Raw genomic sequence first — 72,089 nt, 5'->3', positions numbered from 1 at the left:
TCAAGGTGTGGGGTTGTGAGGCTCTCGTTAGGTGTAAGACTCAAGATAAACTAGAACCTAGAGTTGAGAGATTTCTTTTCATTGGCTATCCATATAAGCCATTTAGATACTTCTTCTACAGATCTAGTGAGAATGTGGTCTTTGTATCTTGAAAGGGAGTCTTTCTTGAGAGAGAACTCATATCCAAACATATTAGTGGAATTATGATTGATCTTGAAGAAATTCAATAGTCATCCAATGAAGGAACCTTTGGTGACACTAGCTCTTAAACTAAAGGTGAACCTGTTAAGCCATTGATAGTCTGGTACCTCTTCGTCAATCACGTGGACTTAGCATGCCACCTTCGTTTTATGGTTTTCATATAATGAAACATGGGGATACATTTATGAGGGATTGTACACTGGTAAATTTGGATGGGCCAGCTAACTACAAGGAAGCGATGACACGCCCTAAAGCAGTAAAATGGAAAGAGGCAATGGATAGCAATATCCAATCCTAACTACAAGAAGCAATTCCTCCCTATAGAATTTCGTCCACTCCATTCTAAGGAGTCTACCAGCCCAGTTTCATAACTATCAACGATTTGCAAAACAACCCATGTTCTTTTAATCAGTTCATTTAATCCCAAAATTAATTCCAAATTAATCTCTGATTAAATAATAATTAAATAACATGATTGATAATTAATATACTGGTTTCATAATACATTAATAAATCAATTTATTATTCCAGATAATAAATTCAACCTCTCTCCAAACGTCATCCTATCAAGTTGCTAGGGTGAAGGCAACCCAAAAGGACCATGCTTCTATCAAATCAAGTACATAATAATTATAGTTGTGGGCTTAGACACCTAATCCAACAGTCACCCACTTGGATAAGTCTAATAGCTATAATTGCAAGTATGACTTCAAAATTTGACCAGCAATCGTAGCTTCTAAAAGCCACTGTCAAACTCTGACTCAGTCAGTTGTGTGTCCTTAAGATAAGAGATCATATAATCCTCCGTTCTGCAAAAGATCATGTGGACAAATACATGGAACATAATCCATTTTCATTGTCTAACAATTTGTTTCCCGATTTCTGATTTGTATGACAAGGAACTTAATTGAACACATCAATTCAGTCCTAACCAGGTATGGCACATATGTCAACACAAAACATCGAGGGGCCAAAGATATCGCTTTTACCCCTTTGGGATAAAAGGTACATATAAACTTTGACTTATATGCTTGTACTATTTGCTCATCAAATCATACACAATAATACGTTTTATAACATCTAGTTACTGATGTGTTTACGTATTATCATTGCATTACCAACTCGTAAACAAGAACTCATATATCTCGGTTTAAAGATTATACGATATTATCGTCTCATAATTACTTTTGATAAATTCCATGAAGTAATTCAAATGAGCGTGGGTTTAATCTAATACTCAAATCCCCATTTCTGGAGTACTCATGAATGTTGCAGCAAATCATTGCCATGTCTAAACACTTATACGATCTACAAGCCAATTCATGACAACCTTAATTCACTACTTACTTCTAAAGTATGATCGACTATGGATAATTTGAACAATCCAATTATCCGGGAAGTAAAACATGCAAAAGTGAAACACAATGATAAACAATTGACAAAAGATAATAAACAATACTTATATATAAATCTCAATTGTATAATCATCAAATGTCAATTACATTTATATTGTTACAAGTTTCTAAAATATCTATCTAATCACTAAAACTAATATCATACTTCAGACCAATGCTCCTCGCATGTTGAACGTGTTTAATTCTACCGAGACCCTTTGTGAGGGGATCTACAGGATTCTCTTCTAACGATACCCTATTTACGACAAGGAGTCCTTCTTGTACCTGATGTTTGATGAAGTGGTATTTTCTGTCAATATGTTTGCATCTTCCATGATCCCTTGGTTCCTTGGTCAAGGCAACCGCTCCTTCATTATCACATAAAATCTCCATGGGCTCCTTTATGGCTGTCATAACTCCAAGGTCTCCAATGAAGTTCTTCAACCATATAGCCTCCTTTTACGCTTCACCCGCGACTATATACTCTAACTTACATGTTGAATCAACCACGGTTTCCTGCTTGGAACTTTTCCAAGTTATTGCTCCTCCATTGAGTGTAAACACCCAATCAGATTGAGAACAAACGTTATCCCGGTCTGTCTGAAAACTGGCTTCACTATAACCAGTAACTCTCAAGTCATCACTTCCACCAAGTACAAGGACCCAGTCCTTAGTCCTTTGCAGATACTTAAGAATAATCTTGACTGCTATCCAGTGAGCTTTACCCAGGTTCCCTTGATATCATCTGACCATGCTCAAAGCAAAAGCCACATGTGGGCAAGTACATGTCATAGCATACATGATCGAGCCAACGACGGAAGCATATGGAACTTGACTCACTTCTGCCATCTCGACATCAACACTCGGACTCTTAGACTTACTCAGCTTGGTATTTCTCTGGATAAGTAACTCTCCCTTTGTAACGACCCAATTTTCAAAGTAAATTTTTCATTTTAGAATAAGCAAACATATTCTCATACATTAAGAAATCCAGTTATAATTTTTTTCAAAACATAAGTCAATACAACTTTTATTCCAAACATCAGTGTCCCATAAAGTGTATGCGAGAGAGTGCACGCCGCGCCATCACACCTTGCCCTTGGGATCTGAAGTACCTGATACCATAAATAAAAAAAAAATTAAAATTAAAAAAAAAACCTGTAAGAATAAAGCTTAGTGGGTCCCCTAGAGCATACCCCACACAATCCACATAACATGTCAGCTATAAAAACTACATCTACCACGTAACACATATAAATTAGCTATAAAGCTACCTCTACTACATAATGAATATCAATTAGCTATGCAAGCTACCTCTACCACATGATACATATCAGTTAGCTATAAAGAAATCTTTACCATTAGCACAAAGGCTATCTCTACCCTTAGCCATAAAGGCTATCTCTACCATTAGCCCTGTAGGCTATCTCTACCACTAGCTCTGAAGGCTATCTCTACCATTAGCCCTGAAGGCTATCTCTACAACCAACTGTAAAGCTATCTCTACCACATATCAATGCATAACAATGCCACACACCTCTACATGTTAAGTATACCAACTATCATAAAATGGGTCGGCCTTGGTGCCTTAGACCCTTTGGTATGGTGAGAAGACTCACCTCAAATGCAGAAGCTTCCTAAAGAAATCCTTAGCTGCTGCCCTGTCCACTTCCTGAACCATCAATACCGATCAATATACCTAATTAGCAATTGGGTCCCATACCATGATCCTTAATCCATGCATGGGTGTAAAATGACTATTCTACCCCTGGCCTAGTATGATCCAAAACTAATGCTCGAATCCCAAAACAAAAACCAACACTAAGTAGGCTTTCCTAGCCCACTAATGGTAAACTAATGGTCTAATTTGTTCAATTGGGCCCAATCTCTATAATGGGCCTTACTCTAAGCCCAAAAATATTCTTAGCCTAAAACATCTTACTCTTGATGGCCCACTAAGTCCTAAAGACCCAAAGTCCACTGCTTGGTCCAACCCGAGGCCCAAAACACTACAAGCCCAAAACTGATGAGTACGCGGGGCATACTTCTATGTATGCTAAGCGTACTGACTGAAGGTAGTTTACGCTGTGTGTACCTTCATGTACACCCAACATATGCCTATGTCAAGCTACTTTTCCATTAAGTTCTTAGTACTCGGGATTTCAACATCAAACTTCAGATCTAAGTCCATTAAGACGTCTTAAGGCATAAAATTGGCAACTTTATGCCTTTGCATGCTTCATATGCTCCCAACAACCCATTAAGACCTTTCCAAGGGTCTTGATCCATGCATGAGGCTAGAATACTCATCAAGATTGCATTTTTATGAAGTAGATGGACCAAAGGACCTCAGATCTACTCTTCTTAAGCTCTACAATTGCTCAACTCCCAAGAGATAGTCCATAAACTCATAAGAAACATCAAACAAGTCCTAACCTAGATCTCAAGCTATAAGATAACAAGGTAGAAACTTTATACCTTCTGATACTTGCAAATGAGCTGGAGAACCTGGATCCAAAAGCTCTTCCCTTATTAGTGAGACTCCAAGATGATCACTCCTTTTTCAAGAACACTAAGATGCACTCCAAGGTGGCCTTACAAGCTCACACTCTCACACTTAGGGTTAGGGTTTCGAAGAGAGGTCAAAGGATGAGAAGGAGGCTAACCCTAGAGGGTGTAATGTTCTTTACATAGTGTCACACCCTAAAAACTAGGGTTTAGTGACTCTGAGCGTATGTTGGGCGTACTCCTCGTACGTGGGTCGTACGTCTCCAATCACCTGCGACCATTTACTCCATCTACGCTGGACGTACCCCAGCTGACGTTGGGCGTACTCTTGTGTTGGCCACCTTGCATGAATGGGATCTTCTTGTGACTAATTTCCATTAGGGGCTAAAATTGACTATAATTTCAAAGTGTCATAACTCCTTCATTCTAAGTCCGTTTCTGACGAACTTTTTATCCATGAAAAGGTGGCGGGAAGTCCTACGCTCCCATCGACACCTCCAAGCCTAAAACCTTCCAGATAAAACTCGGGACCCATAAAAGACCGAATCACCCCTACCCTTTGGCTTTCAAGACCCTAACCGTGTACTTTCAAATAGGGTGTTACAACTCTCCCCCACCTAAACTAGACTTTCTCCTCGAAGTCATGCATCGCCATCCCCGACATACCAGACTACCTGAATACCACATCCATAAACCTGAGAATACCCCAGTCTTCCCAAGGCAATCAAAACCAACCCTCGCAGGGTTCCAGAATCCGAAGATAAACGATTTCCTTATAACCTGATCACATCCGCTCCATCTGAAACCTAAAGCATCGAGATGGTCTGTATTCGTGACAGACTGCTCACATCGAATCATTGTTGAACTGATTTCACAAGAGACCTGCCTATATAGAATTCTTCCCACTTGTAATACCTTGAGGCTTCTTAAATAACAAAAGTCACCGACCAACTGCGACTACCGAAAAACACGCAATTCCATACACTAACTCTAAACCACCAAAATTGCTCCTGCTCCTCTTGTTTCCACATGGATGCTTTCCTGAAGAACAGTCGAGACCTTCCTGGTCGCAACTCGCCTACCAACTATCAAAACACCGGACACCTTCCCGACTGCTGAGCCGGAGACACATGTTCATCAGCCCCACATGACCTCCGAAGGACACCTCCTCTTTTACCCTGGATATTGGATAACTAATTTAGATTCTTGATTATGGGTCGAGATCCGATTATTAATTGAATATTATTTGATGGTGTTAGCGTACGAGAAGTTTTTCGGATCAGGAAACTGAGATTTTATTAGAGAGATTCAGCAGCTTGAGGTAACTTTCCTCACCCTATTTAGCGGGTCAAAGGCACCAATGTCGGCCCATGGTTTATTATGATTAGGATGCTAGTTTTCTGTATGACTCTGCATGTATCATTTCTGATATGTTTACCGGGTGGGGCCTGATGCCGAGTAGGGTCAGATGATTATATTGTATGTTATTTATCTTTGTGATTTGTACGTGTGTTTATGTATTTGTATGTATACATGGAGGGGGTCGATGCCAGGCAAGGCCTGATGACTGAAAAATATGTTCCGAGCGGGGATCAATGTCGGGTGTGGCCTGATGACCGGTTGGGGCCATTATATGTTTGATATGTATGGTATGTGTGACAACCTGATATTTCGAGGCAATATGATGGAACGCAAGTCAAATTTAGGTCAAAATTTAACTTTCCTAAAATCTTATTTGGGTTAAATAAAGTAGTAGGAATCATATCAAGGTTTTCGTACATATAAAGAACCCTAAAATCCGAGTTATAACGAAGAACTTATGACCAACCGAAGATTCTCGGCAAAACCGGCAACACTAAAAGACGTAAAACGCGAAGTTTCAATACAATAATTTTTAGCCTTAGGTATCTAAATGAAAGTTTTAGATATAATTAAACCGTAAATGTACATAAAAAGCACGTCCAACTCTGACTTAATATGAGGAAGTTATGATTTTTCGAAGTTTCAGACATAGCAGTAGACAGCTAAAAACTCGAAATCGAGATCGAGCGGATTTTTGCCAACATGACCTAAACGAGAATCGAAGATCTCATCAATGGTATTACAACGGTAAAAAGTCTGGCAAAAACAGACATCGGATGAAGGAGTTATGGAATTTTAACGGACTTTTACTGTCCCGACCTATTAAAAATATAATATTAAAAATAAAGTCAAAATTAGCATACGGAGTCTAAACAAAAGTTGTAGATCGTAGTCTCACCTACGTGTGGATATAAAGAACGTTGAAAACGGAGTTCGTATGAGGAAGATATGAATTTTTGAAGTTTACTAAATAATTAAAATATAAATTTAATTAAACATCCGGTATTATCCGGAGGAGTCATCGGACCAATCCAGGTTATGCCCAACGTACTCGGATGCTAGGCTCCGGCTCATCCACATCACTCCGATGCTTCAACCGAGGATGCGGTCATGCATGACAAATGAGTACGCCCCGCGTACTCTCGTACGCCCAGCGTACGCGAGGCTTTCAGCCCCTATAAAAGGGATGCGATGGTGTCGGCCATTTTTGCTCATTTCCTCCCTTTCTCGCGCCGAAGCTCTACGTTTCAACCCTCGGAGCCATCCCGAAGTTCCGGTTTTCATATCCAAGTTGGGAAGGAAGTTTTACGCTCCCGAGATCCCCGAGAAATCCGCTTTCTCAAGTAGAAGTTCTGCTCGGTTTTCGTCTCGCTTTCTTCAATCAATCAAGTGAGTTCATACCCCTTAATTAACCATTTAAATGTTTTTAAATGTTCATAAATTCTTTATAGGGGGATACAAGTTGAATCGTGTTTAGTTATTATATCAATCACATGTCATTAATAACTAGCATGCAAATGGATTTACTATACGTTAACTGTTTTACCAAACAGATTTCTTCAAATGACTTTCTTAAATGTTTTTACATGTTTAAATCTCTTTATCAAACTGTCTTACACACTGTAAGTTCCTTTCAAACTCTGTTACAAAGGTGTTTTCAAATAAAGGTTTTCCTTATATTCAAACTGTCTTATCAAACAAAATACTTTCAATCGTTTTATAAACTGACATCAAGTCGACCTTTTCTTAGATATTAATCTTTTTCAAAGGTTTTACAAAACTTCTTTTATGCTTTTATATTATCAAATGCATGCCCATATATGTATAGTTATATAAGTCATGTTTAAAGGACTTAGGGAGGCTAACTCACTCTATTTCCTTTTACTCGTTGGGATGTGGCTATGGGATATCAGTTATCTGTCCGAATGTTGTCTGAATATTAGTTATATATCATGTGTACATATGTAGACATAAAAGTTTTCCTCAGTCAGTTCAGTACCTTTGGGTAGCAAAGGCATACTTCAGGTTATACACGTACATGTTAGTAACTGTTATAGGTATAGTTAGGAGATACCACTTACTATTCCAAGTATAGGCAAAACATACAAGAGTCAGTTCATTCATAAGTCTGTACTAGTACATTACATGATACATGAGTACGTTTACATAGATACGCTTACATGAGTACTTTTACATGAATGCCTTTACATAAATACTTTTACATAGATACTGTATGATAAGATACTATTACATATTATTAGTGTAGATATTATTAGATTAGATCTGTCGATCCTAGTACCAAAGGATACTATAAGGGGTTAACCACTCCTAATCCCTCAGTTAGCTACAGAGGTAAATGCACATCTACGAATGTCTACGGTTGATACCATTACAGGTATACTTTAAGGGACTAACTATTCATACACCCAACTGTTAGCTATAAAGGTAAATGTACATCTGCGGATGTCTTAAGTTAACACTGTTAGTTATCCTAGTACGAAAGGATAATACTTAGGTCATTATATTATTTCTTCCTTTACTTTGTGACACATTCACATGATTGACGAGGTAGGATATATTTGATATAGATAACTAATTTCCTTATTACCTTTATAATGTGACTCATACACATAAACGATGAGGTATACTATAGTTTTATACTAATAGTTAAAACAGGGAAAAACCATCACATTTACAGAGATGGTTACCTTCAAAACCGTAGGGTCTTGGTAGAAGATTTCTTTTATAGGGATCATAGGGATTTCTAGGGTTATTCAAACGCTTTCCATTTTTTACAAACATATACATACTTATACGAACTTTCTTTCAAAACAATGTCAAGACTTTCATTACATGTTTTACGAATCAAGACACATTAATACTTATGAATTCACCAGCTTTATTGTTGATACTCGCATTCAAAATAACTTGTATTCCCAGGTCACAAATAGATAGGTACGACGACCAGGCTTTGTGAAGACGGAGCAGTCCAGACTCATCTTATTTTCTGATTGTTCATTTTATTGTTGTATATTATGAAAGAACACACTTGTAATTACAATTGTACTATTAATGCAATGGATGATGTTGTTGCCTGTTTACTACTTTACATTGTTGTGATACATTACATGACGTCCTCCGCCCCAAAACGTTTCCGCCGTTCCCGGTTTTGGGGTGTGACAGTATGTGGTATTTTTTGAAACTCACTAAGCTTTGTGCTTATGATTCTCAGTTTATGTTTTAGGTACTTCTGGTTCGAAGGGGAAGAGCTCAGGATGACTGCATTCCAAACACCACATTGTTCTTAATTTTACATTACTCTGATGTACTTGGATGTTTATTAATACACTTTGATTCACTATGGTTTTTATGATGTTCTTTTAGATAATGGTTTTATCAATTTAAAAATCGAAATTTTTAGTCTTAATTTTTGGTACATTACAAGTTGGTATCAAAGCCTTAGTGTGAGGGATTTTGGCATACTCTCGGGTGTGTCTGAACTCAAACTGAGGTTTTGGTAGCTGTTTCAAACAGAAATGCTTTGTAAAAGGGTTTTCTAATAAAAGAAAAAGGTGTGATGCATACAATCAACCGAGCTCAAGTAAGTTTTCCCAGAATACCCATACATGTTTTATGATATCCATTGATTTGTGAACCTTTGAATCGTGTGCTAGTTAGGGCTAAGGATTTGCCTAGGATTTTCATGATAGAGTGCTAGGAGAGATGCCTTTGTATGCCTATTGTATAAGCTTGTAGACTTGCATACTAGTATTGATCTGTCAGTGATAGGATGACATGTTACGTGTGTTTGTTCAAGACGGTGCTATCAACTATGAATACGATGTTCCAACTAAGGAACATACATGTTGGAAGCTCACTAACCCCGACAAACATTTTTGGAACTGCAAAAACAGCTTGGTAAGCTTCGATCTAGCTTGATTTGTTGATGCGAGATTTTTTAGGGTTTCACTATAAAAAAACCCTTACATTACCAAAAAAAACCCTAAAAATAATTTTGATTATCTTGGTTTGCATTTGGTGATTTGCGATTACGTTTTGATGTTGTATTCATGTGGGTTTGATACAGAAAAGACTGAGGAAATGTGATTACTTTGAATGGAATGTGTGATTCCAAGAATAGCATACATATGTATAAGTTGTTGGTAGTTTCTCCAGTTGTTGGGTATGTTTGTTTTGTTTTTAAGTTAGCTAATTAGTGTTGTGGTGTGAAGCTTTTGGTGTAGCTATAGTGTAAGGTGTATGTATTGGGATGTGAAGGTTTTTTGTATCTTTTGTAAAGTCACCCTAAAGTGGTAATGTGTTGCATTTTGTATCTTTTGTAAAATCCCAAAGATAGTTGCTAATTATCATAAATGTAAAGTCCCAATGACATTTAACAAGAATGGAAATGTTTATGTGGATAGTGGAATGGAATTGTTTATGTTATTCAAAGGAAACATGCATGTATGCTTTCATTTCCTTATATTAATATAATTATATTGGTTGAAGTGGTCCATGTGAAAGTACCAATTGTATGGGGACTATTTGCATACATAGTGGATGTTTTATAATTGGGGAAATGGGACCTTTCAACCCGTTAAAGTAATATATATGGTACCATATACCACATTGACATTCATACACATAATTCCAAACTATTCCATACATAATTTATAAACATCCATCACCTTTTCTTATAACTAAACACATTAAAAGACAACATTCTTTGATTAACTTAAAATGGCAACATACTATTATAGTTGCCAAAAATTGCCATATTACACAAACACAAACACAAATTCAAAATTACAATAATCCTAATAGACTTACATTAAATCCATATTACATTAAATCCATATTACATAAACACAAAGTGAAATACACAAACCATAACACCCTACCCTAATGAATTATAAGAGCTTTTCCTTGGAATTTCCTGGATCATCAACACCACCAACTGTCTTTCCTAATTTGATCTTCAATATTCTCTCTGACTTTCTTCTCCTTATCCTCTTCAATATATCTGAAATTGGTCTAACCTACTGCAGTTGCACATTAGGAACCTCAACAGCTTCCTCAACCATAACATTTACTAGACCCTGACCATCTTCAAACACACCATTAGCTTGACCCTGACCATCTTCAACCACACCATTAGCTTGACCCTGACCACCTTCAACATTTTCAACCTCAACATTAGCTTGACCCTAGAAATCATTTTGATTAGTATCCACCTAAATTCGATTCAATTCAACCTCATCATGTTGTTGAGGTTCACTTGTACTAGCCTACATTAGAGGAAATAATTATGTAAGTGGATTAGCACATGTAAATAGCTTTAAATAGAAAATGGTTTTACCTGGCCTGCTTTTTCCTTGCACAAAGTTTTTGTTTCTTGTTTTTCCTCTCATTTACATATTGGGGTCTTCTTTGTGGACAAGTAGCCTTATTGTGACCTATCTCCTAGCATATATTGCATTTTATTTTCTTTCCTGCCTTAGAAACCTTGTGTTTTCCTTTATTCTATGTAGTGGAATTCTTCCTACTAGTATTTAGCCTACCAGGCATCCTTCTACTAATAGGAGCCAATGGTGGATCATAGTAGGTCTGTTGCCACATGTCACTCCCATTCATAGGGGCAATTCTGTAACTGTATGCCTTCCTAAAGGTTGCCATGTTATACATCTTGTCCACATAGGCTTCTACATCACTATTAAGATAGGATACGCTTGCTATAGAATGAGCACATCGATATCCATTCAATTTACACAACCTACAGGAACATGTTCTCCTTTCTAAGTCCACCTGATATGCATCTAATGCTACCCTACCCTCAAACTAGATTAATCCACTAGGCAGAACCTAATAATCAATACACATCATGTGCGACCCATCCTTCTTTTTCATGAACAGGATTGGTGCTCCCCATGGGGATCTACTCGGACGAATAAGTTTGTTGTATAGCAGCTACTGGAGCTGCATAGATAACTTATGCATCTCATGCAGAGTTAGACGATACGACACCTTGGCTATCAGAGCCGCACCAGGCATCAAATCAATATGGACTTCCACCTGCCTCTCGAGAGGCACCCCAGACAACTCCTCTGAAATATATCAAGAAAATCTCACACAATAGGTAACCTACTCATTTCTAGTGTAGCCTCCACCCTCGAATCTGAGACATAAGACAAAAACCCATATCAACCATACTGAAGGAGTCTCGAAGCCCGCACAGCCAAACAGAGGGTTGGCCCATGCGAGGCTTTCTCTCCATGGATAACCAATGCCCTCCACTTGGGGTTCGAACTCTCACCAGCTGGTGTTTGCAATCTATCATGGCCCCATTAGGTCCCAACTAGTCCATCCCAATGATTACTTTCAACCCTCTCAAAGGAATCAGAAACAAATCAATAGGAAACCTCTCGCACATATCCAGTGCATTCCTCTGAAATATCCTCGCAGCGCTCACGATACGATCATCCACAATCTCCAACTCGAGTAGGGAATCTAAAGCCCCTGGAGCATCTCAAAACTTCTTGCTAATTGCAAGAGATACAAATGATCGGGTAGCCCCTAAATCAAAAAGAACATGATCCGATAATCCATTGACCAAAAAGGTCCCCATACAAAATCACAATAATACAAGCATAAATAATAAAATAAATAATATAGGAATAGATCATGTAACGATCTGTTCTGAATCGACTCCTAGTCTAAGGCGGTGGCTCGAAGGTCGGTCATTATAAGGATTGTGGCTCTTGGTAAGGTAAGATCAAGGCCCTTCTGGGTGCGGGTGATGTATTAGAAGTGATCCGGATGTTCGGTTCGTGTTTTGAAGCCTAGGGGTATTTCGGTAAAGTGGCGGTTCGGACTTTTGTGGAAAATGAATTTTTGTTCGGAAGGTCTTAACAAAGTTTTGATTCGTTAAAAGTGTAGGTATTTTCTTCACCTTTCCGTGGATATAAGGATCGTCAGAATCGGGCTTATAACAAAGAAATTATGGCCTTCGGAAGTTTTGTGGTTTTCAGGCTTAACTAAGTACACGGGGCATACACAAAGTTTACGCGGGGCATACTAGCAAAGAAGGTATTACGTTTGGCATCCCATGGAGTATGTTGGGCATACGGACTAGGAGGATCGTGAATGTTCCCCGGAGTACGCTAGGTGTACCATACGTACGCTGGGCGAACTCTAGTCAGATCAGAACCCTATTTTAGGGTATTGGACCCTATTTAAACTCCTAATCTCATAACTTAACCCTAATATCTTCAGCCTCCTCCCCTCTAAACCCTAGAAATCATCTTATACTATTCATGGGGGCATTTTGAGCTTATGGGGTCCATTTTTGGAGTGTTTGGCCCATTTTCAAGAAGGTGGAGTTAGATGCAAAGATGGAGATCAAGAAGAAGCTTATGGATCTAGCTTTTGTGACTCATTTTCAGTTTAATGAAGGTATAAAGCTCTGAACTTGACCACTTAATGCTTAGATCTATTATGTAGAGTTTTTGGATCTTTTTGATCCCAAGAATGGAGCTTTATGGTTCCAAATCTGTTTTTAGGCTTAGGGTTGCTACCCTTGGTGCTAACTAAGTCCCTAATCTAGAAAGTTGCCATCTTGGAGGTATTAATGGATTCATGCAAGATTTATGGTCATTTTCATGGAATTAGAATGTTATACTTTGATTTTGGGTTCATGTGGGTCATATAAGTCACCAAGTCAGTGACTTTATGGAATAAGACGTTAAGTAGACCACAGATCTGTAATTTGGTCCATGGGTTTGAAGCATTAAGCACTTAATGGATTTTGTGCATCAGTCGTTTGTACATTGGGCGTACAATGAAGTACCATGCGTGTACAACCCTTTTTCCCAGTACTCAAAGCGTATAGAAGAGGTACACCTGGCGTACGCTCTTAGGAGGTCTTGGGCCTTTGTGGACTTCAGACCATAAGGCCCTAATGATTTTGGGCCTGGATTTGCTGATAGATGGGCCTGAATGTATCTTTGAGCCAATAATGGAATAGTTGGGCCCATTGGGCCTTGTGGACCAATATAGAAATGGACTTCACATTATGGGCCTCGTTGGGGCCAATTTGTGGACTAGGTTGTTGTGGGCCTTCGTGGGCCAAATGGGTCAAGGTTATTAACTGAGGAGACTATTGGGCTTTAGTATAAGGTCCATTAGAAAGGTTCAGGTCCAATTTGGAAAATTAGGCCATTGATGGTTTTATGGACATTATAATGTTGGGCTTTTGTTTTGGGTTTGGGCCTTAGTTTTGGATCATATAGGCCAGGGGTAAAATGGTCATTTTACCCCATGCATGGATTAAGGATTATGGGATGGGGCCTAGTTGCTAATTTGGGCATATTGAAGTGGCAGCTCGGGAAGCTGGCGAGGCAGCAGCTAAGGAATTCATGGGGGAAGCTTCTGCAGTGCGAGGTGAGTCTTCTCACCATACCAATGGGTCTAAGGCACCAAGGCCGTCCCATTTTATGTTATGTGGTACACTAGATGTAGTAGAGATATGTGGTATGATAGTTAGCTTATTCTAAGTGTTATGCTAGTGGTTATATGATATATGTTAGGCTAGTTGTCTTTATGATACTTGCATGGAAGACCTCGGGGGGAGCCTATGGCATTGGATGTAAGATCATGTGGGGTAGCCCATGGCATTCCTAGGTAAAGACCATGTGGGGTAGCCCATGAAATTGGATGTAAGACCATGTGGGGTAGCCCATGGTATTCCTAGCTGAAGACCATGTGGGGTATTGAGCATTCTAACACTCCTAAGACTGATCGCAGTGCACACACCCAAGATTTCCGTAATGAATGATTTTGGGATGACCTCTGATAAATGTTTTACTTAATGATGATTTGAAATGTTTGGAATGTTGGGTTTTGAGCATTCTAACACTCCTAAGTGTACATGCAACCCTAAATAACTTGGATCTATGTTTTCTCTATTATACATGCAAATATGAATATTCCAAGGTATTGCCCTATCTAGCATACAATCTTTTGATATTTGAGTAATATAACAAGTTAGAATACATACCTCTTGATGTGGTTTGACTCCATGAAGCTCAAGAGCCTATTGTTCCAAGTGTGACACCTCAAATGGTTCACACAACATCATCAACACTTGGAATAACCATGAGAAGAGATACATGAACTCTAGAAATCGGCTTCCCCTCTTGTGTATACACTAGTGCCAATTTCACTAACCAATGGGATCTTTATATAGTGTGGCTATTAGGGATACACCATGTAACTCATGACTTTACCCATTCCTTATGCTCCATGGGTTTTAACCTCCATGGAGTATCCATGGGTCACCACAGGGGTTAAACCCAACATAAGGAATCATGGATCATAAGCCCACATATATAAGAATGAATGATTTACACAATCAATCCCCATATATTTAATAAGTCTCTTTTGATCACTAAATTAAGTCCAAATTAATTCTTGATCAATACTAATTAAATAACATGATTTCATATAATATATTAGAACTTATAATATATTAATATGTCGCAAATGTCCTCTCCTCACAAACAGTCTATCCAAATGTTCCGATGCCATGCAACCCAAATGGACCATGCCGAGTCGGGTCAAGTACATACCAATTATAGTTACGGACTTAGACACTAATCCAACAGTCTCCCACTTGGATAAATCTAAAAATATTATTGCGTATGACTTCAAAAACCAACTGGCAATCGTAGCTCTTAAAACCCACTATCGAACTTTGACCTTGTCGATGAACTTTGACCTTTATCAATGACTTGTCCATTAGATAAGGGATGATATATTCCTCCATTTCAGATATCATATGAACTGAGACATGGATTAAAATCATTATATTTGCGCATTTGTTGCTTCCCGATTTCCGATTTATGACGACCTACTAAATGAACAAATCACATTAGTCCTGGATTGGCCAAGCACTTCGGGGTGTCATCACTAAATCATCGAGGGGCCCATAAATATCATTTTTATCCCGAAGGTAAAAGGAATGGATAAACTTCGACTCATATGGCTTGTTCTACTACTTGTTGAATCATACACAAAGACACGTTTTATAACATCGAGTTACCAATGCGTTTTTATGCAATCAATGTATAACCAACTCATAGTAACAACTCATATCTTTAGGTTTGAAGAATATAAGATATTATCATCTCATGATCACTCGTGATAAAATCCTTGAAGTGATTCCAATGAGTGTGGGTTGAATCCAATACTTAGAACTTATGAGCACTCATGAATGTTGTAGCACCACTTGCTATGTCCCATACCTTGGACTCGTGACAGTCTTGATTCATATCTACTTCCAACATATGACCGACTGTGGATAGTTTGAATAACTTAGTTATTCAGGAAGAATGACCTAGTTATTCTGTAATTCAAAAATGCAAAGTGAAACACAAGAATAATCGAATCCAATATGGCCTCAGAACTTATGAATATAAATAAAACACCTTTTATTCATCACCATATTGATTACCCATCATTCATTACATGTTTTTTTAAACTATCAACTTTATACTTGAATTAAAACAATATTTGTCCCATGCTCCAAGCATGTACACTAACCAAGTATGCATACTGAGTTTGTCTATGATCTTTACTTTGTGAAATAGATTGATTGAACATAATTTCGATGATTCTCATTTCACAGTCCCAAATCCTTACCGCAAGTTCAAGAATTCCAAATTCATGCCATTTACCTGAATCTATTAGATTCCAAACTTATATGCATCGGTCCTCTTGTAATGATTATGCACAAAGTCTGAAAGACTTGTCAACAGACATTATAGAGTATTCCAATGGAGACCAACTCCATGGAACCAAAGTCTTATCTTCAAAGCTCATTGACTTTGAACATTCTTCTTGCATTAAGTTTCCTAATCTTACACAGATTTAATGAATAACTTCCACCTATGGGAACCACTCCATATTCCCATTTTGACTATCACTCCTGAACAAGATTTGCCTCTTTTCAGAATATGTCAATATGGTTCTTCCAAAATTAACATTATACTTCCAATTGTCCCTGAGCAACCAATCATTGGTAAACCTTAGATTGTCCTCGACAATTGCTTAATTATTTTAGTCATATCCAATTCTATACCTTTTCTGTTCTTAATGCCCCAGGCATTTGGAAAATTTTAGAAAGGATGAATATTATAGAACATGCAATCAATCCTATATCCGAAGCATATGGGACACGATTCATGGTGTCTCACATAAAGACATGATACTAGACCAATCCTTTTGCTACAATGTTTTTATTTGCCAGGTTCTCATAATTCAGATTATGAAAAGGGATGCCATAATTATAATCGAATTTTAGAACGCAAATAATGTACCCATATATAGAATTTCCTTATGTTGAGCCATTCCAATACAAAATTTATATATATCCTTGACTAAAGATGATTAAAACCTCAATCAAAGCTTTTGTAGTTGAGATGAAGTATAATTGCCCCTCCCTTAGTTATAGCAAAACAACTTTTCAACCCCTGCAACTTCACAAATTGAAACTTTTGTTTTCTATAATTAACATTGCTATCTTGCAACACTTTATCATAATTATCATGCTCCCACTAACATGAGAATTATCAACATAACACTTATGCTCCCACTAGCTTTGATATGTACTCAGAAATCAGCTGGACTTCTAGACATCAATACTTTATTAACTTCCTTACCAAAGTTCAGACTTCTGATACAAGATGTTTTGATAAGACTTTATCAAAATAACACACCTTTCCTTAGATAGCTCACATGTGTGTCTAACCAAATGTTAGAACTATGAAAAGGGATGTCGTGATCATAGTCTTAATTGTTTAGACCTTTTCCTTTTCTCACAAGTCCATGTTAGTGTATCGTTTAACCACACACGCTCCACTAACAACTTTGAGAATCCAAATATCACAATTGCTATCTACCTAAAATCTACTTAGTGAAAGTGTTTCCTCACCATCATTTTCATGAATCAGAGAGAAACCTTATGACACTTAGATTTTATGGTGTGTGTGTTCTTATCCATGTGAATTTGTCAAAACCATAATCACAAGACAAGGTTAGTGACAAATCCAAACTCATATGGATTGAACTTGTGCAGTCTTAACTTCTTGCCACCTGGCACCTCAAGGGTCTGTCATTGCTTCCAACTTGTTATGCAACCAGTTGAGAACTCTCAGAACTCATATGCAAAGCCAACTTTAACTGGAATGGACACAGAAATAGAAATGTGTCAACATGATAGGTTATAAACCTCACGGCGTGTGCTAGTGTCAAACTTCAGGTTTTTATTCTTGATTAGATGAAATTCTTTCAGGATCTTTAAGACTCCCACTGTTGTCTTGACATATAAGACTATCTTGCCAAATATTCAAGTGATAGTATAGATTCTTTATGAAGACAAACACTCCACATAATTGGCCTTAGTTGGTCTTTGTTTTATCCAAAACATCACAACTTACCAATTTCAAATGCACAAGAGCAGGACACTTTTACTCTTACATTTGACAAGTGTTATAAACCTTTCTTTAAGATATGTCACTCAAGTTACAATCTTGAAGTATGCTATAGAATTGTTTTGGAACGAAGTACGACTCACCTTCTTGATTTAACCATTTCAGCAATTCTTGAATCCTCTTCTTAGCCATATGTGATATCCCCTAATTTCTCGGCCAGAAAAGACCGATTTAATTTATGCTTTTTAAAATAAAATCAGAGAAATCTTTTTAAAAGATGTTGCAGAATTGGTCCCCAAAACAAATGGCCTAGAATCCAAACATCGCTCATCGTCCTCCGACTATGCCCGGGGTCCACTACCTGTAATCATAAAAAGTTGAGTGGGTCAGGCTTGGGAGCCTGGTGAGGAAATAGGGTTTTCAACCCACAATAATAATAATCTTATTAAGTTCACCAATCAACAATTATCCTGATTACCCATTCATGTTGTCCTCACTTTATGTCCCTAAACACCTATTACAAAGGACCTAGCCTAAAGATTATCATCGAGATGGACACTACTGCTAAGGGGACTCCTCAGCCATACATGTCCTAAAGGCAACCATGAGGGGGATTGGAGTACGCCAATGAACATTTAATTTATCAACACCTACAAGTTGCGAACTTGCTAGTGTGCTACTGGACTGTCTAGAAAGGTATGTGATCGTCATCTATACTCCGCTAGATGACTACAACAACAACAAAAACATCGAGGCCTATCACCACTTTAACACACATTAACTATTTCATCTACCCATGTTCTACCCAACATATTTGTTATTAAAATACATATACAGTTTAAAACTTGTATAAAACATCTGATCAACAGTCACCTCAAATAAACACTTAATATAATTACACATAGCACGTATTTTATAGAAACTACTTCATATCAAGGTGTAAGATGAAAGTGACTACACACTCACTTGATTTGATCATAATCAGGTAGTAATTCGTTGCTTAAAATGATTGTTTCTAATAAAATCGGGAGTTTTATTGAAAAATCGGGCTCTGCGAAGGTCGGGCTTCGAAACCGAAAAGATAAATTTTCCGGGCTCCTCGGGCACTTCGAGGCGTATTCCGGGGGTTATAATTGATATCGGGGCTTTGGGGGATGTTAAGATGAAAGAAATATGGGTTTAGGGGCTAAAAGTGACAAGTTTCCAAAATACACTCGGGAGGTCTCGCACCCTCCTATTTATAGGGGCGAGGCTTCTAATCGGACGGCTGGAAAGAAGCTATCCGGCAGCAGATTCGAACGGGGCAGGTGGCTCGCACATGGGTTGCGCATGCGAGGGACTTGCTGGCAGCTCCTGATTGGACCGAGGTCTAGTCCGAAGTATGGGGTCTGTGGCACCATGCGAAGCTTGGATGCACGAGGGAAGGGGCACGCGTCGCAGATTCATTCGACCACTTCGGATAAGCTCTCCGGTTCCGATGAATCAGCAAGACACACGTCGGATGCGAGGCGACGACACGTGGCCGAAGTCCACGTATGCAAGATTTCTCGGTTTTGGGGATCTTTCTCGATTTTTGCACCAAAACTTCTAAAATCCATAACTTTTTCATACGAGCTCCATTTTTTATATTCTTTATATGCACCTGTAGGTAAAATTACGCTCTACAACTTTCATTTAGACTTTGTCGGCTAATTTTGAATTTAATTTTTATATTATTATTTTTAACAAACCGAGACAGGAAATCCGTTAAAAATTCATAACTTCTTCATCTGATGTCTTTTTTGTCAGAATTTTTACCGTTGTACTACTAATGACGAGACCTTCAATTCTCGTTTAGGTTGTGTCAACTAAAAATCAATCGATCTAAAATTCGAGTTTTTAGCTGTCTACTTCTCAGTTGAAACTTCGGAAAACCATAACTTCCTCATACGAAGTCAGATTTGGGCGTTCTCTTTATACATAATCTCGGTTTAACATGCACTACGACTTTCGTTTAGATCACTAAGGCTAAAAAGTAGTTTATCAAAAACTCACTTTTTACGACACTCGGCACCGTGCCAGTTTTGTCGCGAAACTTCGACAACTCATAACTTTTTTGTTATAACTCGGATTTTGGTATTCTTTATATATCCATAATCCTTGTCACGACCACTACAACATTCTTAATAGATATCGGCTTTATCTAATATTTATTTTTTTGACTCTCATTTTTATTCTTAATTAATTAACTCCTAGTAATTAAGCATAAAACACATAATATTCACATAATTCCTTTTCATTTCTCCAAAATGAGTTACAAAGGTTAACCTAGAATATCACCTCAATATAAATGCCTAGGCTAGAAAGACGAGTGTTACACCATAGGAATGCACTAAGATGTCCTTAAAGAACCAATCACGATATGGTTTCTTAATCATTGAGATGGTCACAAAACATGATACTAAAGTACTCTCACATCTTTTCAGATTTGAGAAACTTTTATCCTTATACCTAATTTGATTCTTCTCATTCGTTTTTCCAAACATCGAAACTTTTCCAATGTTTCAGAATTATACCTAAACTGGTAAGTATAACCATATTTACTAAACTTTAGTAAATCATGACAAATAGCCGTATTGATCTTTTGTGGTGGAGTTGACCAATTCACAAGAATGAGTACTCAATCCCTTAGTCCTTCACTTGACTTACATATAAATGTGAACAACGAATTAGTCTTAATTTTCCAAATGTGACAATTCTCATTCATCGTACTATATAACTTGTATGATTCCAAGTTTCTATCCAACTATAAACTTGGGTAATGAGAATCTTTCTTTATTTGGTAAATTTAGACACCACCACAAATGAAAGAATCAAATTCATATTTCCATTATTGCTATCAAAGGAATCATATAAGCAACAATTTTTCACAGATGCCATTATGAGGATACTTAGAATAAAAGGAATCAAAACTTTTCCTTTTATTTTAAAGCTTTGCGGAAACACTTATCCTTACAGTGCAAAAGCATATGAAACACTTGTTGTTATCTAGTCCTAAGCAATATATCATAACTCCTAAGCAACAACTCAAAATTCTGATCCCCGAACCATGCGATCGAAATCCATCTTCGCGATCAGAATCAACATATACTTCCTTTAAGTTTCTTCACTTTTATTTGAATCTTCAAACATCAACATGTGACCCAGTCACATCATGTAATAAGAATCTCAGAAAAGAAACTTAACAGAGTTAGTGGATTTACCTGAAGTAGAGTCAAAATTCTTGAGTTGATCAACCTTATGATCTTTCAGGTAAATAGGCAGCTTCGTAATCAATGCCCCTTCCTTTGGAAAGAGAACCATATGGACTCTTTGGGAATGGTACATGGGACTATCGCAGACTTAGCCTTTCTCTTTGCCATTTGGTCAACCGAGTTGACTATGGCCAATCGCTTTCCTTGGGAAGAGAAGACTTTTCTAGATATCCAATGTTACCATTGTCAATATCCATGGTAGATTGGGAAGTTGATATACTAATCAAATTTTATTTACCAAAGCTCCAAATCATTGTTGATTCAGCAGCACCAAGCATATAGATAAGATCATTAAGGTTCATGTCATAGTCTATTTCATAGTAGTCCCAGAGGTAACTCACTATGTGACTTAGAAAGTGATTGAACAACCAACTTTCTTAAGACTTTGACACCCAACTCTCTCGGCTTGTCAATATGTGACTTCATCTCCAAGATGTGAGTAGACATAGCCATTAGGGCTTAAGTGACCTTGAACTTGTGGGTTAGGGAAAATAATTGGAGGATGTGGAGGGAGTGAAGAATGATTTCCAGGACATCATCTTCATTAGGAAAGCTTGTTGGAAGATTTTTCGGAAGATCATAAATGTCTGAACCAGACATATTTTGGGAGATATTCAAGATAGTTGATTTAAAGTCCTTAATATAACACCCAATACGAAATATTAAGGCTAGGACCCAACACAATACTTTTATAACTTGGAAGAGGGATGCCGTAATCCAAGCTATAAAATATTTGAAGGTAGGCGAATGACGATTCACCAATTTACACAATGAAAATGAAATAACTTAATTAGGTTTTACTTTGATTTGAAACTCCTAGATCTTTTGAGATTCATTGAACCATTCAATGGCATGTTTCAATCTCGATTGTGCCCTCTTAGATTTTGTGACTGGGATGCCGAGGATCACAAAACAAGGTGTGAATAATCATTCAAATATACTTGGTACCCTTAATAATTTACCCCTTAATCGATGTGTCGGTTAACCACACAAGCTCCACCGATACTATGATAAACATTAAGTTACCCTTTGCCTACCTTGTTAAATCCAGCTAGTGTGTCGGTTAACCACATGCACTCCACTAACCGACTTAAGCAAAGTGCAAAGTGGAATTTCATGGGTTAGCACCAAATTCACATTTTCCTAAAGTAACTAAGATTGGGAGTTTATAAAACGTTAAGTTACTTTATATTTATCATTAATACTTTTAATGCAGGGAGAATTCTAGTCCTTGTCCTACCCGTTCGGCTAACGACCCTCCACCAGTCAAGGAAGCGGTGGGTGAAAGTGGAGACCCATTAAACTGCCATTTTATAGGCAGTAACCTTATCCCCCCCCCCCCCCTTATAGACCGGCTTCGTGAATTTGGCCTACTAACGATAAGACTGACTTGCTCTTATACATATATATATATATATATATATATATATATATATATATATATATATATTATTAACTTATAATACTATAAAGTATAAGGGTTGAATTTTAACTTTTAAAATTATAAGGGCTTAACTTGGAATTAAAGTATTCATCAGGGAAAACTTTACAAATTCCAAAACTTGCGGGCAAGTTATTGAAACTATTCAATTCCATAACTTATGTGTTTAAAGTAGTTTTAATTCAAAAAACTCTTCAAGTTCCATAACTTAAGGACAAGTTATGGAAGACTTTAAACTATTAAAAGAATATGATTTTTCTTTATTCATAACCTATGGAAATATTTATGAGTTTTATGAATCTTAAATGTGACTTTTCATATAACTTGAGGACAAGTTACAAAAACACATTTTAGAACCAACTCTTATATTAATTAGGATTGAAAACAACAATTTCACATAACTTTTTCTATTAATCTAAACAACTCATAAGACCAAGATAATTCAATCAAACTTTTTCATGTAATTAGCCTAAGCATTAAACTAATACAAAGCATGAATCTATTGATAATTATCTTTGAAATTGGATTAGCATGAACATTACCACACCAAAAACAGGTTTATAAGTCGAAAAATAGCTTAGGGTAATGTTCCTAGTCCAATTCCAGCCAAAACAGTCGAAGATATGCTGTATGGGGGTCCAACTCGTTGAGTGCATGAACCAACTCGACGAGTTGGATGAATTTAGCTTTGGACTCGTCGAGTCCCTTCATGGACTCGGCGAGTCTGCATAGCAGACAATAACAAACTTTGATTTTTTAGCTAATTTTGCAAGTATAACAAGAAAACAAGTCTAGGCTCTGATACCACTGTTGGGTTTTGAGCATTCTAACACTCCTAAGTATACATGCAACCCTAAATACCTTGGATCTATTTTTTCTATATTATACATGCAAATATGAATATTCCAAGGTATTACCCTATCTAGCATACAATCTTTTGATACTTAGGTAATATAACAAGTTAGAATACATGGCTCTTGATGTGGCTTGACTCCATGAAGCTTGAGAGCCTAGTGCCCCAAGTGTAACACCTCAAATGGTTCACACAACATCATCAAAACATTGAATAACCCTGAGAAGAGATACATGAACTCTAGAAATCGGCTTGCCCTCTTGTGTATACACTAGTGCCAATTTCACCAACCAATGGGATCTTTATATAGTGTGGCTATTAGGGTTACACCATGTAACTAATGACTTTACCCATTCCTTATGCTCCATGGGTTTTAACGTCCTTGGAGTATCCATGGGTCACCGCATGGGTTAAACCCAACATAAGGAATCATGGATCATAAGCCCACATATATAAGAATGAATGATTTACACAATCAATCCCCATATATTTAATTAGTCTCTTTTGATCACTAAATTAAGTCCAAATTAATTCTTGATCAATACTAATTAAATAACATGATTTCATATTAATATAAGAACTTATAATATATATTAATATGTCACAAATGTCCTCTCTTCACCAACGGTCTATCCAAATGTTCCGATGTCATGCAACCCAAATGGACCATGCCGAGTCGGGTCAAGTACATACCGATTATAGTTATGGACTTAGACACTAATCCAACATGGAATAAATGGTATCAATGTTTTAGCTATATTAAAAATGAAATTTTTACGCTTGATTTTTGGGACGTTACAAGTTGGTATCAGAGCCTTGGTTTGAGGGATTCGGGGATACCTTCGGGTGTGCCTGAACTTAAATTGAGGATCTATAATGTTTTCCAAAAATTTCAAAAGAAAATGTTTTCAAGAAAAAGGTTTTCTAAGAAAAGAAAGGGTGCGGTGCATGCAATCAACCGAGCTCAAGTAAGTTTCCCCAGGATACCCACATTTGTTATCTGTTATGATTTGATTATGAATCTATGAATCGCATGCTAGTTAGGGCTAGGGGAGATGCATGTATATGTTGCATGAGCTGGTAGACTTGCATGCTAGTGATGAATAGTCAGCAATAGGTTGGCATGATATGTGATGCTTGTAGCCATGTGGATATTGGGTGTCATGCTAGAATGAGAATGATAATTTGTATTTGTAACTGCGATGTGTATGTTTTAAAATTGAATACGGTTAGGATCTTATAGCCTTATAATGATTGACTTGGCCTTATTTCCTATTCCTTGTTTGGTTGTGGTTCTAGGGTAGGGTATATTATTCGACAGTCTATTAGATCTTGTTCTGTGTATAATATACATTCATAAGGCAGCCGACAACGAGGATGGATGAATGTGGACAGCATGGGTTGTGGTACGTGGACTGAATGTCCGATGATAGCTTCTCAGGTTGGAGACTACCTAGGGAGAGCCTAGGATGAGATTAGTGACAGGTATTACCTACTTGCAGATTGGATGCGAGGATAGACTAACTTGTCTAAAGTATGTTGGTTAGATTTACCGATTACCTGAATGTTGCTTGCTTTGTGCTTTGTAGGACTCTTATTAATGTGAGTTAGCTATTAATTGAATATGCTAAGTCACATGTAGCACAAAATGGATAATCTCAAAGTGATGGACTTGACCCTATTGTGCAGCTCTTGTATGAGTCCAACCGTTCTAGGGATGGGTCTTTTACTTGAAGGATTATCTAACCTCTATTGCATATGGCTATATCCATGAGGTAGCTAGTTGACATTAACGGGAATCTTTCATCAGTTGAGGATATGGTAAGGTTAGGAACCTAGGAAAGCCTACGATATGCTCTAGTGAGCTTAGTGGGGCAGTTCGGTGAAGTTTGGAACCTAGGGGGAGCCCAAGAGGTGCTACGGTAGAGATAGTCTTGTTGTTTAGCAAACATTTAGTGTAATAGTGGAGCAAATGACTTAGGGGATTTGGGAGGATTGCTGAGGAATGTATGGATAGGTGTGGAAGGTAGTATTGAGCTTCTACTACTGAAATCACAAGATCCATACTCGAATCGGTGAGAGTCTTGGAGAATCTAAGAAGCTTATGGGAAGGAGAACTCTTGGTTATGCCTTGATCGTGGGAATAGATCCTTTGTAGAATGAGGATGGGCATGCATCGGTGGATCAGGATTTGATCCCAGCTCCGATGGTGAGCCAGTTAGTGGAAGGATTGCCAGGATTTTGAGTTCGCCTTGGATCTCTTGTATCAAGCGGAAAGGGTTGATTATGCGATTTATTGTGCTTTGGGATTTGAAACTATGTCTTTGGAATAGTTTATAGTCGGTTTAGAGCAGAGATTGCTTCAGTTACTGTAGTTCAACCATTGACGATTAAGCTGGTGTGTGTGTCAGGTTGCGAGACCCTGAATGATATAGTTCTCAGAACTAACGACGGAATATTGATTAGGAGTACCTTAATGAGAGAGGTTCAGGTCAGGTGAATTTATTAGAGGGTCTCAGGCAGAGACCCAAGAGTCTAGATCGGCTTTTGAGAGGCCAGTAGGGTCAAATCCAGTGCAACGCTTGCTGAAACTGTGCGATGAAGTTTCGTTCCAAGGGTTTGGAATTTTATTGGGATCGGAATGAGGTGTTACATCAAGTTCTCAGGGTAGTCGAGGTATCACAGGAGGAGGTGGTCAGGATTCCTTTAGTTGTTTGCGAATATGCTATCTTCGGCCATTTCCGGTGGATATTGGGTAATTGTATCGCTTCGGAATTGTGATAAGTTGGATCTCGGGTCAGTTTTCTGCTATTGTATGGGTTAGAAAGGGTTGTCAGATGCTATTCAGCATGTTGAGGAATATTTGATAAATCTTCAGAAGGATGTATCTCACGGAGCGGATTCTGCGTGTACCGTGATTGCTTTGAGTCATTGTCAGAATCTATTTAGTGATCTGGGTTGCCACAAGTGTAGCAGGTTTGGCCACACCTTCAGGGATTGCCCATAGGGAGTAATCCTATTATATTTTTGGTGTGTTCAGGTGGACGACAAGGAGGTCGACTGTCTGACGGTCAGGGAGGAGCAGTGAGTGCACCTGCTCCAGTCATTTTCGGGGTTGGTCCAAGGCCTTGAACGAGGGAGTTATGTCTAGTTTTTCAGTAGCCTTGGTATTTATGTTTGGAAGAGCCATCGGGATTGTCGGGGGAAGAGAGAGTTGTTGTTGAGGTATTGGTTAGACTATCCGTTCATTAGACTCCGATATTTGAGTGTGATGTCGCTTTTAAGCATTTGAAGTCATTGATGTACTTGGGATACAAGAAGTGTTAGTTGGATTTCAGGTAGTGTGCTGTTTGCGCATGGTTATTCATAGTGTTCTCGCTTTGGTAATCACCGGTTGTCAGCAAGGTGAGCATTGGAACGTAATGAGAATTGGGAATCCTTTAATTCTCGTGTGCTGAGCGGACTTAGTTGAATCTAAGTGGGGGAGAACCGTCCAGGTATCCAGGACAGAAGCAAGAGTGAAAGTGATGTAAGACTATGGGGGAGCCGTAGCATTCACTAATGGTCAGTTAGGGTATAGTGTTGTAAGACTGCGGGGGAGCCGTAGCATTCACTAGCAGTAGAGAATGTTGTAATACTAAGGGGGTGCCTTACCGCTCACGGATTCTTTTAGGTGATTTGGACTAGGGCAGGCTAGTTCGCAAGGTTGTAGGGGAGCCACAGCTTAGTTAGGATCAGGGCCAGAGGTGATTGACCGATCACTTATTCGGGGGTGAGTCCGGATGGTTATGGGAATTTAGGATGGAATCAGTAGCGACTGCTGAGCTAAGGGTCGGATCTTGTGATACATGATCTTTTGTTCGAGTAGTGCATGTTCTTTAGGGCTACGGCTGGGTAGCCGTGTTATTGGATCTCATAAGAACATGGTGGTTGGACTGGGTGCGAGACTGGAAGTCTCATGGAATCGGCTAAGGGTATTTATTAATCGTTCGAGTAAAGGATGAGGGGACGTCAAGGTACATTATGAAAATGTCGATTCGAGGAACTTTGGATAGCACCATAGTAACAATTTGGATTTGGATAGGAACCCGAATCGGAATTCGTGCGGGATTTTTGTTTCAGTGAATTGGGATGTGGTGAATCTATATGCCAAGGGCATCGAGGGCAGAATTCTAGGGTGGTGAAAGGGTTGGTTTAATGGTAGTTTAAGCCATTGTGATGTGTCTTAGGTGGCTCTATCCATAATAGAGCCACGACATGTCGGAATCAGAAAATGGTGGGTTGAAGGAGGTCGGGTATGATGTAAGACTTCAACTATTCTGGTAGTATTCACCTTTTTGTGTCGGATTTAGTGGCGATAGGTTATCAGCCTATCTCGATCGGATGGATCAATGGATTGAAGGAGATAGGGCAGTTATGGTCAGATGAGGTATCTTTTGGAGGTCGTAGGGGACTGCGAAGTGTGTTTTGGCTCAGCAATCGGGTATGTGTGCGGTGTTCTGGACAGTTGGGAGATAGGTTGGGACCAGGGAGGTCCTCGACTGTTCTCCAGGAAAGCAGCCATGTGGCAACAAGAGGAGTAGGAGCAACTTTAGTGATTTGGGGTCTATATGTGGAATTGTTGGTTATTTGGTAGTCATAGTTGACAGGTGATTTTGTTCTTTAGGTCGCCTCAAGGTATTACGAGTGGGAGGTATTCTATCTAGACTGATTTCTTGTGAAATCAGTTCGATGATGATTCGATGTGGGCAGTTTATCAAGGAGACAAAACATCTCGAGACTTCAGATTTCAAATGGAACAGGTGTGATCCGGTTGCAAGGAATTCATTCATATACGTGTTCTAGAACCCTATGAGGATTGGTTTCAGTTGCCTTGGGTAGGCTGTGGTATTCACGGGTTTGTGTTGGTGTTGCTCAGGTTATCTGGTATGTCGGGGACGGTGATGCATGATTTCGAGGACGAAATCTAATTTATGTGGGGGAGAGTTGTAACGCTCTGTTCCGAATCGACTCCTAGTTTGAGGCGGTGGCTCGAAGGTCAGTCATTATAAGGATTATGGCTCTTCGTAAGGTAAGATCTAGCTCTTTTGGGTGCAGGTGATGTATTAGAAGTGATCCGGGTGTTTGGTTCATGTTTTGGAGCCTAGAGGTATTTCAGTAAAGTGGCAGATCAAGCTTTTGTGGAAAATGGATTTTTGTTTGGAAGGTCTTAAGAAAGATTTGAGTTGTTAGAAGTGTAGGGCTTCTCATCACCTTTCCATGCATATAAGGATCGTCAGAATCGATCTTCTAACGAAGAAATTACGGCCTTCGGAAGTTTCGTGGTTTTCAGGCTTAGCCGAGTACACGGGACGTACATAAATTTTACGAGGGGCATACTAGCAAAGAAGGTAGTACACTTGGTGTACCTTGGAGTATGTTGGGTGTACTGACCAGGATGATCGTGAATGTTCCTCGGAGTACGCTACTCATACCATATGTACCTTGGGCGTACTCCAATCAGATCAGAACCCTATTTTAGGGTCTTAGACCCTATTTAAACTCCTTATCTCATAAACTAACCTTAATATCTTCATCCTCCACCCCTTTAAAGCCTATAAATCATCTTATAGCATTCATGGGGTAAGTTTGAGCTTGTGGAGTCCATTTTTGGAGTGTTTGGCCCATTTTCAAGAAGGTGGAGTTAGATGCAAAGATGGAGACAAGAAGAAGCTTATGGATCTGGATTTTGTGACTCATTTTCATCTTGATGAAGGTATAAAGCTCTAAACTTGACCATTGAATTCTTAGGTCTATTATGTTTAGTTTTTGGATCTTTTTGGTCCCAAGAATGGAGCTTTATGGTTCCAAATCCGTTTTTAGGCTTAGGGTTGCTACCCTTGGTGCTAACTAAGTCCCTAAGGCAGAAAGTTCCCATCTTGGAGGTCTTAATGGATTCATGCAAGAGTTATGGTCATATTCACAGAAGTAGATTGTTATACTTTGATTTTGGGTTCATGTGGGTCATATAAGTCACCAAGTCAGTGACTTTATGGATTAAGATGTCTGGTAGAGCTCAGATCTGTAATTTGGTCCCTTGGTTTGAAGCATTAAGCACTTAATGGATTTTGTGTATCACTCGTTTGCACGTTGGGCATACAATGTAGTATGTTTCACGTACAACCCTTTTGCCCAGTACGTTATGGGTACAAAAGAGGTATGTTGGGTGTACGCTCTCAGGAGGTCTTAGGCCTTTGTGGAATTCGGACCTTTTGGCCCTAGTGGTTTTGGGCTTGAATGTATCTTTGGTTTAATAATGGAATAGTTGGGCCCATTGGGCCTTGTGGCCCAATATAGAAATAGACTTCGCATTATAGGCCTCGGTTGGGGCCAATTTGTGGACTAGGTTGTTGTGGGCCTTCGTGGGCCAATTGGGTCAGGATTATTGACTAAGGAGAATATTAGGCTTTAGTATAAGGTCCATAAGAAAGGTTCGAGCCCAATTTGGAAAATTGGGCCATTGATGGTTTCATGGACATTATAATGTTGGGCTTTTATTTTGGTCTTGGGCCTTAGTTTTCGATCATATTAGGTCAGGGGTAAAATAGTCATTTTACCCCCATGCATGGATTAAGGATTATCGTATAGGGCCCAATTGCTAATGTGGGCATATTGATTGAAGTGGCAGCTCGGGAAGCTGGCAGGGCAACAACTAAGGAATTCATGTGGGAAGCTTCTATAGTGCGAGGTGAGTCTTCTCACCATACCAATGGATCTAAGGCACCAAGGCCGGCCCATTTTATGTTATGTAGTACACTAGCTGTAGTAGAGATGTATGGTATGATAGTTAGTTGTATGCTAAGTGGTATGCTAGTGATTATATGATATGTGTTATGCTAGTTGTCTTTGTGATACTTGCATGGAAGACCTCGGGGGGAGCCTGTGGCATTAGATGTAAGACCATGTGGGGTAGCCCATGGCATTGGATGTAAGACCATGTGGGGTAGCCCATCGCATACCTAGGTAAATACAATGTGGGGTAGCCCATGGAATTGGATGTAAGACCATGTGGGGTAGCCCATGGCATTCCTAGGTAAAGACCATGTGGAGTAGCCCATGGCATCCTTACAGGTTTATGTATGCATGGCTTATATGATATATGTAGCTTTTATAGCTAATATGGTATGTGTTATGTGGATTATGTGTGGGGTATGCTTTGGGGGACTCATAAAGCTTTGTGCTTACGGTTTATAGTTTTGGTTTCAGGTATCATCGATTTGGAAATTAAGAGCTTGGATTGATCGCAACGCACACACCCATGATTTCCGCAATGAATGATTTTGGGATTACCTCTAATCAATGTTTTACTTAATGATCATTTGAAATGTTTGTACTAAATGGTATCAATGTTTTGGCTATATTAAAAATGAAATTTTTACCATTGATTTTCGGGATGTTACAGATCACATACCAGTCACGATGGCTGGCGCTACTCGGGCCTCCACAATAGTCAGCTAAAATGTGCGGCTCTTCACTGCAGGAACTTCCGCCTTGACTAGGCGGCCATCAGTAATCCTCAATGTGGCGGGCGCAGGCGCCGTCACTGCTCCTCCCTTCAACCTCGGACAATCGGCCTATTATGGCCGATCTGATTGTATTGATAATAAATTAAGCAGTTCTTGGGGAAATCCATGCTTACATGGCACGGCTAGCCACAAGCATAACATGTTGAGCCTGCCACCTGATAGGCTCCACTGTACGGCTTGCTGCACTTAGCTAATCGGCCAAGGCCCTGCTGTCCCCTGCTAGGAGGATCGGTGGTCTTAGGCTTCTAAGCCTGACCCACTACTGCTGGAACCTGCTCCAGCTTCCACTTCATCCGGAGCTCCAACTCTATTTCCCATTCCCAGGCCTTATCCACCATGTCATTCAGGGTCTTGCACCCTAAAAATCTCACAAACTCATGGATATCATCCCTGAGTATGGAATGATACCTCGTCTTCTTCATCTCCGCATCCGTAATGTACAGCGGAATCAATAGTGCCCTCTCCCAAAACTTGGTGGTGATCTCCGCCATAGTCTCTGTAGTATGTTGCAAATCCTGGAACTCTCTCATCAACGTTGCACCTCAATAGCTGGTGCAAACTCCTGATCAAACATCCTCACAAACTCATCCCAAGTCATCTCAGCCACACATGTTGATCCCACCTCGCGGGTAACTTCCTCCCACCAGTCTCGCGCTCAATCCCTCAACATACAAGATGTGAACCCCACCAGAGCCTGAACCTGATCCTAAACCCGAACCTCGCATGATCATCACCATCCTCAACTGAAAAATACCACATAATACAAATTGATAAGGAAGTTCAAAGGGGTTCCTCCTCATCGGAAAACTTAGAGCTTCCAGGTCTGACATTGTTTCCAGTACATGTCATGTGCTTTTAGTAGTACGGACCCAATACTACCTTCCACACCTACCTGTACCTTTCCTAAGATCATACCTGATACCTCTAGATCATCGAAATAAAATAACATGACCAGAAAATAGATCATAAACTCAAACCCCTATTCTAGGATTTCTCAATCCTCACCGACCCATAATCTCAAGTCAGTCATAGCAGGTTGCCCTATGCATGCAAGTTATACACAAATAGAATCACATAGACTGTCAAATAAGCTTCTATCCTAAACCACAACCAAACAAGGAACAGGAATAAGGCACAATCCATCATTCTAGGGTTATGCAATCCTAGACATATACAACTTTGAAAGCATACACTTAGTAAATAATCAATTCAACATCAATTTCCAAATATAACTATAGTATGGCTAGCACATTAGGAACACTTACTTGAGCTAGGCCGATTACGCGCATTGCGCTCTCCCCTTTTTACTTATGAAAATCATTTTCAAGAAAACTTTAACTTTTGGTTTCTTTTTGAAAAATGGTTTACCATTTCCTCGGTCTGAGTTCTAACAACCCAAGAGTGTGTTCAAATCCCTCAAACCAAGACTCTGATACAAACTTGTAACAGCCCAAAAACTTAGGTAAAATTTGTCATTTAAGAATTAGAAATAACATCCATATTGTTTTACAAAAATTCCATTACATAACACATTGTTCAAAGATCAGAGTACCCAAAACAACTAGTACGGAATACAGGAGAGTGCACGTGCACCATCAAATTGGTCCCTTGCCCTTAAAACCAGAAGTACCTGAAACTATTGGATTAGGTGTCTAAGCCAATAACTATAATTGCTATGTACTTGACCCGAGAGTAGTGGTCCATTTCGGGTTGCATATCACCAGGACAATTTGTTAGGATGGATACTTGAGTAAGATGTTACTTATGATTTATTAATATATTATAAGCTCTAATATATTAATATGAAATCATATTATTTAATTAGTATTGATCAAGAATTAATTATGTGATCAAAAGAGACTAATTAAATATATGGGGATTGATTTGGTAAATCGATGATTCTTATAGTGTGGGCCAATTGTTATGTAGGATGGGCTAAACCAATATGGTAGTCCATGGATAGTCCATGGAGGTTTAAACCATGGAGCCTAAGTAATATGAAAGTTCATGAGCATAAGGGTTTGCATGAATGTAACCCTAGACTTTGCCACACTATAAAAGGACTCCCTTAGCACCCAAAATCGGACACTAGAGTTCTTGGAGTTCATTAGATCCGATTTTGGAGCTAGCAACATCTCTCTCAATTTCTCTTTTGTCATTGGTGTGTTGTGAACCATTTGAGGCATCACACTTGGGGTGCTAAGTTCTTAAAGGCCAAATACAACAAGTTCTACAAGCTACATAAAGAGGTAAACTCCTAACTAGTATTTTATGTTGTTTATGTCAATTATATGCTAGTTGTATGCTTAATACTTTGGAAACAATATTGCATGTATAGTTAGAGAAAACATAGATCTAAATCATTTAGGGTTGTATGTGCACCATAGGATGTTCTAGTATACAAAACTCAATAGTGGTATCAGAGACATGGGTTGTTTTCTATTATATTGATGCAAATGTTTGATTTTCAAAGTTGAAAGAAAAAAAAAGAAAAAAACTTGAAGTTTGTCAAATTTTAAGATAATTACTTGATTTTATGAAAAACTAATTATCTGTAAAATTTGAGTCATTTTTCTACAAGAGTTGAATTAGGTCAATTTATTAAAAGATAGAATGATATGATTATTTTATTTATTTTAAAAGTTTGATCTAAATGTTTTTAAGGAGTTACAAATTTTGTCATAAAATTTTGGAACTCAAAAGTGTTTTTTAAAAGTTATGATCTTAAGAGTTTTGAAACTTCCATAAGTTATGGATGTGAAAAGTCTCATCCATTAACTCTTTAAGTTATGAATTCCAAGAGTTTTCAAAGGTTACAAAATTTGTTATAAATGGCTTTGAGGAGTTTCATAACTTTCCCTCAAGTTATGGAACTTTGAAAGTCTCTTTTATGGAATTCTAAAAGTTTTCAAGAGTTACAAAACTTGCCCTCAAGTTTTGGAATTTGAAAAAAAAAATTATGAGACATTGAAATCTAAAACTAAAGTTATTTGAAAAGTTTTCAAAAGTGTAAATCATGTGTTCATAACTTAATAATAAATTAAATAGTTTGAATTTTGTTTTAGCATCTTGATGTTTTGAATAATTCATATAACATCTTTATGGACTTTATTAATAGTTAATTAAAGTGTTTAATTAAAAGAGAATTAATAATTCCATAATGACATGGTTTAAGTTTAATTAAATTAAGAGTATAGTTTAATTAATCGATTAAACCACTTAGTATTTTAAAAGTTTAAAATACACCATTATACTATTGTAATATTAAAATTTTAATATATTATATGTATAAGTAAAAGTCGGTCTTATCGTTAGTAGGCCTCATTCACGAAGTCGGTCTATAAGGGAGGGGGTATAAGGTTACTGTCTATAAAATGACAGTTTAATGGGTGTCCACTCTCACCCACCGCTTTCTTGACTGGTGGAGGTTCGTTAGCCGAACGGGTAGGATAGGACATTAACTCTCATTAAAAGTATAATTAAAATACCAAGTAACTAAACACTTATAAATTTCCAATCTTAGTTACTTAGGAAAAATATGAATTTGGTGTTAACCCATGAAATTGCACTTTGCACCTTGTTAAGTCGTTAGTAGAGCGCGTCTGGTTAACCGGAACGCTAATCTGGGACTGACAATGTGTGGAAAAGGGTAGCTTGATGTTAATAATAGATCAATGGAGCGTGTGTGGTTAACCGATACATTGGATAGGTGATCTGTAACATTAAGTATACCAAGCTAATTTGCATGGTTATTTATACCTTGTTTGTGATCCTCGACATCCCAGTCAAAAACTTGAAGGGTACAATCGAGATTTAAACATTCTGTTGAAAATTTCAATGAATCTCAAAAGATCTAGGAATTTCAATTCATTTAAAACTTAATAATCAATTTCATTTTTCATGGTGGAAATTGGTAAATCGTCATTTACCTACCTTCAAATAATTTGCAATTGGATTACGACATCCTTCTTCCAAATTGTAAAATATTGTGTTGGGTCCTAGCCTTAATATTTCATTTTGGGTGTTATATTAAGGACTTAAATCAACTAAACATGAATTTCTCCCTATAGATGTCTAGTTTTGACAACTATGGTATTCCCAAATCTTTTAGGAAAAGCTTTCCTCGTGAAGATGATGTTCCCTGAAATCATACTTCACTTCCTCCACCTGCTCCAATAATTCTCCCTGACCTACATGTTCGAAGACACGAAAAGTTCAAGGTCACTCAAGCCCTATTGGCAAGCAAACACAAAGATGGAAATTATGTATGTGCTTACGCATTGGAGATGAAGTTACATATTGATAGGCTAGGAGAGTTGGGTGTTGAAGTCTTGAGGAAGTTGGTTGTTGACTGGGTACTTTAATCACTTCCTTGAGTTATATAGCGGGTTCATTAAGGACTACTATATGACAGACCATGACATGACCCTTATTTATTTAACCTATTAGCTTGTTGCTGCTAAATCAACAATGATTTGGCACACTGGTAAAGAGAATTTGATTGGAAGATCTACTTCCCAACTTTCCATGGAAAACCGTGACAATCCAGAAATGATTTGTTCTCCTAGGAGAGAAAAATTGGCTAAAGTCAAAAATTTTGAACTTAAGAGAAAGGCCAGTTCTTGAATTGTGTCATGTGATGATGAGAAAGAAGCCATGTGTTTCTATTGCCAAAAAAGGGGATATTGGAAGCGAAGCTGCCCTGATTACCTAAGAGATCTAAGAGATGGTAAAGTCAAAATGTTAGGCTCTACTTCAGGTAAGTCCACGATCTAACTCTATTAAGTTCCTATTTGGAGATTCTTAATACATGATGTGATGTAATTAAATTTTGATATTTTGTAGAATCAAAGGAAACTTAAAGGAAGAGTATGTTGAGTTTGATCGCAAAGATGGATTTCGATCGCATGGTTCGATGATCAGATCTGTGAGCTACTGCTTAGGAGTCATGATAGATTGCTTAGAAATATGTAGTAACATAGTTTTCATTTATAATTGCATTGTAAGGAAAAGTTTTTTCCTCAATTCTATAAATAAGTGAAAATTCTTGATTTTATTTTATTGTAGAGTTTCCTTGCAATGGCATTTGTGAAAATTGATGTTTGTATGTTTCTATTGTTAGCAATATGGATTTGATTCTTTCGTTTGTGGAAGTGTCAAAATTTACCAAATAAAGAAAGATTATCATCACCCAAGTTTCATTCAGATTGAAACTTGGAATCATACAACTTGTATTGTGTGATGAATGAGAACCTTTGTCTTTGGTAAAATAAGACTAATTCCTTGTTCACATGAAAATGTGAGTCAAGTGAAGGACTAGGAGATTGGGTACACTTGGTTGTGCGCTGGTCAGGTCCACCACAAAGATGAATAAGACTATTCGTCATGATTTGCTAAAAGTTAGTAGATATGGTTATTCTTACAAGTTTAAGTATAATTTTGAATCATTCGAAAAGTTTCAATATATGGCAAAAAGAGTGAGAGGAGTCAAATTAGGCAGAAAGATAAAAGTTTCTCCAATCTGAAAAGATGGAAGAATACTTTAGTATCATGTTTTATGATCATCTTAATGATTATGGAAAACCATATCACAATTGATCCTCTAAGGATATCTTAGTGCATTTGTGTGGCTAAGAAGAGGAATCGTGAATTATTGAAATGGTTAAATCAAGAAGATGAGTCATACTTCGCTCCAAAACAAGTCATAGAGTCATACTCCAAGATTGTGCCTTGAGTGACATAATCTTAAGAAGGTTTAAAACACTCATAAAATTTTGAGTAAAATGTTTTTGCTCTTGTACATTTGAAATTGGTAAGTTGTCATGTCATGGTAAGGACAAAGACCAACTAAGACCAATTGTGTGAAGTGTTTATCTTGATAAGAATCCGTACTAACTCTTGAATATTGGTTTTGTCAAGGAATGGTTCTTGACAAAGTGAATCTTATATGTAAAGAGGTCAGTGGGAGTCTTAAAGATCTAGAGTAAACCTATTGTTAATCACTAGCACACGATTTGAGGTTTGTAACCTATCGTGTTGACATATTCTTGTTTATGTGGCCATTCTAGTTAAATTTGACTATGCATGTGAGTTCTATGAGTTCTCAATTGTTTGCATAAAAACTTGGAAGCAATGGCAGGCCCTTGTGTTGCCAGGTGGCAAGAAATTAAGATTGAACAAGTTCAATCCATATGAGTTTGGATTTGTCACAAACATTGTCTTGTGATTATGGTTATGACAAATTCACATGGATAGGAACACATACACCATAAAATCTAAGTGTCATAAGGTTTCTCTCCGATTCATGAAAATGATGGTGAGGAAACGCTTTCACTAACTAGATTTTTAAGGAGATAGCAATTGTGATATTTTCATTCTCAAATTCAACTATGATTACGGTATCCCCTTTTCATAATTTGAATTGTGAGAAATGGCAACGGGTCTAAACATTTGAGACTTATTGTTGTAACTTCTAAAATTGTTAAGACACACATGTGAGATATCTAAGGAAATGTATATGATTTTGAGAAGCCTAGATAAAGTTTTATCGAAGCATCTCGTATCAGAAATCTGAACTTTGGCAAAAAAGTCAATAAGTATTGATTTCTAGAAGTCCAACTGATTTCTAAATACATGTCAAAGCTAGTGGGATCATAAGTGTTATGCTAGTAAGATAATAATTATTATGCTAGTGGGAGCATAATTATTATGGTAAGTGTTGCAAGTTAGCAATGTTAATTATAAAAACTAAAAGTTTCAAATCGCAAAGTTGCAGGGTTTGAAAAGTTGTTTTGCTATAATTAAGGGAGAGGAATTCATACTTCATTTCAATTCTAAAAGCTTAGATTGAGATTTTAATCAAGTTTAGTCAAAAATATATATGGATGTTATGTTGAAAAGATTTGACATAAGGAAATTCTATATATGGAAATATTATAGCAAGAGACTGGTAAAGTATCACGTCTTTATGTGAGACATTATGGATTGTATCCCATATGCTTCGGGTATGGGGTCGATTGCATATGTTATAATATTTATGTGTTCTAAATTTTCCAAATGCTTAGGGCATTAAAAGGAAAAATGGACCAGAACTGGATATGACTAAAATGGTTAAGCAATTATCGAGGACAATCTGAGGTTTACCAAAGATTGGTTGCTTATGGACAGTTGGAAGTATAGTGTAAATTTTGGAAGGACCATGTTGGCATACTCTGAGAAGAGGTAACTCTTGTTCAGAAGTGATAGTCAAAATAGGAATATGGAAATGTTTCCATAAGTGGAAGTTATTCTTTAAATTTGTGTAAGATTAGGAAACTTAATGCAAGATGGATGTTCAAAGTAATGTACATTGAATGTGAGACTTTGTTTCCTTGGAATTGCGCTCCATTGGAATACTTTGTAATGTATGTTGCCAAGTCTCTGTGACTTTTGTGTATAGTCATTACAAGAGGATCATTGCATATAAGTTTAGAATCTAAATAGATTATAGAAAATGGCAAGAATTTGGTATTCTTACATCGATGATAAGGATTTGGAATTGTGAAATGAGCATCATTGAAATATTGTCAATTGATCTATTTCACAAAGAAAGGACCATAGGCAAACGTAATGTGCATGCTTGGAGCATGGCATAGCTATTGTTTTAATTCAAGTATTAAGTTGATTAATCGAAACATTATACAACGAATAATTTGTAATCAATATGGTGATTAAATAAAAGGTGTTTTATTTATATCCATAAGTTCTGAGACCATATTGGATTCAATTATTCTTCTGTTTCACTTTGCATGTTTTGACTTCTCGCATAACTAGGTTATTCAAACTATCCACAATCGATCATACTTTAGAAGTAGGTATTGAGGAAAGATTGTCAAGAATTTGACTATAGATTGTCTAGGTGTTTTAGACATAGCACAAGTTTGCTGCAGTGTTCATGAGTACTCCTGGAATAAGATTCGAGTATTGAAATAAACTCACACTCATTTGAATCACTTCATGGATTTTATCACGAGTGATTGTGAGACGGTAATATCTTATATTCTTGAAACCAAGACATGTGAGTTGTAATTTACAATTGGGTTACACATTGACATATGTAAACGTACCAGTAACTTGGTGTTATAAAACATATTATTATGTGTGATTTGATGAGTAAGTACAAGAAAGCATTTGAGTCAAAGTTTATCCATTCCTTTTACCTAAAATGGGATAAAAGCAATATATGTGGTCCCCTCGATGATTTAGTGATGACAAACTTAAGTGCTTGGCCGAGCCTGGACTAATTTGATTTGCTCAATTAGTCATTCGTCATAAATTGAAAATCGGGAAACAACAGATGGACGGAGAGAATGATTATAATCCATGTCTCATGTCCATATGATATCTAGAATGGAGGAATATATACTCCCTTATTGTAACGTCCCAAAAATCCGTACTAATATTTCTTTTATAAATCATTTCTAAAACCATATTCATAAAAGATATCATAAACCATAACACAACTCAGAGTATTAATTTTCAAAACATATGCTCATTATAAGAGTAAAACATCTTAGGCTGTCTAATATATGGTGTGTGCCATGCGATCACCCCGAGCTCTTCCCTCCGCTACTGGAAGTACCTGAAACCAAAACTGAAAACCATTAGCACGAAGCTTAGTGAGTTCCCCAACCTACCACATACCATGCATAACCACATACTGCACATAGTGAGTTCCCCGAGCTATCAATACCAATATGACACTTAGTCTAACTGTCCTCCGAAAGTCAACTAAGTCAACTCTGGTCAAAGTCAAAGTCCTGGTCAAAGTCAACCTTCCAGGTCAACCCTACTCGCCAAGTCTACCTACTGACTCGCCGAGTTCATATGCTCAGAGTCCTTCCATTCGCAACTCGACTCACCAAGTCAACCCATGACTCGCCGAGTCCACCAATTTCCGAGTCCTGTCCTGTCCAACTCACTGAGTCTCCACTCGACTCACTAATTCGAGTCTTAACTCGAAGGGTTCGGGGTTTCGCGACCTGACTCACCAAGTCCAAGAACAGACTTGCCGAGTCCAAGGCAAACTTCAACAGACTCGTCGAGTTGTTCATCCAACTCGTCGAGTTCCTCCTAATCTTTATACTACTCGCCGAGTCCACTCGAAGGACTCGCCGAGTCTATTCAGTCCTTCATGCATTCAGAGGCTTTTTGAGTCATGCAGGGACTCCAAACTATAGATCCACTCTTCCAAGGCCTATTCCTCACGTAAAGTTGCAAACTTTACGTGTAGCTAAGGAGATCTAGGCCCAAAACACTCCATACTCGGGATTAAGACAACCATGCTTCACCTGCACCCCCAAGATTGATACTTTATGACTCTTTAGGCCGGAATACACTTAGATCTGAAGTAGCAACTTCAGATATGGACTTCTAACTCCAATTGGCTCTAGGACATGGCATAAAAGCCCCAAATCTCATGACAACAAGGAAACTATGAGCAAAGGAGTGAAGGTAATGACTTCTTACCTTCAAATGCTCTGAAAAGTCACACCAATTCTGGATCCAAGGTTTCCTCTTGCACCACTATGAACTTCCTTCTCTTCCAAGCTTCAAATCACAACACCAAGGCTAGATTGCTCAAACACGGATATGGTGGCTAGGGCTCGATGTTCTGGATGAGGGGAGCTGTAAAGGAACCCTAAGGAAGAGAATGAGGTGCTTAAATAGTGCACAAAGTCCCGGATTTAGGGTTTCCCTCTTCAGATCGGACTCGCCGAGTCCATTCTCCGACTCGTCGAGTCGGTCACTTACTCCTCGACCCGGATACCGCTCGGACTCGCCGAGTTCCTCCTTGGACTCAACGATTTGGCCCTTTAACTTAGGGTTTTCTTACCTTTCTTGGTCTTTCTGATTATGGGTGTTACACTTATCTAATGGGCGCGTCATTGAGTAGGTCAGCGTTCGACAATGGCTTTTAAGAGCTACGTTTGCTAGTCGGGATTTTAGAGTCGTACTTGCAATAATAGTTATTACACTTATCCAAGTGGGAGACTGTTGAATTATGTGTCTAAGCCCACCATTAAAGCCCAAATGTCTAACCTACATTAATGGGCCCAAGATCAAAGTCCAAAATAATGGGCCACATGGCCCAGTAAGAGTTAATCATGACATCAATGCCCCAACTAGAACAAAAGTCCAATAACTTTGAATGTGGATTGACATCTATTGTGCGGATGTGTGGACAGTGATATTTTGTGAGAATGACAAAGAAAATATGTTGTTTGATAATATGAATACATTCAATTTTACATAACTATTATCATTAACACACATTCTCACTAATTAAATTGTCTATAAGGTTATTATATATTTTCTAGTATTATTCTCATTATGTCAGAATGTTGTCAGGATGTTTATTAAGTCGTATTATGTCAGAATGAAAATGAGTGAAAAACGATGTGTGAGAACAAAAATGAATAAGAATTAGTGAGAATGCATGAAAATGATGATATTTTTGTAAGGTTGAACGTATTCGCATTATTAAATAACTTATTCTCTTAGTAATTCTCATAAAATAATATTGTTCACACATCCGCATAATAAGTGTTCATCCACATTATAATCTAGCCATATATATATATATATATATATATATATATATATATATATATATATATATATATATATATATATATCCGGTAAGAAATTTTTTTGGTAGGAAAGTAAGAAGTTTTTTTTCTACATATTTTTTTGATGAACAAAATAAATGAATCACTAGATGATTCATTTGTAAGATGATTCACAAGAAAAAAATTTCAAAAAAACATCTTTATGATTCATTTTTAAGTAAATTAAGAAAAAATTCATTTTTATGATAATTTTAGTGAATAACAACAAAATCATTGTATAAATGAATCATCGAGATGTTTTTTTGAGAATTTTTTCTTGTGAATCATCTTACAAATGAATCATCTAATGATTCATTTTGTTTGTTCGCGAAAAAAATATGTTAAAAAAAATTTCTTACCTTACTACCAAAAATTTCCTTCTTATTTGATCCTCTCTCTCTCTCTCTCTCTCTCTCTCTCTCTCTCTCTCTCTCTCTCTCTCTCTCTCTCTATATATATATATATATATATATATATATATATATATATATATATATATATATATATATATATATATATATATATATATATATATATATATATATATATATATATATATATATATATATGCGTTCGAAAGTTGTGTTTTTGTCTAATTCTTTAGTAGCAAACCAACTTATAGTTGTTCTTCGCATGTTATAATCTCCAAACATCCTCTCTCTCTCTCTCCCCTTTCATATATATATATATATATATATATATATATATATATATATATATATATATATATATATATATATATATATATATATATATGCATTCGAAAGTTGTCTTTTTGTCTAATTCCTTAGTAACAAACCAACTTAACAGTTGTTCTTCAAATGTTACAATCTCCAAGCATCCTTAAAATATATTTTGATATGTATTTTCCCAACAAAAATTGGATACAATAGTCTTTCTTTTCTTTTAAAACAACACATATTTGCTACAAATTCAAATGCAGGAAACCATTAATAGCATTATAAATAGCAAGAAGAGAATTATGAGTCAAAAACAATAGTTTTATTGTAGGGCTTGCTAATGGGTGAGTGAGGCTAGGTAGGGGTGTGGTGGGTTGGAGATGTTAGGATGGGGTAGGTTGAGATGATGGGGTGGGGGTGGCTGTATTTTTATATTTTAGAAAAAAAAAATTGAAAATGAAATATTGTGGAAAATAATGATTATCGGTTTTTTAAATTTTTCTAAGTTCTTTGTAATTTTGGAAAACGAAAATTTTTCATTTTTCGTGAAAATTTTGAAAAAATGATTTCAACTAAACACGTTTTCAAAATTTTTATTTTTCGTGAAATTTTTTTCTAGAAAACATCCAATTTTTCTTTTTTTTAACTAAACGCAGCTTTTAGACATGTGTTGTACATTGAAGTTATTATAATATATTACATTTTCTTAGGAAAAGAATAAAATATCACATGGAAAATGGCTTTCATCCTCTAAACCTAACTAAATCAAAATGTTGGATTTACTTTTGATTGGTTCAAAAAGTCAAACCGCACATTAACTATCGGATGTAACAAAATCGTCTGCTCTTACAATTCGGTTTTAACAAATTCAATCTTTTGGATGTAACAAAATCGTCCAAAATATGTATTGAAAGTGACAAATAAAACAAAACGTCAAAAACCAAAACCATTAAAGGAAAAAGTAATAACGAAGATAAACGTAGTTTTCAAAGATAACATAGTGGGGATGAATGGAACGAAGGGGTTCCCTGCTGCTGAAGTCGATTAGACTGGACAATTTTTTTGTTTGTTTTAATCGAATTTAGAAAGTATTATATATATATATATATATATATATATATATATATATATATATATATATATATATATATATATATATATATATATATATATATATAAAAGCTTTAAAGGTATATAAACTTAGGTACCCAAACTCCTCTCCATACTATGTCGTTTTATATCATATATACATTGTAATTGTCCAATATTCTTATAATTTAACTTCTAACTTGATTACTTCCAATATTTTTATAAATTTCACATTTATCTTCCTCTTACATAATTTTCATTTTTAACTATAATATATGTAGCCTTGTAGGTGTTCGACACAAAGATGTGATGTAATAGGATAATAATAGTGAAATTTCGAAAATATTGAAAGTAAATCAAATTAGGAATTGAATTTTAGGAACATTATAACGAATATATCAAACAAAATGATGTATTATGGTGGGTTTAGTTACCTAAGCTTATATACCCTTAAGGGTATATTCACTTTTCTCATATATATATATATATATATATATATATATATATATATATATATATATATATATATATATATATATATATATATATATATATATATATATATATATATATATATATATATATATATAGTATTCGTTTACCCATGACAAGCGACGTGTGCGAATAATTTATTTCAAAAAGTAGCTTCTAAAGACTACTTTATTTACGTAATTAGTTTACTACATCCAAAAAAAAAATATAAGTAATAGTCATGCTAGTAGAAACGAAATCATTAAGTATTAAAATTGAAAAATTAGATTTCATAAAAAGAAATATATTAATCGTTCTACACTTCTTTATACATTAGTTTTGATGTATAGATTTCATTGTCATTAAATTGTTCATCAGGTTTCACTTATATATTTTTATATTAACACCTGATTTTGATAGGAAGACAGACGGTAGATGGCAAAAAATTTTATTTAATCGAATAGTTTACTTCTAGTAACTTTGGTTCTAAAGCATAAATAATTTAGTATTAATTTAAAATAACAAATGCATTTAAAATATATAACTATTATGTAAGATTTTATTATTATTTATTTGATTCTCTGACTCAAAACTGTCTAATCATAAATAAGAATGTAAAATTTGTCATTTATAATAATTTTATAAAAATCGTTTTCCATATATAAGATAATAGTGAGGGGGTTTGTAATCCAATTGCAACTATTAATCGATAAGAAAATTAATGCACGCACATACAAACCCGTTAAAGAACACACACAAACTCATCAACCGAGAATCATCGTTTATGTCCTTAGCCAGATATGGCAATTTCACAGTTTTATTTCGATGGTGTATAATAGTGAAAGCATTTAAGAAATGCATGTGAGTGGTTTATAAAGAAGGTTGAGTGGGAAAAAGAAACACAAATGCATTTTTATCCCTAACTCGTTTAAACGGTCACTACTTGCATTTTTATCAACAATTTCAATGTTGAAATGTAGTTTAGAATTTCCTTTGATCGAATTTTAGATGAAAGATATTTTTCTTATAAATAAATGCAATATTTTATATAGATTATCAAAAATATGTATAAGATTTTACTTTTTGGTATAACTTTAGTTTTATTTAAATTTTTGTTGATTCAAGTTTGATTTTTAGGTTGTTAAGTTCCATCATATTGATTTTCTGTTTTGGTTTTTATTTAAAAAAAAAATACAATTTACATAATTATACTACAAAATATTACACCGACATTTTTTAGAATTTAACCATGCACATTTTAATTTTGCCCAAATAGAAAACACAACTAGACCCATTAAAATTATCGCAACAATTGTAAAAAACTATGCTCGACTTTTTTTTTTCTTAACCATATAAATGCAAAATATACATTAAAATCACTTGCAAAAAATAAATTATGAACTATCTTTAAGATAAAAATTACTCTTGAGATTAAAAATCAAACCATAATAACAAAACTACATCTCGTGAAGATGTTGTGGTGGTATTTCCAGTCAAGCCACAACTTACAAGAAAATGTTTATAGTACTATAATGTTTTATGATATTTCTCCTCTCAAGCTTTTTCTCGTTCCTGAAAGTTTCTAGAGTACTTAAAAGGGTATTTAAGTAATTATAGCAAGGTTAGAAATCTCTACAGTAGTTAAAAGGATATTTAAGTAATTATAGCAAGGATGGAAATGTTGGTAATTAAATTCCATGGATTTTAGGATCGAATTTTGAAATTCGTTGTCATTGTGAATTCCAGTGGAATTGAATTCCATTCTCATTTTCAACCAAACACTGTTGAGATAGAATTGAATTTCAATTCTGCTGAAATCTCATCCCAGTGACATCAATTTGTCGTACTTTCCTGCAGCTTTCATTCACATGCCACTAATTATATCTGGTTTTTAAACATGAACCATTTCTTGGTTTGGCATTTATCCTACTTAAAAACACAAATCAAGAGAGAGAGTTTGAAGGCATACTATTAGGAGACTATCAAGAACCAGGCACAATATATGTGTTTATAGAAGCATCCATTTATTCCACTTTAAATACTCTTTTACTATTATGAATTGTATTTAGTGTCATCACATTCACCAAGGAAGCCAACAATTGTAGAAATAGTAACATCTCACATTAACATTTTAAGAAGAACTGAAATAGTAACATGTTATCTGATTGTAGAATTCAGAAAGACACAGTCCTGGATGCATACACATGCCATAGGATATAAGAATAATTCAAGATGTAAATTTGGATAAAGAATATTTGTAACCTTGGATGTATACACATACCGTGTCTTTATTTTTGGTAGCTAAAAGAATATAGACATTTCTGTTATGAACAAATTTAAGATAACAAAAAACAAAAAGCGAAATTCTTTTGAGAAAATCAGGGGATAAACAAACAAAAAAACACATCAAATCAAATATGTTTTTAGCAAATCTAAGATACCTATAAAACGTATCTTAATCTCGATAACTACTTCACGTATACACTACAACCTGCAAAAAATACACATAAAAAAACCCACGAAGGTTAGCGATTTGTAAAATAAAGGTTTCCTTGGATTTTTCAGTGATGGTCAACGGTAATGAATGGGTATATGTGGCCTTTTAGCGTAGGTCTAGGGATTTTAGACTGGCATCGAGAAAAAGATTTCGCAGATGAGGAGATTGGGATGACTTTCTCATCCATCTTGAGATGGGTTTTCATGAGGATATAAGAGAGGAACATCGTCCTTTTTGGGGGAATTTAATTAAGAAAGTGGCGACGCGGTGGAAAGGGTAAATTGTGGTGTAGCTTCGTTGCTGGTGCAATGATTATTCGACGAAGGAAGGATTAGCTTTTCATCTTTGTATAATCAACCCTAAGGATGAGAAAGAGATAGATGGAGACAAATCCTTGATGTACCTTCGACATTGTGAGTGGAGAAGAACGTTGATGACTACGTCGACGACAATTGGTAGTGGAGCGGTGGTTGGTCGTGGTGTTGGCTAGGGTTTGTGGACGGTGGCAAAGTTCAACAGGAAGGTGAGGGAGAAGTTCAACAGGAAGCTACGAGATATATGGGAGGGTCGCCAGCAAGATATTTGGGAGCCTCACCAGAATACTCATATATTTGTACTTAATGCATTATTAGTTGCACAATTTAAATTATAATATTATTATATTAATATTTGTTCTATTTTAAATATTTGAAAATTTAAAATTATTTATAAAATAATAAGGTAAATAATATATATATATATATATATATATATATATATATATATATATATATATATATATATATATATATGGTTAGGTTCATGTGAGACGGCCTAATTTTGTGAGACCGTGAGACGTATTTTTTTATTTTATTTTTATTTTTTTTAGTTAATTCAAGTTCCGAAAATAATATTTAAAAAAATAATTTTTTGATTTTTCCATTTATTTTGCATTTTAAAATTATTTTTAAAATATGTACAGTGTAATATTCTATTTAGAATATTTCACGTATTTTAAAAAAAATAGAATTTTTTTTTTAGTTAATTCAAGTTCCGAAAATAATATTTAAAAAAAGAATTTTTAGATTTTTCCATTTATTTTGCATTTTAAAATTATTTTTTAGATTATATTAGTGTAATATTCTATTTAGAATATTTCACGTATTTTTCAAAAAAAAAAAAAAAAAAGGGATTTTTTTTATTTTTTTTTATTTTTTTTAATTTTAATTTTATTTTTTTTAGTTAATTCAAGTTCCGAAAATAATATTTAAAAAACGAATTTTTGAATTTTTCCATTTACTTTGCATTTTAAAATTATTTTTAGATTTGGTCTCACGGTCTCACAAAATTAGAATGGTCTCAAATGAACCTGAACCTATATATATATATATATATATATATATATATATATATATATATATATATATATATATATATATATTTATATATACTTTCTAAATTCAAGGTTCGTTGGTTTTCTATGCTCGAGACAATAAAATAATTCACCAACAGACAAGGTCGACACCGGTCTATTTACATTGAGTGAGTTTGGAGTGTTTAGGGTGTAGTTTATATAGGTGAAGAGATGATGTAGTTAGTTTAATTTTGTCAAATCTATACAAATTATACTCATTAAAAAGTATTTGTAGTTGCTTCCATTTTATTAAATTTATACAAACACTATTAGTTAGGTTTTGTTGTAATTGCTTTCATTTTATCAATATTATCAAACATCTATCCAAAGTTCTTAAAATATAGCCAAAAAATAACACCTCAAAAAAGAGCTCCTAACAATAGACGAAATAGCATTGAAATTTCAATGTTACACTAGATTAGAAACAAACTTTAAGCTTAAAAGCTAGAAAACAATGAATAAATCATTGAACATATTTTGTGACGGTACCACACTTCAACTTCTGACTATACTTTAAGGAATAGTCGTAATGACTAGTCACAAACAACATATCAATAGTAAGAAGACAACACCAAAGTTGCATATATAATACAAAAGAAATTGCACAAAAATAAAATTACACACAAACAGTAAGAAATACAAACACCAAATCGATTTTAGAAACCCAAACTTGAAACAAATCAAAAAATTCTGATTAAGATCACATTATTAAAAATTGAACTCACTTGAATCAGTAGAAATGTTGACGAGAAATCAGAAATCAAAATATCTAATATGTCTTTTCTACTATAATGAAACTCCTGGGAAAAAAAAAAAACAAAAAAATCAGATTAAGATATGATGATTAATGGCAGTTTTCAGGAGACATAAGAAATTACATTTCATTTTGTTGAGAATGATCCCTTCCAGTTCTGCGTCAAGACAGCCATGCAACTTCAGTCAAGCCTAATTTCGCAGAACTAACACAGAGACTCCTCCAGACATTGAGTGTGGCTTCCTCGTGTGATCCAATGTCTTTGAGACTACGTACACCTTTTTTTAATGCAATCAAATATAGAAGAAATCATAAAGATAACAAATAAAGCAGATTTCAAGATTAAACTTACTTAAATATGTTCTGAAATAGCAATATCTAGCACAAATAGAAGAGAAATTTGATTTGATTTCAGAAAAACTGAAACAGTCACTAAGATACAATCACAACAAAATCACTAAATAAAAAATTAAGAATGGATCGACTAAAATCGATTGACTGAATGTGAATTTTGATAGCTAATATCGATTCTCTAAATCAGAAATCAAGATACAAGAAATTAAGAATCAACATGACAAAGAAATTGAGATTTAAGAGCTAATATCGATTGACTGAAAGTGAAAAATAAAAAATTCATTCTTACCTTTTATTTATAAGAGACGATTCTAGGCATTGATTTCTCGATCGACAACAGCGCCAATGAGCAACGAGTTTCCAGGCACGACGTTTCGTTTCTCTATGTTGTGCATTTGATCGATTGATTGTTTGACGCCTCTCTTTCCCCTGGTTTCTTTTTAGTCAGTTAACATATCACCATATATGGACTAAGTTAATTGGGCCATTTTTATACATATAATGGATATTGCTATTTTATTCCCTAAAATTTTGATGCCCTGGCTAAGTGGTCCATGTATTGGGTCAGGAGCAAATCAATAGAAAATGCATGAAGTTTTGAAACCTTAAAACCTAAAAAATCAATAGAAATGCATATAAAAAAATAATTTAAGATATTTAATCTTTTTTTTTATTTTATAGGGCTACAAAATCGCAGGTTTTGGGACACATACACTGAAAAAAAATTGATATATATATATATATATATATATATATATATATATATATATATATATAATTTTTTTCAATGATTTTATATAAAAAAAATAGTGATTTTTAATTTTTTAAAGTAAAAAAAAAAATAGATATCTCAAAGTATTTTTTTTATATATATTTTTAGGGATTTTGAGGTTTTTTAGGTTTATGCATTTTCTATTGAACAACTACAGGATAGATAGGTCAATGTTAAACGTGTTTGTGAAAGATTTGTACCCCCTCCAGTATTCCTTATGCAATGAAATTGTGATAAGATAAAAGTTGTTGTGTTTCCAACTTCCAAGTTAATAAGTTCACTTATTTTTTGCTTTTAAATACATTTTCATGCTAGTGGTAATTTATTTATATTTTTTGATGAAATAGTTCTCATTTGAACCGTTTATGGATTATCTGAACTAAAAGAGTGGTTGATGATAATGGAAGGGTGATCAAGAATTTTGGAATTTTACTATTTTGAAAATGGGCAAATACAACCAAAATTCATGATGGAACAAGCCATGGAGTATGAAGTAGATTGTCCGGGATGCATTTTGGAAGAGAAAAAGAATGTCGGTACAAAATGAAGGTATTCGTTGATTTGTTATTGTTTCTATCAAGGATATTTACCCATAGTGGATACTATAACATAGGTAATATTTAAAATTATTTGAATATAAAAAGCTAACAGAAATAAGCAAATTTGTTTCTATTACATAATCATTCAATACAAAATAATAAGACTTGTTCACAAGCATTTCACACACTATTTAAACGATGTTCAAAAACACTTAACAAACCACCTAAAACTTGTTCACAAACTTGTTTCAGAAAACCATCTTACATGTTCTCCAAAAGCATTCAACCTCATCACAAGTTGTTCTCTCATACCATCACATTTCATCACAAACAATCATCGATATCCTTTTAACCTTTTTTGAATTGTTTGCATAGCCTTGTATGCATGAGCGGTACGCACTGTGAATTCCACATTTTGATATTTTTCGGCAAGATCCAGCACCTTAGCCTTCAACATGTTAATTTCAGAAGTTAACATTCGATGCGCATACCTTTTCCTAAGCTTCTTTAAAGTAGTTTATTGAATTTCACTTTCTTTATAAAGACCTAATTTCCACTTTGAGATTGGTTGTCCTATATAGGTCTCCATACGTCTCATTGCGAAGACCTTACAATCAACTTTACTGTTAACTGGTCTCCATGGAATTTCAAGTCGTGGTGGTATGATACTTTCTTTTTTAGATGAAATTGACTCTTGGATGGTTTATTTCTTTAAAGTATATCACAAACAAATTTTTCTGATCATTAAATAAAATAAAAGTTAGATATGTAATAAAGTGGTTATGATATGTTGTTGTGAATTGGGCACTTACCAAAGGTTTCAATAGTACTCCATACATAATCCCCCTCAACTGCACCGTTGTCCAGAATTTCGATTGATGGTTTCTTGAAGTTGAAGACAATCACAAAAATGTGAGCGCTTCTAAGAACTAGAAAGAATACATGTTTTTTATGTATATAATGGTAAGTATTTTGCTGATAATATATATATATATATATATACATACATACATACATACATACATACATATATATATATATATATGTGTGTGTGTGTGTGTGTATAAAACAAGTTAAATTAACATAACATGTAAATATCTTTTATGTTAAAGATTTTTTTGTACCCATTAGTGCTCTCATGAAAGTTCTTCTTGAATTTTTCATACTTTCTTTCATCAGACAATGTTGAAGATACATAAGCATTCTATGACCAAAATAATTTTAAGGGATTAGTATGTTGTTAATCATAAATGAATACATCATATTGGTATGTTAATCATAAGTGAATAGTAAAGATATTCATTTTTTATTTTTATATTCATAAATGAATACATCATTTTTTTATAATCATATGTGAATTTCAATTGCATATACATAATTATATTAAATGATACTAAATAAATCGAATATTCATAAATGAATACATCATTTTTTTAAAATCATATGTGAATTTTAGTTGCATATACATAATTATCTTAAATGATACTAAATAAATCTAATATTCATAAATGAATACATCATATTGGTATATTTTATCAATAAAGAAAAATTAATGTTAGAACACAAACTTACAAAAACTTCAATATGGTGAATTTCCGACATCTCTTCCCAGATTTTGGTGGTTAAGTAAATCAGCCCAAGTGTCTAAAACTTATGCAAAATCTTCATGTTTCCATATAGACTTTCCATAAATGCTCTTTGTGTTACCTGACCATATTTTGTCTGGGGAACCGCATCTCTGCAAATATATAATCAAAATGTCATATATTATTATTTATATAATAATCATATATGAATAGTTCTACAACATAAAGTTAATTGCAATGTATTCCCTTGCAAGTTGAACAACCACTCACAGATAATACTCTCCTGATGTGTTAGCTAAGGTTTTGTGTCTATTATCTTGCATTTGTAAGGTGATTTGAAAGGATCAACAAGCTTCTTTGGTCTAGATTCATCCAGATCATGCTTTGATGGTCCACCTTCTATAGGAATTGCTACAAATATTGGATTTGGATTAAGAACATTTTTTTTTTGATAATCTGATCACAACCCTCTGATTGAAACATCCTAAAATAAGGACAAAATTTTCATTTTTAATTATTAAATAAAACCGTAGTTATCAAAATCATTTCATAAAAACATAAGTCATAGTATCTCAAATTATCATAAATGGTATATCCATTTCAAAACATCTGTCAAATATATCAGAGTAAATTAACCCAGGCTGAAACATCATGGTGTGTGCAATGCGTTCATCCTGAGCTCTTCGTTTTGCTACTGGAAGTACCTGAAACCAAAACTGAAACTGTAAGCAGAAGCTTAGTGAGTTTCCCCAAACTACCACATACCATACACATAAGCACATAATCACATACAAACATATGGTGGGCCTCGCCCCTTCATCGGGCCCCGCCCGGCATTGAACAATGTCCGGCATCGGGCTCCGCCCGGCATCGAGCAAAGCTCGGTATACATATAAACTTATGAATAATACACATAAAATAATCACAATGCATAAACATATAAACATTCCTCGGGCCCCGCCCGGCATCGGACCGAAATCCGAAAGCATACAAACATTCCTAGGGCATTGTCCGGCATTGGACTGTAATCCGGGAACATACAAATACAGAAACATGCAAGAATCACGAATACATCAAGCATAAAAACATTCCTCGGGCATCTCCCGACATCAGACCGTAGTCCGGAAAGCATATAAACATTCATAGGGCACTGCCCGACATCGGATCGATATCCAAAAACATGTAATCAAACATATAGGCCGGTATTGGTGCCTTTGACATGTTCCTATAGGGGCAAACTCACCTCGCAAAGCTGAATCTCACGGATAATCCTCTGACTGCTAGCTGGCAGATCCCCAAACTGCTGATCTCTCGACTCCCCGAGCTACTAATCATCATATAGACTATTTAAGTTCGGGATTCTCATAACTTAACCATAAGTCCTCACTGGGGTAAAAGACCATTCTACCCCTCACATACTCTTGTCCCAAAAATATAAACACTCATATAAGGCCCAATTTCCAATTGGGCCCAATCCATTCACATGGACCTCAACCTAAGGCCCAATAATGTTTTTCTAGTAAAAAGGTTCAATTTCGGATGGTTTACTAAGGCCTAAAATATCAAAGTCCAAGGAATCTCCCAAACCACGATCCAAATGACACAAAGCCCAAATCCAGTGAGTACGCAGGCCGTACTCCTCTGTACGTTAATCGTACAGGTTGCATGGCGTGTACGATCAGCGTACTCCCCTGTTAAGCCATAATCTCAAAAAGAGCTTAAACCCCTTAAGACCTAAAGCTCCAAACACAGATCTGAGTCCAATAAAGTGTTTTAACCCATAAAGTCGATTACTTGGTGGCTTGCAAACCCCCAAATGAACTCAAACTTGAAATATGACAATCTAATTCCATAGAAATGACTAATACTCATGCATGACCACATCAAGACCTTCAAGATGGTAACTTTTCTGTCTTTGGTACTCAAATAGCACTAAGGGTGGCAACCCTAAGCCTAGAAACGGATTTGGAACCATAAAGCTCCATTCTTGGGACCAAAAAGGTCCAAAAACTCAACATAAGAGATCTAAGCACTCATGGATCAAGTTAAAGACTTTATACCTTGAAAAGGTCTGAAATGAAGCAACAATCCCATATCTACAACTTCTCATTTGTACCATCACCTTGCTTTGACCTTTACTTCCTTGGAGAATGGATCCAAAACATCAAAATTCTCTCAAGAGGTCTTACAAGAACAAGAACATACAAAAATATGGATTAGGGTTTTGTAGGAGTAGCTTAAGGGTGAGAGGGAGGATGGACATTATGGCATAATGTTCTTTATATAGGGATCAAAACCTAAACTTAGGGTTTTGGGGACTGCACATCTACGATGCGTGTACGTGCATGACATGCGCAATCAACTTTTATTAGTACATTGCACGTACATAGGGTGGTACACCCAGCGTACGACACCCCTTAAGACCATTTTGTAAGGATCCAATGGATCCAATCCCAGTCAACATAAAATAATTAATCCAATACATAAATAATACCTTGGATAATTATTGAGTGTTACATTGATGGTCTTCTTTGGTTTGTTTCTTTGTAAGTGGTTTTTTTGGTGAAGATTCATTTGATTTTTTACTTAAAGTTTGATATGAATCTTGAATAAGATCTAGACTAAAGTTTGGAGGAGTATTATCTTTATTTTTTTATTTTTTACCTGCTAGAAAATTTACATAATATATTAATATACTATGAAAAATATAAATTTTAATGTAATATATTATGTATAATTAATTAGTGAATCGTCTATTTACCTCCATCACCTGCTTTTTTGTTCTTAACTTCAAGCCCTTTTTTAACACCTTCAAAATTCAAATCATATATGAATCTTGGATCATATAAATAATTATATGTTAATTATAATATATTTTTTTATATTTTATTCATATATGATTATTGACCATTCCAATCAATATGAATTTTTTTTCAAATGTTTTTCCAAATTGTTACCTCCATCATTACCTTTCGTCTTCTCAACTTCTCCTCCTTTTTTATTTTCATCTTTAGACTTTTCCTTGCCCAAAAGATACACACCATATATGAATATTCTATCTATATTCAAAATATTTCAGTACTTATTCATAAATGAATATAAATATTTTAATATATTCACTTATGAATTAGTAATGCATAGCATTACTTCTGAACAAGTAATTCTATCTTTTACTTATTAATACATGAAAAGTGTGTTATTCAAAAAAATCAATGTAAGCATTATAATGAGTTATGAATAAGTAATGCATATCATTAAGTATGAACAATTAATACTATCTTTTTATTTATTCACATATTGTCTTATTCACTTGTGAATTAGCAATCTTATTATATTCACTTATTAGTGAATCATCCATTTACCTCTATCATCTGTATTTCTTTTCTCAGCTTCTCCTCCTTGTTTATCATCACCTTCATCTTTATTTTCCTCAGTAGTTTCAACTTCTCCTTGTTTATCGCCACCTATTTAAATACCTTAAGTTGCTTCGGGAGTTCCTTATGACCAACCTCCACCTCTCCAAACCCTAAGAATAAACCCTAACCTTCATTTCAGTGTTTGTGAGCTATTGTTGTGATCTTGTGGTGTTGTTGGATCCTTTGAAGGAGGTGAAGCTTTGGTGGACTTGGAGCTTGAAGATCCAGAATCTTCATCAACTTTGCAATCTATTTGAGGTATAAAGATCGTAACTTGATGGATCATTTGGTTAAATCTAGTTAGGGCTTGTTTTTATGCTCCTTTAAGCCATTCTTGATAGTATGAGCTACTCTAGAAGCCAAGGATGATAGATCTTGGCATTTTTTAGATCCCTTCTTCATAAAAATGCAATCTTGATGAGTGATTTTGGACCGTGCATGAATTAGGGTTATTATTATGGTTCTTTTTGAGTTTTGGCTCCCATTAAGCCATGAAAGGGTGTAAAGTTGTCAACTTTACGTGTGAAGACATCATTCAGGATCAGATTTGCGAATTTGGCTTAGTGTCTTAACCGATTGAGCACTTAATAGAGAGTTGGGATGAGTGCAGAGTATGATGGGTGTAACGACCCAAATTTCCAAATAAAATTTTCATTTTTAATTAATCAAAACATTCCCATAAAATATGAAATCTCAATGACAATTGTTTTCAAAACCCATAACATCAACATTTTATTTCACATATTAGAGTGTCCCCATATAAAATGTCGGAGAGTGCATGCCATGCCATCAAATCTTGACCTTTCCCTTAGGATCTGAAGTACCTAAAACAAACCAACAAACTATAAGTTAATGCTTAGTGAGTTCCCCAGAGCATACCCTACACAGTCCACATAATCACATAATCCATATTAGCTATATAAGCTATATAAACCACATAAGCCATGCATACAAACATATAAGGATGCAGTGGGCTCATCCTAGGGTCTTATACCTACATGTCATGGGCTCCCCCATGGTCTTTACTACTTGCCATGGGCTCCCCCACATGGTATTTATCTAGGAAGGCCATGGGCTCCCCCACATGGTCTTATATCCAACTACCACGGGCTCCCCCCCCCCCCCCCCCCCCCGGGGATTTTCTCATATCCAATCAATAAGTACTAGCACATTCTCATATACATGCATACCATACATATCAGTAGAGAATCCACAATAAACACTACAACTAACTAATGGGTTGGCCTTGGTGCCTTTGACCCATTGGTATGGTGATGAGACTCACCTCTATCTGCTAAATCCGAAAGCTGCTCTCCTAACAGTGGGTAACCACCCGTGCTGAACAATAATACCATTAACCCAAGGTTAGCGTTGAATATAATCCAATTAAAGAACCCAATCCCCAAGTCCTTTCATAATGGAACAAAAGTCTCTCATTGTTAATGGGCCCAAAGTCCATGTCCAAAAATCATTAATGGGCCTCATGGCCCAATAAAGCACAACCATAGCAATCATGGCCCAAAATGAGCCCAAACCCATCTGAGTGCGTACGCCTTGTGTACCACCCTTGTATGCACAGCGTACTGAGTCCCTTAGTTATACACGTTGCGTACACTATATTACGCCCAACGTACAAACATATTAAGCACCTACTTCCATTAACTGCTTAATCCTTGATGTTCTAACGTCCAATATCATATTTGAGTTCATTAAGACGTCTTAGGGTATAAAGTTGGCAACTTTATTCCCTTACATGCTATATGGGACTTCAAAACTTCATTCTTTACATTAGGACTTCACATAAATCTTCCAACTCATGCATGGAGTCTAGATACCCTTCAAGCTAGCAGCTTTGTGCATCTAGCATGCTCACAAAGCTCATATCTAACCATTTTAGTCTCTGGAGTTGCTCAACTCTCAAGAGAAGGTCCAAAAACCAACTAAATGGACAATATAGAAAACCCTAGCTAGATCTAATGAATAAGATGGAAAGATCAAGACTTTATACCTCCAGGAGCTCTTCAAGGTGATCTAGATGCAAATTCTTGGAACACAATGCCACTCCTAAGCTTGCTCACTAACTTCTTTTTCTCAATAAGCTCCAAAATGGCCACCAACACACTTCTATGCTCCACAATCACACTCTTAAAGGAAAACTGACGTAAAGGGACGAAATGAGGCTCAAGAGGCGGATTAGGGTTTAGTCTCAATGACTTAAAGATACTTAAATAGGTATCAAGTCCGAAAATTAGGGTTTTGGTCGTCTGTTGCGTACCCCCCGCGTACCTATATGTACTCCCCGCATACGCAATACTCCTCTGTGATGCATGATCGTGGAGGAACGCTCGGTTGGGATAAACCTTCATTTTAGGGTTTTTTCCCTATTTAAATACCTTAAGTTGTTTTGGGAGTTCCTTATGACCAACCTCCACCTCTCCAAACCCTAAGAACAAACCCTAACCTTCATTTCAGTGTTTGTGAGCCATTGTTGTGATCTTGTGGTGTTTTTGGATCCTTTGACGGAGGTGAAGCTTGGTGGTGAAGCTTTGGTGGACTTGGATCTTGAAGATCCAGAATCTTCATCAACTTTGCAAGCTATTTGAGGTATAAAGATCTTAACTTGATGGATCATTTGGTTAAATCTAGTTAGGGCTTGTTTTTATGCTCCTTTAAGCCATTCTTGAGAGTATGAGCTACTCTAGAAGCCATGGATGATTTCATAAAAATGCAATCTTGATGAGTGATTTTGGATCGTGCATGAATTAGGGTTATTAATATGGTTCTTTTTGAGTTTTGGGTCCCATTAAGCCATGAAAGGGTGTAAAGTTGTCAACTTTACGTGTGAAGACATCATTCATGATCAGATTTGGAAATTGGCTTAGTGTCTTAACTGATTGAGCACTTAATAGAGAGTTGGGGTGATTGCATAGTATGATGGGTGTAACGACCCAAATTTCCAAATAAAATTTTCATTTTTAATTAATCAAAACATTCCCATAAAATATGAAATCTCAATGACAATTGTTTTCAAAGCCCATAACACCTTGCCCTTGCCCTTAGGCTCTGAAGTACCTAAAACAAACCAACAAACTGTAAGCTAATGCTTAGTGAGGGTCCCAGAGCATACCCTACACAATCCACATAATCACATAATCCATATTAGTTATATAAGTTACATAAACCATATAAGCCATGCATACAAACATATAAGTCGTGGGCTCCTTCTAGGGTCTTATACCTACATGTCATGGGCTCCCCCATTGTCTTTACTACTTGCCATGGGCTCCCCCACATGTGTTGGATTAATGTCTAAGTCCATAACTAATATTGGTAAGACTTGACCCAACCCGGCATGGTCCATTTGGGTTGCATGGCATCGGGACAATTAGATAGACAAGATGAGGAAAAAGGATATTAGTGATTTTTATTAAAATATTATAAGTTCTAATATATTAATATATGATCATATTATCTAATTAGTATTGATCAAGAATTAATTTATAATTAATTAAATGATCAAAAGGAACTAATTAAATATGGACTCTTAGATATATATGTGTGCTGGGCCAAGTTCTTTTAGGTTGGGCTAAGCTTTCATGGATAGTCCATGGAGTTTTTAACCCATGGATCATATAAAATGAAGGGTCATGGGTTTAACCCTAATCTGCACACTATATAAAAATGTCCTTGGTTGGTGAAATTTACACTAGTGTGTGTACACAAAAGGGGCAAGGCCAATTTCACTAGAGAGAACCAAAGTATCCTTATTCTCAAGGTTATTCCAAGTGTTCATGGTGTTGTGTGAACCATTTGAGGTGTCACACTTGGGGCACTAGGCACTCAAGCTTGATGAAGACAAGTTACATCAAAAAGGTATGTATTATATCTATTTTATTACCCAAGTATCAAAGATTGTATGCTAGATAGGGTAATACCTTGGAATAATCATATTTGCATGTATAATAGAGAAAACATAGATCCAAGGTATTTTGAACTAAATGAAGGATTGGATCTTAGGTTAGGGCCCAATAAGGAGCGTGGGCCCAATTTGGAAAATTAGGCCATTCATGGGCCTTTATGGATCTTATGGTTTTAGACTTTGTGTTTTGGGTCCTGTTGGGCCATCAGGTTTTGGGTTGATATTTATTTATGGAGGCCCATTATGGTTTTGAGCCCAAATTGGAAAATTGGGTCATGAATTAGGTCTTAGGGAATTTTTTGTAATTGGGCCTTGTGGACTATTGAGTTTGGTCCCAATTTGGAAATTGGGCCATTAAAGGACTTATGGACATTATAATGTTGGGCTTTTTTTTGGGATTGGGCCTTAGTTTTGAATCATACTGGGCAAGGGATAGAATGGCCATTTTACCCCATGCATGGATTAAGGATTATAGTATGGAACCCAATTTTCTAATTAAGTGTACAGATTGGTAGTGATAGCTCGGGAAGTCGGTAGAGCAGCAACTAAGGATGACATTTGGGAAGCTTCTGCTTTCGAGGTGAGTCTTCTCACCATACCAATGGGTCTAAGGCACCAAGGCCGGCCCATTTTATGATATGTAGTACACTAGTTGTAGTAGAGATATGTGCTATGATAGTTAGCTTTATGCTAAGTGGTATGCTAGTGATTATGTGATATTTGCATGGAAGACCCTGGGGGGAGCCCATGGCTATTAGATATAAGACCATGTGAGGGAACCCATGGCATTCCTAGGTAAAGACCATGTGGGGGAGCCCATGGCATGATGGCATAAGACCCTGGGGGGATCCCACGACATCCTTTTATGTTTATGTATATGTTACGTAGTATAATAGATACTTATTTGATATATGATATGTTAGTGATTATGTGTGTTATTGCATGGAAGACCCCGAGGGAGCCCATGTTAGTTGTATATAAGACCATGTGGGGGATCCCATGACATTCCTAGGTAAAGACCATGAAGGAGCCCATGACATGAAGGTATAAGACCATGGGGGAGCCACGACATCCTTATATGTTAGTATGCATGACCTATGTGATATATGTAACTTTTATAGCTAATTTAGTATGTGTTATGTGGATTGTGTGTGGGGTATGCTCTGGGGGACTTGCTAAGCTTTGTGCTTACGGTTTACAATTTTGGTTTCAGGTATCATCGATTTGGAAAAGAAGGGCTCGGATTGATCGCAGTGCACACATCTATGATTTCCGCAATGGATGATTTCGGGATGAACTCTGATAAATACTTTACTTAATGATGATTTGAGATGTTTGAACTAAATGGTATCAATGTTTTAGATTTATTAAAATGAAATTTTGACCCTTGATTTTTGGGTAATTACAATATATATATATATATATATATATATATATATATATATATATATATATATATATATATATATATATATAGTTATTCATATATGAATATAGGTATTCAATAGTTTTTAATACTAATTTAGTATAACACATATCCATATTAAAGTATTCATATGTAAATAGAACAAAAATATAGTAGGGATATACAAGTTAAGCAATATGTGGTTATTCATATATGAATATCCAGAATGAAGTATAACAGGGATATACAACTTTTTCATATGAATATATATATATATATATATATATATATATATATATATATATATATATATATATATATATATATATATATATATAAAAGCCAGATATAGTTATTCAATGAACATCCAAATTATAGTATTCATATGTTAAAAGTACAAAAATATAACAATGATATACAAGTTATTCATTTATAAATATGATATATATATATATATATATATATATATATATATATATATATATATATATATATATAAGTCATATATTGTTATTCATAGATAAATATAGGTATTTAATAGTTTTTATTAATATAATACATATCAAGATTGAACTATTCATATGTGAATAGAACAAAAATATAGTAAGGATATACAATTTATTCATATATGAATATAACAGATATGTCATGAATTTTATGCCTTTTGATATTTTTCCGCTTCAAACATATTTCTCTCATTGTGGTTGGCTCTTTATTAGAAACGTCAATCTTCTTTTCTTTATTCATTAGCGAGTAGAAGATAAATGAATTTGATATACATTTACAAAGAAACTATTTTATATTCATAAATGAATACTTGTATATTAAACTTATATTTATGGTATAATCATACTAAATTATGTTATATTCATATGTGAATAGAGCATATATATAACTCGGTTTTTTCTATATATATGTGAATTAAACATATATAACTTAGTTTTCTTTCTGTTCATTAGTAAATAAAACATATCAAAATTTATTCATATGTGAATGGAAACGTTTATTCATACCTGTATCTTGTTTTTCATTGGAACGTTTTTCTTTTGAAATTGACGATCCATCTTCAATATCTTCATTTTCTGTTATTCGTATATGAATATGATATATATATATATATATATATATATATATATATATATATATATATATATATATATATATATATATATATATATATATATATATATATATATAGTGTGAATCCAAAAAATTTAGTTGTAAATCATCTAATAATGAAAGATGATTACGAAAATTTCAAATAATCAACTAATAATTTAAGAAATGATGACAAATCGTTAAAAATCGAAGAAAACAAACACCGATGATTACCTTTCATCGTCAACAGTGACGAAATGATTTCATTTAGGTTTTCATCGAAAGACATTTTCGTCAGTTTGTTCTTCGCGAGATTAATTTTAGGGTTTTTGTTCGAAAACGGTGATTTAATGGTTCTGCAAATGGTTTTCTTAATATGGGGAAACGAAGATATCTTCGAAGAAGGAAATGATGGTTTTGCTGACAAGATTTGATGTATGATAAAATTACACAAGTGTCCTAGACGATTTAATCGTTTGAAGTATTTACAAGTTTACCACCATGTGTTTATTAGTTTTAAGCTCATTAAATGATTGGTTGAGAATAGTTCTCTCTCTCTCTCTCTCTCTCTCTCTCTCTCTCTCTCTATATATATATATATATATATATATATATATATATATATATATATATATATATATATATATATATATATATATATATATATATATATATATATATATATATATCGCAAAATATACTATGTTTTTTTAACTCAATAACTAGTCAATATAATATTTTCACCTTTTGTCAAAACAGATTTAAGATTTCAACATCATTTTAATTCATCTTCACTCAAAAAAAATATCAAATATTCTCCTATATTTTCTTCATACTTACTCTAGATTAAGATAAATATCAAAATTTTAAAAATTAAAAAAAAAAAATGTAGTAACCATACATCATTATCTTATATGAATAAGAGAATAGGTAAAAAAATATATTGGAGAATATTCTTGTTAGAAATTTTAAATAATGATTGTATCCACTCGAATAAAAACTAATCATTAAGAGAATGTGTTCACCCATTATTTGAAATCTAGTCAAATTGTATTTCTACGAACTTTGTTTCATTGAAAATTTAAGTAGAACTCCAAAATATTTTTTTGAGTATCAATCCCTTCAATTTCCCAAATATTTTTCAAATGGATAATGATTTAAAAGGGTAATATATTTTTCGATTTGTACACATTTAGTCACTGAGTTTTTTTTCATCCACATTTACCCGTTCAACTTGTTAAACTGTACACATTTAGTCTTTATGACCGACTACTCTAGGTTAACCAGTAAAAATGACTTAATAGGGTAATAAATTTATCCCTTTGTAAACATTTAATTCTTAATATTTTTATACAAATTTAGTCTTTAATATTTTTTTGTTGCAAAATAAGTCATTTTTGTTTTTGTATTAATTCAGTATTTATGAATGATTTCTTTAGGTTTTCTCACGACATCTTATGTGGGATAGCCATATGGTGATGGGATATGTTGAGGTGGTCCTGCTATATGTTGTACGCCAAGATACCTGGTGCAGGTCGGCTATAAGCTATAGGCATAGAGACTTGAGAAAAGCGGTTGGGTAAGGCGGCATGCCAACAAACCCTAGGTACTCCAGTCTAATGACTGATTGGACATGTTGCATGTTGGTGTTCTACTTCGCTGACTGATTGGGTTAAGGTATTCCAATCTGATGAGTGTGGGTCCGTTATGCATGATCATACATTTGTTTTATTGGGTATTTTGGGGGAAACTTACTAAACTTTGTGTTTACCCAGTTATATATGTTTTCAGGTTCTATCGTTGGTCGTGGGAAAGAGAATGCATGAGTGTACACACTCATCAACAATATTAAGGATTCCACATTTCTTATATCACTCTGATTTTCGAAAAATGTATTTTGGAATAATCGTTTTTTCTTAATAATGGATTTATAATTATGGAGTTTTGCGTTATTTAAAAATGAAAACTTTTTGTTGTGAAAACGAGACATTACACATAAACATCCACAACCCTACACACTTCATCAATGATTATCTCACGTAAGATGTCGTGAGAAAAACCTAAAGAAAACATTTATAAGTAATGAATGTGTACAAAAACAAAAATGACTTATTTTGAAACAAAAATATATTAAGGACTAAATATGTACAAATACATTAAGGACTAAATGTGTACAAAACGAGAAAATATATTACCCTATTAAGTCATTTTTCCCGGCTAACCTGGAGTAACCGGTCATAAGGACTGAATGAGTACGGTATAACAAATTGAAGTGGTAAAGGTGGACGAAAAAAAACTCAGTGACCAAATTGATACAAATCAAAAAATATATTACCTTTTTAAGTCATTATCCCTTTTTCAAACTAATTAATCAATCTTTTATGAAACTTTAAATCGACACAAATACATGTTAGTCCGCGGTTGATAGTGGATACGAATTCCTATAAACCTCATTTCACTTAGTAGTATGATGTGTGAACAAAACCTCATTTCACTTAGTAGTACGTACAAAATAAGAACCTACAGTGGTTTTCCCTAACAAGTTACCTTTTCGTAGAACTAAAAAAAATCGATCCAACCCACCAATCCAGTTCGAACCTAACTCAAAATTAGCAGGTTGGATTAAGGTTTTCAACCCATTTAATTAAGCAAGTTGGATTGGATGAATGTTGTTAACCCGTTTTCAACTCACCAACCTATTTAACTTTAATATATATTTAATTTAATAATTATTAAATATTACCACGTATTAATCTAAGTATTAATTTATAAATTATAATTTGATATTATTTATGTCTTAAAAAATGCAATCCTAATTCCTTTTTTTTTTGTGCACCAGCAACATTAATCACTCTTCAAAATCATTTCGAAATTACTCATCTTTAATCTTATTTGAACATTTTTTTTATAGGGTTAATGTCATAAAAACCATCAAGTTTTCAAGGTTTTGTCGGTTTTACCCAAACTTAAAATTTATGTTCGTTTTTACCCAAACATTTTCAAAAAAATATTCGATTATACCCTTTTACCAGTGATAACAAGTTCTCCAGGTTACCATTATATTAAAGTCCGGAAAAAAAAAAAAAAAAAAAAAAAAAAAAGAAACCTTACGTTTATCATTTTTTTGCATTTTTACCCTTAAATTTATAATTTTTTTTTCACTTTTACCCTAAATATATTTTTTTTATAATATACATATTCATGCAGAAAAATCATATTTATATACGGAAAAATATTTAATTAAATATTGTATTTATATTTTTTTAATGTTATATATATATATATATATATATATATATATATATATATATATATATATATATATATATATAACATTAAAAAAATATATGTGTGTGTGTTTTTTTACATGGTTATACCATTTAAAAAGATAAATAATATTTTTAGAATTTTGAATATGTGCTTTATAGATATAGTTTTTAGAAGTATAAATACATATTTTTACATTTTTATATATTAATATGTATCTATACTTCTAAAAATATATTTATACTTTTAAAAAAAAACATATATCAAAATACATATTTACACTTGTAAAAATATATGTATATACTTATATAAACACGTTTATGAATTAACAAGTTTTTTTATTGATATGTATATTTTTAAATACATAAAACTATGTATTTGTAGTTCTAAAAACATATTAATTTGCTTTTTTACATCTTAAATGTTTTTTTTAAGTGGTGTAACACCAAAACTAAAAGGATACAAGAAGAGCACTTACTTCTTCACATTGTAAGGATGTGATTTTGTGTATTTTACCCATACACAAATAAGGATTCAGAATAGCAATTTAACAGAAAAGGATTCAAGTCATAACCATTTGCAAAAAACAATCCAATCGACATTGTCCAATGAAGGAGTAGCAGGATACAAGAGTGTAGTTAACATTATCCCAACAACCTTAAAAAACACAAACAAACTTACATTCATTAATAATCAATGATGATACCTGTGACGTTGGTCCCTTTGACTGTATTCTCTGTCTCTATCATAATCTCTTTCCCTTTCCCTTTCCCTTCCCCTATCCCTCTCTCGGCTTCTGCTCCTTCTCCTGATACTTTCCTCCCTTTCCCTTTCCCTTTCCCTTTCCCTTTCCCTTCCTCTATCTCTGCTTCTTTCTCTCTTTTCTCTATCACTCATTCCTGAAAGCAATACACAAACAATTAATACCAACCTACTTTACTCTTTTTACTTTTATTCCTTTTGCCTATATAGGTAGCAAGAAGAAAGTATGTTGCTATTTCTAGCATTTGAAATGACAAAAGAAGTACTACCTAGCTCCTCAACCTCCCACCCCGCACGTCCAGTTCCAGGCAACACCTGACCAACTTCAGCTTGCTGTGCTTTCACACGAAATTTCTTCTTTAGGTTTCCAAATTCATCATACATCTCACCATCATCCTGTAAATGTATATATATAAATATTAAATAATTACTGATTGTAAATTTAAAGAAATTGATCTCATCTTACTTCTTCGGCTTCCCTCCTGCGCCTTTTTGTTTCTTCTAGCTCTTCTTCGTCAAGTTCTTTGTACCCACCAGCTCGTCCTCCTCTGCATACATCATATAATTTTCATCAACATTTTTTGTGACTAAAAAATATATAAATTAAAGGAATAAAGTCAATAAACAGCCATGAAAATACCTCACACCCCCTTCACTAACACCGGGTTTGTTTGTGTTGCAGATGTTGCATTTCAAACGCTTTGCCCAGTTGATGTTACCACACCTTCACAAAACCAATTTAACCATAAGAAGCTGTCTCAGAAATGTTAATCAAAGGTAAGAGTAAATTACAATTTTGGTCCTTCAGTATAACTGATTTTTCAATTTTGGTTCTTGTTTGAGGTTTTTGTAACGTTTTTGGTCACTGTTCTGGGAAAAATGATTATTTGGAACCAAGTTTGCAAAACTCAGCTATACTCAGGGACCAAATATGTAATTTATTCTAAAATATATATAACGGTTTACTTGTTATGCACTTACATTGGACAAGGCCAATCATTAGGACCAAAAAGACCGGTGGGACCACCAACACCACGGCCGCCACCAGCATCCGGGCCACCGCGGCCCCTACCCCGGCCTGCCGCCCCTCCACCGCCGCCTGAAGCTCCGGCGGGTCTTGCACTACCACAACGGTTGCATACACCACGAAATGCAAAGTTCACATTCGAACAGCTGTTTACCAAAATATATATCACATAAAAAAGAGTTTAAAAAAAGCATAACTTGTTAAAAATATATCAGAATTATTTGAAAAATATAGCCAGAAAGAGCTGCTCACCAATGTCATATCACAGACCTTGTATTCGGACACATCCAGTCCCCATCTTGTTGCCATGCCTTTGGTGGAGCATTTGAACCATCACCACCACCACGCCCTCTACCCCTTCCGCCACCTTCAGTCATGTCTCCACCACTTTCATCCAGAGCAATAACATCACCAACCACCAAACTTGGTTCAATAACTGGTGTGACTAGGTTATTGGAATTTTTCGATTCTGCCATTAAAACTTCAATGATGCTTCCATGGAATTGTTTATTGTTGAACCATTCTACAGCAGCTTGTGCAGCGTATGGATCTTCATATGTCACTGTAGCATCTCCTTTAGGCTCGTTTGTTATTTTGTCACGATATAACCATATTTTTGGTCGACCTGTTCTTTTATCTTTCTATAAAAAGAAAAAGATAAAGGAAAATTGAAGTCAAGAAATTTGAAATATGTAATAACATGTGACAATGGGAGAAAATATGCAGGTAAAGAAATACCTTTATTAGAACTCATACCTTTAGCAAGCCAATAGTGCCAAAGAACTCGGCTAACATATCGTCATCAGTCCCAGGAGGCAAATTACAAACATATACAGATCCATTTGAAGGGGCTCCTTTTGCTGAGTAGTTTGCCATTGTGCTCCTATCTCACGAAAAATCTTCAACTATATAACCAACATCAAGCACTACAAAAGGTCACAAAAGTGTAAGGTGCTATTTTAAAAAAAGTATCAATGTGAATATGTGATCAATCTTAGACCTCTACTTGTGAAAACGTATTACATTTTGCAAGTCTACAGCAATCAGGGACAAGACTTTTAACATCACTTCCATGCTTCATAATATATGTCATACACTTTTTAGTTGAACCAAAGGAGTACTTAAGCAAGGAAAAACTCAAATGTTGGTCCCATACGCAGTTGGATTAATTTAAGCGATTAAAAAAAACATCTGTGGGAACCCTCCTAAGTCCTACCTTGCATACAACATGAGCTATCCTTCGGATGACCGGATATAAAATTGACAACGATAAACCAAAAAAAATCAAACATTTCATATACTAAATATGTTAAAACCCTAATTTTGTTTTCGGTTTTTGGGGGATATCAAGATGGAAAAAAGAGGACTGACTAGAATTTGAACAAGAAAGATGATAGAGATATAGACCAGAATATGTCTGCTTACCGGAGACAAACGGCGAGAGTCGATAAGATGAGATCGGAGAAACGATGTCGATGAGTAGGGGTGTAGGGCGCCGTATTATACAGAGAGTAATTCTTTTCTTTGTTTGATTGTTTGATTATGAGAGACGAGCCCAGAATAGAGCCATTTTCGGCTTTTTTTTGCTCGTGAGATATCAACATAACTACTTGTCTATTGGGCCTGGGCCTGGGTCTAAGATAGAGACAGATAATTTTACAAAAATTAAATATCGGTTTAGTGGCCTTAGTCCAATCCAAAAAAAAAAATCCTTTTTTTTCAAAGTTAACAAACTCAAAACAGAAAATTTAGATTATAATTTCGCAACAGTTGATCAAAAAGAAAAAGAAAAAAAAATCAATACCTATTAGATTTTCCTTTATATAAAAATAAGATGATGTTTGTTTTTGAATATGTAAAATGATTTGCAGACTTCAGATCACATAGATACATGTACAGTAAGAAAACATTAAAACTAATAGAAATTTTCACAAATACACCCATCATATTTATTTTACTTTGAAAGTATCATATACATTTTTATTTTTATTTTTTGTAAAAAATTCAACCCAAAATGTTCTTTTAACAACTTTTACTAGAAATCTTTATGAAAGTTTAATCATTTTTTGTCAACATTGTTACTTCTTCGATTCGATGCATGTCTCTAATAAGCATTTTAGATGTTGATTGGATCTTCTTCGATTCGATGCATGTCTCTAATAAGCATTTTAGATGTTGATTGGATCGTTGTTTCTCCCCCATTTCTAATAAGCATTTTAGAGATTTTAACAACAAAAGTGAACAACAAATCAGATTTCAGCAAATGAGTACCTCACATTTCATTAAGCGTATACATTTCAGCCAATGAGGCGATTGAAGAAGGAAAAAAAAATGATTTTTCATCTTTTTTTTAGATCGGAAGAGAACGTGCACATATTTTTAAGTCTGTAATCTTCAAAAAAGATTCGACTGCCGACAGAAATGATCAAGAATATCTTTTGAAAGTTTGATACTGAATCACTTGGGTTTGGTGAATTTTTACAAAACCAAACCGAAAAAGTTTTAATTAAAAAAAAAGTAAGCATTTTTATTTGGTTTTGTTTTATGTTTATTTTAAGGTATCTTTGTAGGGTTTTTTTATTTGGTTTTGTTTACTTTAAGGTATCTTTTTAATCATACTTATTGCGTATTTTGTGATTTCCTCACAAAACCACTAAGGGTGCGTTTGGTTGTGGAAAACTGTTTTTCATTTTCTAAGAAAATGTTTTCAGAAAATAGAGTTGAGTTTTCGTTTTCAATTTTCAATGAAAATTTTAGAAAACGCGTTTGGTTGAAACCGGGGGAGTTTTCATTTTCCATTTTAGAAATTTGAAAAACTTTAGAAAACTGTAAAAATCACTTTTCAAATTTACATACAATTTGAAAAACTAAAAATTTTCATTTTCTTGGAAAATTTTAGAAAACTGAACGAACCAAACGTGTTTTCCAAATTTCCGTTTTTCTTGGAAAATTTTCCTAAAAAACTGAAAATTTTCCACAACCAAACACACCCTAAACGATTGGAATTATTCCATACTAAAATGTTTCAGTTTTCTTCTTCTTTCTCAGATTTGCGTTTCCTTCCAGTTGCAAGTCAAGAACTTCTCCTAATCTTGAGTTTCAAACACCATGATTCAACCTTAACCATTTAAAAAACGTCAACCCTTTTATGAAACACCATCCTTTGCTACTTTAAATGCGTTTCAGCTACCAGTACTTTGGAAATAAGAAAACCAATTTTTATATTTTGATTTGCCAGTTTAAGGTATTATTAAACTGAACAAAACCAAAAGTATAACAAATACATGTTCTTCTCATTATCAAATAAGAATATACTTCATTAACACATAACTTTTCACCATAACCATTATGCCATAGTATTTCCTATTCATCAAAAATAACTTCAACAATAAAACCATAAATTTAACAATTTCAACATCAGTCCAAAAACCAAAAAAAAAAACACTTGTCCAAACAAACTCAACATACTGACTGAAAATTTATCTTCCACAACTAAGGAAGTCTCAACGAAGATTTCATCTAATCTTGTTTTTGATCAAGACTTAAACAGGTACTGACATGGGCATAGGCAATGGCTCATCAGCAACAATTGGTGGCCTATATTCCTCAACCTCTTTCGGTGGATGAACAATTACATCATCTTTAGGCATATGAATTATAACATTATCAGGTAATGGAGTTTTAGGCCCAAGCTTCCCAGTAGGATCCCAATCAAGCATGATCTTCACCTTGATACCAAGAACACCCTGTATGTATACACAAAATAGCATCATGAATCTTGCATTTAACACAAAGGAACTTAGCTTGTTGGTGAAAAAAATAAAAAGAGATTACAAATGAGTTTTACCTGTCTAAGAAGCACATGTCTCACAGCAGAGTCAATGTACTCCTTCACGGGTTGACCAGATGACACCATGTATCCATCCTTGAACTTCATTGACTTGGCCCTCTGAGCTCTAAGCTTTCCACTAACAATAACCTGAGAGTGATTAACAGTGTTAGAGAGTGTAAAAAAGTGTATGTAAAAGAGAAACAGAATCATTGTATTCACATACCTCACATCCTTTTGCTCCATTTTCCATAACAAACCTCAAAACACCATAGCAAGCCCTAACAATGGACAAATGGAGTATCAGATGACATGATTGGCAGTTGGAATTGAGAGAAAATGTTTACAAACCTGCGGACTGCAAGTCCTCCAAGAAGCTTGTAACGCAAAGACTCAGCTTGAGCAATGGCGCATAGACCTCTGTTGTTGACTCTTTCAGCATAAAGCTCAACACTGTTTTCAGGGAACTTGAATCGTTTCTGAACAAGAGATGTCAACTCCCTGATCCTCCTTCCCTTCTCACCTGAAAAGCCAGATCCAATAAGCAAATAACCATGGAGGAAGAATGTCTAATGACATTTAGGTCTAAAGTAACAATCATTAAGAACTATTGTGCTGAAACCAAAAAGGAAGAAAAAGTTTAATATTTCTAACTTAACAGTCAATACCTTTAGGATCACAATTCAGAAACAGGATTACAACTAATAGATAACATTAAGATCTGTAAACGTCAAATTAATGTACACCTTCTAATAGAAATGGACGATTCGAATCTACTTCACGTTTGCTAATTAACTTATTTTATGATATTTACTCTTAGAATGAATAATATATTAAAAATAACGCGATGAGAAATTTACCGAGAACGTTTTGGGTACGGGTGGCTCTGATGATGATCTCTGTACGCATAGGCGTAACCCTAACTTCGACGCCGGAGTAACCGTCCTCTGCGAGTTCCCTGGTAAGGACCTCGTTCAGCTCAGCGAAGAACACACCATCTGCTACAAACTGATAGCAAAAACAAATTACACTAAGATGTATGACAAATAGACATCACATACACTTGTAGCAGCGATTGGTGAGACTAACCTTTCGTTTTTTGCTCAATTGAGTCGCCATATTTGCAGGTAGAGTATGGGGTGACGAAGACTGACCACAACCGCTGCTTATCTCGTAGCGAAATCCTACAGAGAATGCAAAATATAGGTAAGAAACGATAATAGAGTTAGGGTTTCTAATAGCGTTGGACGCGACAGGTTTGAAATCGAACTGAAGTGGGCTTACTAAGCCCGATCTCATTTAAGCCCATATCCGTTGGATATTCTGGACCAGCTTCTAATCTAAGTCGAGAATATAGTTTTTCAACATATGTTGTCATTAATATATATATATATATATATATATATATATATATATATATATATATATATATATATATATATATATATATATATATATTAAAGAAGGTCACTCTTAG

At 35.1% G+C, this 72,089-nt stretch overlaps 2 protein-coding genes and 1 long non-coding RNA gene across 4 annotated transcripts; all 3 read right to left on the bottom strand.

The window, feature by feature from the left end:
- Positions 1–45,306: 45,306 nt before the first annotated feature.
- On the bottom strand, positions 45,307–47,089 carry LOC145035033 (uncharacterized). The gene is made up of 2 exons (XR_013678281.1): positions 46,895–47,089; positions 45,307–46,485 (listed from the first exon to the last, which is right to left on the bottom strand). It is a non-coding gene; the product is annotated as an uncharacterized LOC145035033 (long non-coding RNA).
- Positions 47,090–65,570: 18,481 nt separating this feature from the next.
- TAF15 (TBP-associated factor 15) lies at positions 65,571–68,344 on the bottom strand. 2 transcript variants are annotated; one of them, XM_078983602.1, is made up of 8 exons: positions 68,209–68,344; positions 67,540–67,709; positions 67,054–67,424; positions 66,738–66,929; positions 66,397–66,480; positions 66,223–66,304; positions 66,026–66,152; positions 65,571–65,893 (listed from the first exon to the last, which is right to left on the bottom strand). In XM_078983602.1, the coding sequence occupies exons 2-8, from the start codon at positions 67,657–67,659 to the stop codon at positions 65,688–65,690; spliced, it is 1,182 nt and encodes a 393-aa protein (XP_078839728.1). In that variant the 5' UTR covers positions 67,660–67,709; positions 68,209–68,344; the 3' UTR covers positions 65,571–65,687. The 2 variants fall into 2 exon arrangements, with proteins under 2 accessions (XP_078839728.1, XP_078839729.1); XM_078983603.1 differs by having other exon boundaries at positions 67,540–67,688.
- Positions 68,345–70,114: 1,770 nt separating this feature from the next.
- LOC145035031 (small ribosomal subunit protein uS3z-like) lies at positions 70,115–71,837 on the bottom strand. Its single transcript, XM_078983601.1, has 6 exons — positions 71,702–71,837; positions 71,473–71,620; positions 70,964–71,135; positions 70,839–70,893; positions 70,631–70,762; positions 70,115–70,529 (listed from the first exon to the last, which is right to left on the bottom strand). The coding sequence occupies exons 1-6, from the start codon at positions 71,729–71,731 to the stop codon at positions 70,326–70,328; spliced, it is 741 nt and encodes a 246-aa protein (XP_078839727.1). The 5' UTR covers positions 71,732–71,837; the 3' UTR covers positions 70,115–70,325.
- Positions 71,838–72,089: the final 252 nt, after the last annotated feature.

This window comes from Lactuca saligna, chromosome 3 (assembly GCF_052625555.1).
Source record: "Lactuca saligna cultivar CGN05327 chromosome 3, ASM5262555v1, whole genome shotgun sequence".
In the NCBI taxonomy this organism is placed as follows: domain Eukaryota; kingdom Viridiplantae; phylum Streptophyta; class Magnoliopsida; order Asterales; family Asteraceae; genus Lactuca; species Lactuca saligna.
The sequence above is the reverse complement of the archived record's forward strand: the minus strand, read 5'-3'. Positions and strand labels throughout refer to the sequence as shown.

Coding starts and splice junctions, on each gene's coding strand:
- TAF15 (XM_078983602.1), bottom strand. CDS start 67,659: ATGGCAAACTACTCAGCAAAAGGAGCCCCTTCAAATGGATCTGTATAT. Junction 67,425..67,539: donor GCACTATTGGCTTGCTAAAG/GTATGAGTTCTA, acceptor TTCTTTTTATAG/AAAGATAAAAGAACAGGTCG. Junction 66,481..66,737: donor AATGATTGGCCTTGTCCAAT/GTAAGTGCATAA, acceptor GGTTTTGTGAAG/GTGTGGTAACATCAACTGGG.
- LOC145035031 (XM_078983601.1), bottom strand. CDS start 71,731: ATGGCGACTCAATTGAGCAAAAAACGAAAG. Junction 71,621..71,701: donor AATTGAGCAAAAAACGAAAG/GTTAGTCTCACC, acceptor TTTTGCTATCAG/TTTGTAGCAGATGGTGTGTT. Junction 70,763..70,838: donor ATGGAGCAAAAGGATGTGAG/GTATGTGAATAC, acceptor AATCACTCTCAG/GTTATTGTTAGTGGAAAGCT.